The sequence below is a fragment of the Piliocolobus tephrosceles genome, chromosome 5 (genome assembly GCF_002776525.5).
Source record: "Piliocolobus tephrosceles isolate RC106 chromosome 5, ASM277652v3, whole genome shotgun sequence".
NCBI classification, from domain to species: Eukaryota; Metazoa; Chordata; class Mammalia; order Primates; family Cercopithecidae; genus Piliocolobus; species Piliocolobus tephrosceles.
The window spans coordinates 145,569,714-145,641,802 of record NC_045438.1 but is presented as its reverse complement, the minus strand read 5'-3'; the positions used below and the strand labels follow the sequence as shown (position 1 = coordinate 145,641,802).

The window sequence follows — 72,089 nt, the reverse complement described above, 5'->3', positions numbered from 1 at the left end:
CTGTTTATTTTTTATTTATTTTTATTTTTATTTTTTAAGGCTAGTCTCACTTGTTACCCAGGCTGGAGTGCAGTGGTACAATCTCAGTTCACTGCAACCTCCGTCTCCTGGGTTGAAGCGATTCTCCTGTCTCAGCCTCCCAAGTAGCTGGAATTACAGGGGCCCGCCACCATGCCCAGCTAATTGGGGTTTCACCATGTTGGCCAGGCTGGTCTTGAACTCCTGACCTCAAGTGATCCACCCACCTCAGCCCCCAAAGTGCTAGGATTACAGGCGTGAGCCACTACACCTGACCAGGTTATGCTATAGTAAATAAAAATACCAGGATTTATTTGGAAATTGAATTGATAATTTTGACCTGATTGGTTGGATGTGTATAGTGGTAGGCTAAAGATAAAGGACAATTAAGCAGGTCCTTTCTGAGTAATTATGACTTTTCAGTTCACAAAGAACAATTTATTAATGTCACATTTGGATCAGGTTAATTAAAGAGACAGACTAAATACGTGCTGTGCCATAGAGCATCTATATAGGCTCTGCAAGGCCCATGGTTTGCGTTTGAAGAATAAGATTCAGTGTTACAGTTAATTGCAAATAATAATACCACTTTGAGGGCCATATTTGAATGAATGTTTTTTATCATAGCTTTTGTATCACCAGAGGGTCCTAGTTGCAGTAATAAAAGCAAAATCATAGTCTTTGTTATCTCATAAATACAGTTTACATCCTTTCTATATGTCTTACTAGTTGAGTGAGTTTAGCCAACTTACATAACCCCTGTAGATCCGCTAAAAAAGTGGATAAGTAAGACCAACTTCAAAGAGTCTAAGCTGATACAGCAACAACAACAAAGTGTGGATTGGCAACTTTTCCCATAGGAAAAATGTTCTATAAGTGCTGCACATTTTATTCAATAAATGTTTGTAGTAATTAATACAATTGGGAATTCTCTCACTGAAATTCTGTCCACTGTTCCCAAGTGCTTTGTCACTATGCATATATATAAGTCCTTTATTTGAACATGACATCAAGGGTTGATGTCTGCCTATCATGTGAAGGACATAAATATATAACATTGTACTGGTCTTTTATCTGGTCCTCATTTCATGTAAAACTAACCTTCTATTACTAGCGTCTGGTCACATATTTTTATCTTTGTTAATGGAAACCAAAAAAGATGGAATGTGTATGTTAGGATAATATAATTAGAAATAAGGAAGTTACTATCAGATTATTCTTCAAGCAGAATTATTCCAAATTTATTGAAAAGAGAAATGGATACAAGCAAAAAGATGAGAACAAGGACTGTAAGAGTCAAAGGGCATCTAGTATGTTTTATCGGTATTCATGCAGAGTTTTCATGATAATGTGTTAGCTTTTCACACAGTTCAAGGTCCTGATTTATTTTTAATACAAATAGTCAAAAATGTATATATCCTATTGCATTGTTTTGCAGATAATTCTACAGACTTAGTGGACTGAGTCCAAGTAGGCAGGATTTGCAGCAGAAATTCAAGCATAAAAGTCCCTGTTGTTAGCATCCTCAGCAACTTTCAAAACGGGCTGTGAAATCGCAGCCCTTGTCGCAGAAAGACTATGGGTCATGGTGGAAGGAAGAAAAGGTGAGGCAACTTTATGTATCTATGTGTGGGAGGAAGCTCTTTCTATTAATAAGCAGGCCTTTAATCTCCAGAACCCATTTCCCCAGCAGTCAATTCACTTAGAAAAATAAAATGTCATTTAATTGGCAGAAAAATCACTTAAATTCTGTGTGACGAACTCAAAGAAATACATTCTGTAGATGGAAAAGCAAAGAGAAAAGGATACAAATTAAATGTTAATTATAAAGATGATTAAAATGTAATAATATACAAAATTCAGCTAGTTCCTTAGTAATTGACACAAAATTATATAACTTTGGGATATATAATCACAATCAAACTAATATTATAAACTTAAAAAATAAATTGCTTAAAATTGATGCTTAGGCTCCATTGTGTTGACAGCTCTCTACTCAATCTGTAGAGAATGATAATTTGATAGGAATGACTTGCATTGAAAAGTCAGTTCAGATTTTGGGTTAATTGGCATCCACTTAACTTGTGAAGTCTACCTTGTTAAATATAAATGTTTTAAAAAATTAATGCCAATAGATGTGAGAAAAGCATTTGACACAAGGCAGCAATTAACTACAGTATATAAAAAAAAATTCAAAAGTCTGGAAGTTGGTAAAGATGCAAACTTCTTTACTTGCCCTTGAATTTACAAATTAATCATACGTCAAAATGAAGTATAAGAAAATAACCTGCCAAATCGTATATTGGGAGAAATCAGAAAATCCAGAGGAAATGGAAGTGCAGTGAACCAAGATCGCTGCATCGCACTCCAGCCCAGGTGATAAGAGTGAAACTCCGTCTCAAAAAAAAAAAAAAAAAAATTGCTAAGATTCTTAGGAATATTCTGAATAAACTACATGAGAAACACCAAAGAGACTTTAAAAACATGAAGAGGTCGGTGCCAAGATGGCCGAATAGGAACAGCTCCAGCCTCCAGCTCCCAGCATGATCAACACAGAAGGCAGGTGATTTCTGCATTTCCAACTGAGGTACCGGGTTCATCTCACCGGGGCGTGTCAGACAGTGGTTACAGGACAGTGGGTGCAGCCCACCAAGGGAGAGTTGAAGCAGGGCAAGGCATCACTTCCCCTGGAAGCGCAAGGAGGAAGGGAATTCCCTTTCCTAGCCAAGGGAAACCATGACACACAACACCTGGAAAATCAGGTCACTCCCACCCTAATACTGCACTTTGCAAGGGTCTTAGCAAACGGCACACCAGGAGATTATATCCCACACCTGGATTGGAGGGTCCCATGCCCAGGGAGCCTCCCTCATTGCTAGCACAGCAGTCTGAGATCTAACTGCAGGGCAGCAGCGAGGCTGGGGGAGGGGTGTCCTCCATTGCTGAGGCTTAAGTAGGTAAACAAAGCAGCAGGGAAGCTCGAACTGGGTGGAGCCCACCAAACTGGGTGGAGCCCCCGGCAGCTCAAGGAGGCCTGCATGCCTCTGTAGACTCCACCTCTGGGGACAGGGTATAGCCAAACAAAAGGCAGCAGAAACCTCTGGAGATGTAAATGTCCCTGTCTGACAGCTTTGAAGAGAGTAGTGGTTCCCCCAGCATGGAGTTCGAGATCTGAGAATGAACAGACTGCCTCCTCAAGTGGGTCCCTGACCCCTGAGTAGCCTAACTGGGAGATATCCTCCACTATGGGCAGGCTGACACCTCACACCTCACACGACCGGGTACACCTCCGAGATGAAGATTCCAGAGGAACGATCAGACAGCAACATTTGCTGTTCAGCTATACTCACTCTACTGCAGCCTCTGCTGCTGATAGCAGCAAAACAGGGTCTGGAGTGGACCTTGAGCAAACTCCAACAGACCTGCAGCTGAGGGTCCTGACTGTTAGAAGGAAAAATAACAAACAGAAAGGACATCTACACCAAAACCCCATCTATACGTCACCATCATCGAAGACCAAAGATAGATAAAACCACAAAGATGGGGAAAACGCAGTGCAGAAAAGCTGGAAATTCTAAAAATCAGAGCGCCTCTCCCCCTCCAAAGGAATGCAGCTCCTTGCCAGCAATGGAACAAAGCTGGATGGGGAATGACTCTGATGAGTTGAGAGAAGAAGGCTTCAGACAATCAAACTTCTCTGAGCTAAAGGAGGAATTACCAACCCAGAGCAAAGAAGCTAAAAACCTTGAAAAAAGATTTGATGAATGTCTAACTAGAAATGCCAATGTAGAGAAGTCCTTAAATGACCTGATAGAGATGAAAACAATGACACGAGAAATACGTGACAAATGCATAAGCTTCAGTAACCAACTCGATCAGCTGGAAGAAAGGGTATCAGTGATTGAAGATCAAATGAATGAAATGAAGTGAGAAGAGAAGTTTAGAGAAAAAAGAGTAAAAAGAAATGAACAAAGCCTCCAAGAAATATGGGACTATGTGAAAAGACCAAATCTGCATCTGATTGGTGTACCTTAAAGTGACAGGAAGAATGGAACCAAGTTGGAAAACACTCTGCAAGATATTATCCAGGAGAACTTCCCCAACCTAGCAAGGCAGGCCAACATTCAAATTCAGGAAATACAGAGAACACCACAAAGATACTCCTCAAGAAGAGCAACTCCAAGACACATAATTGTCAGACTCACCAAAGTTGAAATGAAGGAAAAAATGTTAAGGGCAGCCAGAGAGAAAGGTCGAGTTACCCACAAAGGGAAGCCCATCAGACTAACAGCAGATCTCTCAGTAGAAACTCTACAAGCCAGAAGAGAGTAGGGGCCAATATTCAAAATTCTTAAAGAAAAGAATTTTCAACCCAGAATTTCATATCCAACCAAACTAAGCTTCATAAGTGAAGGAGAAATAAAATCCTTTATAGAAAAGAAAATGCTGAGAGATTTTGTCATCACCAGGCCTGCCTTACAAGAGCTCCTGAAGGAAGCACCAAACATGCAAAGGAACAACCGGTACCAGCCACTGCACAAACATACCAAATTGTAAAGCCCATAGATGCTAGGAAGAAACTGCATCAACTAATGAGCAAAATAGCCAGCTAACATCATAATGACAGGATCAAGGTCACACATAAAAATATCGGTCTTAAATATAAATGGGCTAAATGTTCCAATTAAAAGACACAGATTGGCAAATTGGATAAAGAGTCAAGACCCATCAGTTTGCATTCAGCATACTCATCTCACAAGCAGAGACACACATAGGCTCAAAACAAAGGCATGGAGGAAGATCTACCAAGCAAATGGAAAACAAAAAATGGCAGAGGTTGCAATCCTAGTCTCTGATAAAACAGACTTTAAACCAACAAAGATCAAAAGAGACAAAGAATGCCATTACATAATGGTAAAGGGATCAATTTAACAAGAAGAGCTAACTATCCTCAATATATATGCACCCAATACAGGAGCACCCAGATTCATAAAGCAAGTCCTTAGAGACTTACAAAGAGACTTAGACTCCCACACAATAATAATGGGAGACTTTAACACCCCATTGTCAACATTAGACAGATCAATGAGACAGGAAGTTAACAGGGATATCCAGGAATTGAACTCAGCTTTGCACGAAGCAGACCTAATAGACATCTACAGAACTTTCCACTCCAAATCAACAGAATATACATTCTTCTGAGGACCACATTGTACTTATTCCAAAATTGACCACATAGTTGGAAGTAAAGCACTCCTCAGCAAATGTAAAAGAACGGAAATTATAACAAATTGTCTCTCAGACCAAGTGCAATCAAACTAGAACTCATGATAAAGAAACTGACTCAAAACTGCTCTACTAAGTGGAAACTGAACAACCTGCTCCTGAATGACTACTGGGTACATAACGAAATGAAGGCAGAAATAAAGATGTTCTTTGAAACCAATGAGAACAAAGATACAACATACCAGAATCTCTGGGACACATTTAAAGCAGTGTGTAGAGGGAAATTTATAGCACTAAATGCCCACAAGAGCAAGCAGGAAAGATATAAAATTGACATCCTAACATCACAATTAAAAGAACTAGAGAAGCAAGAGCAAACACATTCAAAAGCTAGCAGAAGGCAAGAAATAACTAAGATGAGAGCAGAACTGAAGGAGATAGAGACACAAAAAACCCTTCAAAAAAATCAATGAATCCAGGAGCTGTTTTCTTTGAAAAGATCAACAAAATTGATAGACCACTAGCAAGACTAATAAAGAAGAAAAGAGAGAAGAATCAAATACACACAATAAAAAATGATAAAGGTGATATCACCACCAACCCCACAGAAATACAAGCTAGCATCAGAGAATACTATAAACACCTATATACGAATAAACTAGAAAACCTAGAAGAAATGGATTAATTCCTGGACACACACACTCTCCCAAGACTAAACCAGGAAGAAGTTGAATCCCTGAATAGACCAATAGCAGGCTCTCAAATTGAGGCGATAATTACTAGCCTAACAACCAAAAAAAGTCCAGAACCAGACAGATTCACAGCCAAATTCTACCAGAGGTATAAGGAGGAGCTGGTACCATTCCTTCTGAAATTATTCCAATCAGTAGAAAAAGAGGGAATCCTCCCTAACTCATTTTATGCGGCCAACATCATCCTGATACCAAAGCCTGGCAGAAACACAACAAACAAAGAGAATTTTAGAACAATATCCCTGACGAACATCGATGAAAAATCCTCAATAAAATACTGGCAAACCAAATCCAGTAGCGCATCGAAAAGCTTATCCAGCATGGTCAAGAGGGGATCCCTGGGATGCAAGACTGGTTCAATGTATGCAAATCAATAAATATAATCCAGCATATAAACAGAACCAAAGACAAAAACCACATGATTATCTCAATAGATGCAGAAAAGTCCTTTGACAAAATTCAACAGCCCTTCATGCTAATAACTCTCAATAAATTCAGTATTGATGGAACGTATCTCAAAATAATAAGAGCTATTTATGACAAACCTATAGCCAATATCATACTGAATGGACAAAAACTGGATGCATTCCTCTTGAAAACTGGCACAAGACAGGGATGCCCTCTCTCACCACTCCTATTCAACATAGTGTTAGAAGTTCTGGCCAGGGCAATCAGGGAAGAGAAAGAAATAAAGGTATTCAATTAGGAAAAGAGGAAGTCAAATTGTCCCTGTTTTCAGATGACATGATTGTATATTTAGAAAACCCCATCATCTCAGCCCAAAATCTCCTCACGCTGATAAGCAACTTAAGCAAAGTCTCAGGATACAAAATCAATGTGCAAAAATCACTAGCATTTGTATACACCAATAACAGACAGAGAGCCAAATCATGAGTGAACTCCCATTCACAATTGCTTCCAAGAGAATAAAATACCTAGGAATACCACTTAAAAGGGATGTGAAGGACCTCTTCAAGGAGAACTACAAACCACTGCTCAAGGAAATTAAAGAGGACACAAACAAATGGAAGAACATTCCATGCTCATGGATAGGAAGAATCAATATTGTGAAAATGACCATACTGCCCAAGGTAATTTACAGATCAATGCCATCCCCATTAAGCTACCAATGACCTTCTTCACATAATTGGAAAAAAACTACTTTAAAGTTCATATGGAACCAAAACAGAGCCCACATTGCCAAGACAGTCGTAAGCCAAAAGAACAAAGCCGGATGCATCGCCCTACCTGACTTCAAACTATATACTACAAGGCTACAGTAACCAAAACAGCATGGTACTGGTACCAAAACAGAGATATAGACCACTGGAATAGAACAGAGCCCTTGGAAATAATACCACACATCTACAACCATCTGATCTTTGACAAACCTGACAAAAACAAGAAATGGGGAAAGGATTCCCTATTTAATAAATGATGTTGGGAAAACTGGCTAGCCATAAGTAGAAAGCTGAAACGATCCCTTTCTTTCACCTTATACAAAAATTAATTCAAGGTGGATTAGAGACTTAAATGTTAGACCTAAAACCATAAAAACCCTATAAAAAAAACCTAGGCAATGCCATTCAGGACATAGGTATGGGCAAGGACTTCACATCTAAAACACCAAAAGCAATGGTAACAAGAGCCAAAATTGACAAATGGGATCTAATTAAACTAAAGAGCTTCTGCACAGCAAAAGAAACTACCATCAGAGTGAACAGGCAACCTATAGAATGGGAGAAAATTTTTGCAATCTACTCCTCTGACAAAGGGCTAATATCCAGAACCTACAAAGAACTCAAACAAATGTACAAGAAAAAAACAACCCCATCAAAAAGTGGTCAAAGGTTATGAACAGACACTTCTCAAAAGAAGACATTTGCAGCCAACAGACACATGAAAAAATGCTCATCATCACTAGCCATCAGAGAAATGCAAATCAAAACCACAATGAGATACCATCTCACATCAGTTAGAATAGCAATCATTAAAAAGTCAGGAAAAAACAGGTGCTGGAGAGGATGTGGAGAAATAGGAACACTTTTACACTGTTGGTGGGACTGTAAACTAGTTCAACCATTGTGGAAGACAGTGTGGTGATTCCTCAAGGATCTAGAACTAGAAATACCATTTGACCCAGCCATCCCATTACTGGGTATATACCCAAAGGATTATAAATCATGATGATATAAAAACACATGTACACATATGTTTATTGCGGCACTATTCACAATAGCAAAGACTTGGAATCAACCCAAATGTCCATCAGCCCAAATGACAGAATGGATAGAGTACCTGTGGCACATATACACCATGGAATACTATGCAGCCATAAAAAGGATGAGTTCATGTCCTTTGTAGGGACATGGATGCAGCTGGAAACCATCATTCTCAGCAAACTATTGCAAGAACAGAAAACCAAACACCACATGTTATCACTCATAGGTGGGAACTGAACAATGAGAACACTTGGACACACGAAGAGGAACATCACACACCGGGGCCTGTTGTGGGGTCAGGGGAGGGGGGAGGGATTGCAATAGGCAATATACCTAATGTAAATGATAAGTTAATGGGTGCAGCACATCAACATGGCACATGTATACATATGTAACAAACCTGCATGTTGTGCACATGTACCCTAGAACATAAAGTATAAAAAAAGAAAAAAAACAAATAAAGACACACCTTGTCCTTCCCTTGGCAGATGCAACATTGTAGAGATATGTCAGGTCTCCATGAGTTTATTTATAAAATTAATGTGATTCCAGTGAAACAATATTAGGATTTTCTTTTTGGAACTAGAAAATTGATTCAAAGTTTTAGAATTTCAGGGACTTGCAGAAAAAGAAAAGAAATAGTGAAAGGCAGAGACCAACCTTATCAGATATTAAAACATAACACAAAGCATTAATAATTAAAGCAGTGTGGTAGTGATGCCTAGATAGACCTATCAATGAAACAGAAAACCCAGAAACAACACCGATGCATCTGGCTCAGTACTATATAAAATGCAAAGAACATTTCAAATCATCAGGGAAAAGATGGGCTAATAAAATATTAGTGATCAAGATTCATAACTCTTACTTACTAAACTTTGATACATTTCCAAGGAATCAAATATTTAAAAGAAAAAATTAAACAATATAATCACTAGGAAAAATAAGGACTAATCTGTTATGAGCTTAGAATGAAAAAAATCTTTCAAACTATGATTCAAACTAAAATTCAAAATCCACATAAAGGAATCATAAAGGAAAAAATTGATAAATTTGCATATTTGAATATTAAACTAAAAAACTTCTAGATGAAATTAAACAAAAAAAATGCATCAGCGACAAACTAGTACTATACAAATGAATACCAGACAAACTAGTAACAATAATTGCAGTTGACACAGTAGAGAAAATTCAATAATTCTTCTTAATATATGAAAGCCTCCTAGAGATTGGAGGGAAAAAACCCAATAATCAAATAGAAAACTGGATAAATCAAATAGAAAATTGGATAAATGTGCACAGTGAGTTCATGGAAAAGATGCTAGATATTTAACCTTATTTATAATAAAAGAAATGTGAATAAGAGATGCCAATTTTAACATACAAAATTAGCAAAAGTGCAAAAGTTAAATAACATATTCTGTTGACAAGGCTATGAAATCAGAGATTCCCATATGTTTCTTTTAGGAGTACAAAATCTTACAAATCTGCTGGAGGACAATTTGGCAATATCTATCACTGTTAATCATATATATAGATAGATAGATATAGATATAGATATAGATATATATTTTATATGTGTGAAATTACATATACCAAACAATGTTTGTAGCACTGTTTCTCATACCAAATACTGGAAATAACTTCATAATAGGCAAATGAATTAATCCCTAGTGGACAAGTTAAACACTCCATGGTACATTCCATATAATAGAACACAGCTGAAAATAAAAATATGAAAGCTCTTCCTATAGACTGACATGGAAATACCTTCTGGGAATATAAAGTGAAGAGGCGAGGGACAGTGGATATAGTATGGTATATTGTGGTGGGTGGCAGGAAAGGAGAAAAAATAAGAGTATATTTGAATTCGCTTATTTGTTCAGAAAGAAATGTTGGAAGGACACAAAAAACAATTACAATGGCTATTTGAGAACAGGAACTACAAAGTAGGATCTGCTCAGAAGTTAAATAAGGATTAGAAGGAGATGGCCACTTAAACATGTAAACCATATAAAGGTATTACTTATTCAAAAAACTTAAAACCAACTATAGTAATACACATGTGGTAAATGTTACATCTGAGGTATAGTAAGTGCCAGGGAAAAGGTGATGAGTGGACATTCAATTATGTTTAGGTGGTAGGGAAACTTGCAGAGATAAAATCGTAATAGTACTGGTACTGGGTCTAGAATGTTGAGTAGAAACTCACCAGGAAAACAGGGTTGCAGGAGTGTGGGGGTCAGGGGAAAACTTTTCCTTCTCTCTCTGAAGGTTTGGTGAAAATCACTGAAGAAAGGCAGATTAACAGGAGAAAAGGCATGCACACTTATCTGATCTTGTTTTATGTGACACAGGAGACTTCAGAATGAACACCCAAAGCTAGAGAGGGAAATTGTCTATTTTTATACTTAGGTTCAATAAAGTATGGACAGCCCTGTAGAAATATAATTAGAAAAAAAGGGTATGATCTAATGCTAATAGACTATGAGGAAGCCCAGCAAGGCCTGTTTAGATCCTTCCTGGACTCTGTGCAGTATTCCATCGTTCCATCTGGGTATGGGGCAGGGTCTTCTCTGGAATGGGAGGGTTATGACCTACACTCAAATAAGGTAGGTCAGATAATTTCTATACGGTTTACACAGAAAGGCCGGAGAGGAATTGGGGGAAGTAAAAGTAGTATTTGATGCTTTGTGACTGGCTTTGGGGAAAGGGATTCTGGTTTCCATGACCTGCCTTGAGGAAGAGGAAGTCTAGTATCCATGGCCAGCCTGGTGGCGGCGGGGAGGAGGAGAGGGGTGGAAATGAAGGACCAGGGACAGGAGGTTTGGAGAAGGTAAGAGAGAGAGCTGCTTCTGAGGACTTCATTTTGCAGTAACATTTTCTGAGACCCTACAAATGAAAATGCATTTCAGATGTCAAAAGACAAAATTACGACAAATTTAAAGATTTTAATTGGCTTTTATTTGTGATTCTAGAACTTGTCAATAGCTCATTCCATAGAAAAGCACAAATGTTCCAATGAGCTTAACAGGAAGATTTGACTTTATAGTGACAGAAAAGCGCTGAGGAAAGCAGAAACAGAACAAAAGCAGATTGGTCATTTCAAAATTAATTTCCTGGTAAAGGTTAACATGCAGGATACTTCCATAGCATGCCAGCTGAAACAGGCCTGTTTGAGGTTGTCTATTATCTCTTCGGATATTTTGGAAGGTCAGATAAACGACTTAGTTTTGCCTTGGTGGCAGGGAATTTCAGCACAAGTAACTCCATTTTGGTTTGGTCTATTTGGCCTAGTGCAAGAGCTCTGTTCAAACCAATGGCCTCCTATCAATTTTACTTAACACAGTCATTTAGGCTGAAGCAAAACCATATATAAACATGTGGTCATTGGTGGGAGCTGAAGATTTTCCAGCCTGACACTGCCCATGAATCCTGGTGATTAGGTGGCCCTCAGTTTCTCCATAAGGAAGCAAGTAGAAAGTCCACCTCACTTTAGAAATGTCAGTCTGTGAGTTCATTTCTCATTCTTGTGGGATGAATATCAAAAGTTAGATCTTTATTCATATTCAAGTTATAATATTAGTGTATGAGTGTATCAAATTCTGTCTACAAAATTAACAAAATTAGCCCTTCGTTGCTAACAACTGTGCTGAGATCTTTTGCCAAGGGTGTGAGAAATTCAAGGTCGAACAATTTTTATTTTCCCTCTGGTTCGCTTTTGTGATGGTTAGCAAATATTTGACAAATGATGGAATCAGTCCCAAATCATAGAATTATCTTTCATCCTTCTTCAAATTACACACATAATGTCTCACCAAATTCCACTCATCTGCCTTCTAAAATTTTTCTATCGCTCCCCCACCTTTGCCCATTTCCACTGTTACTACCTTCTTTCACCATGGCAAAGATCCCATCCAGACCCTTCTCTCCTTTTTCTCATCCAGATTCATCATTTCCTAAGGTATTTCTGTTTCTCAGGTTTCTTCCCCTTCCAATCTGAGGACACTGTCACAGGAAATTGTAAGGAATATTGGCAAACATACTAGGCTTAAGAATTTTTTGGAGGCATCCAGTTACTCTTTAAGGCACTTTCTCAATTCTCTTCCAGGACATATTTTTTTTTTCATGTATTGACTGCCGAACAGTGCCAGTAATATTAATACGACATAAACTTGGAGTCCATTGCTTCAAAATATGTCACAATTTGAGTAGGGAATTCAGGTAGCGCTAAAGTTCCCTTTTTACTTCATATATAGAATTTTTTTTTTTTTTTCCCAAACAAATCAACAGTATCATCAAGACTGCCTGGGTAATTTGTAGGCTATTTAAGAGAACAAATTGTTTTCAAGCATTGGTAGGCAGTGTAGAAGAATCTATTTACATTCAAATTATTTGCTAATTACAAATCATTATTAGCTATTAACTAAGAAAAACCACTTAAAGACAACTACTAAGCAACATTTTGTCAGACTGGTTCTATTTCTGGGGACTGGAACATGATAAAACTGAGGTTAAAAATAGTTTGGAATCCGTTTTGTATTTCCTCAATTCAAATACACCTCTGCTTATTTCTACCAGACCAAATAATATATACAAGAGAAAGCTGATAAATTGTCTGAATTTGAGAAGTCAGATCCCTCAAGGTTACTCCCCAACTAGACTTTTTCTCTGGATTTTTTTTTAAGCCTATAATCAAGGAGGTAGAACAACACAATCCCAGAAAAGACAGCTGCAGAGGAAACAGGGATAAGCATTTGTTTTCACTTTGAAAACATGAGCTAACTGCCAACAGGTTTTGGGCTCCTGTACAAGTCGTTCCAGAATTACACAATGATTTCAGTACAGAAGAAGAAATGAGGGCCAGAATTACCTTTGATTTAGCACATAGTTTTTTCAAGTCTCAACACACAAAAGTCAAAATAGATGTCCTATCATCTACTGTAGAGATCAACTTAATGGAAGAAGGAAAAGAGCTCTGCTTTAATCCTTGTGATTCTGTTCCGGAGCGGTATGAGCCCAACTGATTTCAGTGCAGTGCAGCAGTATCTCTGGTTCCATGTCATGGAAAACACATAGGAACACCAGCAAAATTCTGGTTTTGACACACTTAATCCCTCCAGTGGCATTCATCATTCTTAGAGAATTGCTGGACAATTATGAGAGTGAATTCTTTATGTAAGTGGTTTGCAAACTGTAGTACTCTCTAGATGTCAAGTGAGATTATTACTGCCTGCAAATGGACACTACTAAACATATAAACCCAGAATGATCTTTTCAGGTGGTTGTACAACGACACGTCAAGATATTTTTTAAAAAGAGAAGGCAATAGGCCAGGCGCTGGGCTCACGTCTGTAATTCCAGCACGTTGGGAGGCTGAGGCGGGCGGATCACGAGGTCAGGAGATCTAGACCATCCTGGCTAACACAGTGAAACCCCGTCTCTACTAAAAATACAAAAAAATTAGCCGGGCGTGGTGGCTGGCACCTGTAGTCCCAGTTACTCGGGGGCGCTGAGGCAGGAGAATGGCATGAACTCGGGAGGCGGAGCTTGCAGTGAGCCGCCGAGATTGCACCACTGCACTCCAGCCTGGGCAACAGAGCGAGACTCCATCTCAAAAAAAAAAAAAAAAAAAAAAAAAAAGAGAGAGAGAAGGCAATATGTACTCCATAAACACATATTACATAAAAACTGTGTATGTCACACCAAAGATAGCATTTGTGCTAATGTATGTGTATAAAGTTGGGTGGAAGAAGAGAGTAAGATGGGTGAAGAAAGACCACCTAGATAAATGTATGTGTATAAAGTTGGGTGGAAGGAGAGAGTAAGATGGGTGAAGAAAGACCACCTAGATAAATATATAAGTAATCTCCAATGTTTCTGTTTCTGTGTAGAGTATTGGATTCACAGGTTTTTAATATACTTTTAAGACAAAGAATCAAGGAACCAAATAATACCATGTATGAGATTAGCAAAACCTGCCATAAATGAAGAATTATGATTCATCTAATTCTGTACACCAAATATGTTAGCAAACAGACCCTCCAAATATGTTAGCAAATTTAAAGAGGGCATTTTTATTCTGATCAGCTGGCTTTCAACTGAGCTCAGTAAAGTCATTAGTGTCTGACAGCTGACAATGTGCATTTGAATTTCTTGAGTCTTTAATTCTTCTACCAGAGATCCCAGGCTTCACTATGTTTCCCAGGTAGATCAGCAGTTGTAATAAAATACAAGGCCTTCACAGGGGCAATGTAAACAGGAACTTACCTAATGAATGTGCGAACTGTTCTGTATCTGAAGGCATTATTAGTTTCTTGTTTGTTCTTTAGCATGATAATAAAAGACCCTGTGAATTCAGTCATGTTGATCAAGAAAAACTGTTTAATGAAGTAATGGAGTAAGCCAATTATTTGGCATAATTTAGCAAAACAAATATTTGAACAAATGACCATTATTTTAAAAAAAGATTTCAATGGTTTCTATTGACAGTAGGCTTTGTGCTATTTAGCCTAGTGGTCATTATTGGCCACATACTAACACCATGCATCTGTGAGCCTCTATGAGGGACATTTTATTTTTTAAAGGATAGTGTAAGAGAGAAGAGTGTTATCTGCTGTGTAACAGAGTTCTTACAACCCCTCCAAATGCATCCTGGTTGGCTGTTTGCTGCCAGGTTTAAACAACAAAACCAATACTTGCAGGTGCTTCCATTCCCTCCACTTTGCCATAGATGGCCTGACATAAAAAAATGACCCTCAAAATAACTGGGAGTTTGCCCAATTTAAGAGGTGATAGTCCATTTTCACACTGCTATGAAGAGATATCGGAGACTAGGTAATTTATAAAGAAAAAAGAGGTTTAATAGACTCACAGTTTCACATGGCTGGGGAGGCCTCATAATCATGGCAGAAGGTGTAGAAGGAGCAAAGGCATGTCTTACATAGCAGCAGAAAGAGAGTTTGTGCAGGGGAACTGCCCTTTATAAAACCATCAGATCTCATGAGACGTATTCACTGTTACAAGGTGGGAAAAACCTGCCCCCATGATCCAATTACCTCCCATGGAGTCCCTCTCACCACATGTGGGGATTATGGGAGCTACAATTCAAGCTAAAATTTGGGTGGAGACACAGCCAAACCCATATTAGGTGACATTGTTTTTATCTGAGTCATTTATGTCAAATTCCCATGCAAATTCTAAGACATTCCTTTATATTAACTTTCATAATATTATACAATATGTAATGTTAACTCACTTCCATAGGTGGCTGGAATGATGATGGACCAGCTTTTGGACATTGCTTTATTGAAATATTGTGAAATATGTGTGGGAAGTAGGAAAAAAACATGAAACAAGAAACAACCAAATGTACCCTTCTGGCTGTTACGAGGTCTCCAAAAGCAATGCCCCAAAATGAGGGTCTCAGAAGAGTCTGACCTTCTCCTGCCCTCATAATTCTGACCCTTTCTGCTCCCCTGAGGCTAGCCATGGAAACTAGAATTCCTTTTCCATAAGGTAGGTCACAGATACCAGAACCTCTTTTTTCCAAAGCCAGCCATAAAATGTAAAAATGTCACTCTAACCTAAAAGTATGACCAAAACCTACAAATAATTACTCTAATCTTTGATTCCCTGCCTTTCTATGTAAAAAATGGCCATAAAGAAATTATGTGACCTACCTAGTTTGATTTTAGGTCATAAGACCCCCATTCCAGAAAGGGTCTTGCCCCACCCCAGAGGTAAGGAATTCTGCACAGATAGGCCAAGAAGGATGTAGACAGACATGCCTCGCTTGGTTCCCCCAGTCTATTAGCATTAGATTCTACACTTTTGCCCAATCATATTTCTATAGGGCTGTCCATATTTTGTTGAACCTAAGCATAATAGTGGACAGTTTCCCCTGTATCTTTAGGTTTTCATTCTGAAAGTTCCCCTGTCATGTAAGTTCCACGGTCAAGTATAATCAAATAAATTTGTATGCCCTTTCTCCTCTTAATCTGCCTTTTTAAGTGATCTTCAGTGAACTTTCAGAGGGTGAAAGGGAAGTTTTCCCTTAGCCCCTACATTGTCTGTACCATCATGAGGCAGCAGCAGAAGACACAACTCTATGACTCTTGGCTCACCCCTGAGCAGAGATTTCAAGTTGGTTCTGGAGTACCCGGCTGAGCTGTCAAGCCCACTGCCTGGCTGGCCCAGGACTTTAAAATGTCCTGCCAAAGGTTTTCTGAAGGAAGAAACAAAGAATGCTTTTGGGATTTCTTTTTTGGAGCTCTGTAATGCATAAGCTCATGAAAGACTAAGAAATCCTACATAAAGAAATGTTAAATTTTGTTTAACCCAGAATGTTTCTAAACACATTTGAAATGGAATTCTAATTTTGAGAATATCCATTGAATTTCCATAAAACTACTCTTTGTTGGGATGTATTTTCGAAAATGTGGGTTTATACAGAGATAATTTATGTTCTTTAGTAATGACAATAAGAAAGTGTGAGAAGAAACACTCAATATGGGCAAACAGAGGGGTAAAAAGGGGTATATCGACAGCATCAGGTCCGTTGGTGAGAAAACCAATTAGCAAATTAGGACTGATGAACAAATAGTGTTTTGATGTATATGTGAAAATTGGCATGTGTGTAAATGTGTACAACAATTTTAAGAAATTACAGGAAATGCAAGATTTTATAAATGGAGCAGGCTTTTTGAAAATATAAAATGCTATTCTCTATTTTCCCGGAAAGTTTATCTAAGAATGGATTTGGAAAGTGATTCAGAGAGAAAGACTCCTCTCTTCCTTAAAACTCATCAATACAGGCCAGCCATGGTGGCCCAAGACTGTAATCCCCGCACTTTGGGAGGCCGAAGCGGCTGGATTGCTTGAGGCCAGGAGTTTGAGACCAGCTTGGCCAACAGGGTGAAACCCTATCTCTACTAAAAACACAAAAATTAGCTGGGCATGGTGACATATGCTACACTGTAGTCCCAGCTACTCTGGAGGCTGAGGCAGGAGACTCACTTAAACTCAGGAGACAGAGGCTGCAATGAGCCGAACTTGCCCCACTGCACTCTAGCTGGGGTGACAGAGTGAGTGAGACTCCGTCTCTAAAAAAAGAAAAAAAAAAAAGGAAAACTCATCAATACACATTTATGCATAAGTAGAAACATTTCTATTTTATGCCGCATCCAAATCATGTTTTGTACCAAGGGTTGCATATGACCCATTTCTCTTATCTTCCTAATATTATCCTCTTCGAGCTGCATTAGTCCATGGTAATGGAGTCTGGAGCAAGTGTGGTTTAGCAGCTTAGGTCTGTTCCCAAAAGGAATGCTGGAAGCACCAAAGAGAATGTCAAGCACTTCATTTTACATTTTCTCTGTAGATCTTGCATATTTATGTGAGCCACTGAATAGAATGCAAACAAGGGGGTAGATGGTTAGCATATTTTTGGAGTAGTTGTTTTTCTCCAAAGCAGAGGCTTAATGTCAAGGCTCCTTTTGGAATTCAGGGAGAAAAAAAAAAAAAAAAAAACTCAAAAAACTAATGAGAAAATGTGTCCTGTTGTGTAAATGCGATAAATATTTAACATTACAAATGTGTCTATGAGTTACAAAACACTATGCTCAATAACAATTGCTTATTTAATCTTTTGTCAAAGATTTATTTTCTTAAAGTATGGCATGAAGGAGACAGAGAAAGACAGCACATTTACTATCTCTTTATTACCTTACAATAATCACTTTCCATGAAAAAAGCACCCAAATTCGGACTCAGAGAGGGAACAACTAAGAAGATTGCCCTTCCTGGAAGCAAAGTTTTGATGTGTTTAATAACAAAGGGTCTGTGTCTGCCATGGAACTGAAAATGATCTGAATGTCTATTGCAAGGAATAACTTCTCCACAAGCTTCAGACATTGAAAGTTCTCTATCATGAATCTCTCTCTACTTCTCTCTTAAAAATCTGTCATATATATACATAGTGCTATATCCTTTCATAAAATAATTTAATAATAAAATAAAATTTAATAAAATAATAGCTATTACTAACATTAAAAATGACTTAGTATAGGCAACATTGACAGATGTTAAATACATACTAGGTGAAAATTAGCTGATGACACATAACGTCATACTTATAAATGAATGCACAGACTTCCCCTCCATTCCTGTGGTCTTGATCATTTTGCTGTAGTTATCTCTTCAAAGCAAGCATTCAACCTATCATGGTCCAGTTTCCCTTTCTTTCCAGCTCTTTTACTTGCATACCTGTTTTGAGTGTGTTATATGAAAATTGCACTGGAAAGCTTTGTTCCCTGAAACAGGTTGATTTCATGAATAATAAAAATGACTTGTCTACATTGCCTTAGGATTTAAACTTCCCATAACGGAACTTATTCTACATTTTTCCCTGTCCACCAGAATTGAGAGATGGCGGCAACAATATTTGGGGTCTTTTAAGACTCTGGATATGTCTTCAAAAATGATGATGCTTTATTGCTATAACTGGAAAGCCAAAAGTTATGCATAGTGTGGGTTTGAGCAAGCAATTCTAGGAGTATCTAGTCACACTGTGTCTTTTCTGAGATATCTGGGCTATTTTAGCTTGAAGATGAACTCATATGCAGTTGCAGGTCCAGGTCGGGGTCCTCTACATATTCTTCATCCACACAATATCTGGGAATGGCCTTCTCAAAACATAGACCTGTCGTTGGTAAAAATGCTCTTCCAGTTTTGCTCATATCTTTCTCTGTCACCTCAACAGGAATTTTCTTGCCCAAATATGAAGCTGTTCGTACTAAGTAGGTATCTGTTGTTAGTGGTTAAGAATATACCCCCTTTCAGAATATTGGAGTTAAAGGCATGATTGCTTTACATAATTCATAGTTGAGCCTGGGAAAGTTATTTTTTCTTCTCTGAATCTGCTTCTCTGTGTGTAAAACATGAATAAAATATTACCCACTCTCTGGGGATTAATGAAAATAAAATGCATTCGACATAGTGAGCACATGCTGGCATGTAGAAAAGTAAAAATTATTAGTTCTAATTGTGACTTGAACTGGATTTCGAGAAAATGTGCTAATAATTGCACTGGCAGAAATGGATTAGTACTACGTCCTCAAATTGGGTTGGGTCCTGTTGTGTACCCACTAACAAGGCCATAAGATTCTATAAAATGAAGAGGCCAACAAGAAATTTGAAATTCCTCTTTATCCGAGGGAGGATCATAACTACTCCACCTTTATTATTTACATATAGTAATAAGGATGTGATTGATTCGCTGGGGACTGTTGACTATTTATTAATTGTATGTATAAATCATGTGTAATATAATTTTCACATTTTTGGCAGTTGAAATGTCATAACTGCTATTTTTTTCATAACTTTTCCACTGTTTCTGACATAAGTGAAATGAAAATTAGGGACTTTAAAGACTAGGATTTACCAAATGGCAAAGCAAGACCATACGCACTAGCCTGGGAAGTAACGTCATTCCTTTCATGGTTCTTTGATGCCATGTGGACACACACAAGAATCAGTATGACATATAAATTATACATACTATTTTTTTATTATAATTTTTTCCATGAAAAGTTTCCATAATATGCTATGCAATGCTTAATTGGACATTTTAAAGAAATAATTATTTCAGGTTTAATTAATCTTAGCCCTTGTTGGCATATGTTGCATAACTTTTAACTGGAAAGAAACTGCTAGTTCTATGACAGTAGAAACAAGCTAACAAAAGAAACGTTAAAACCATCATGAAAGCCTAATAATCACCCCTAATTTTATAAACATATCAAAATAAATGCCTTGGTTTCCTTTATGATTACTCAGTAACTGAGTTATGCATGTACAGTAGGCCTATCCCCCAGAAGATACCACTGGCTCTGAAGGGAAACTTCAGACTCTCCTCTCAGAAAGCCAGAACATTGTTTCATAGAATTTAATCTAGTCCTAGAAATCAAACCTTACATAATAGTTTTGACTACCATGCCATTCTTTGACTTCTTAACTGTGCACTCTCTGTTTTCCCTTTGAAAGTTTGTAGAATATTTTATACTTAAAGGAATGAGCAACCTGAAAATACCTTTTCTTCAGCTTGATATTCCATACATGTATGTATAATCTCTGCCTCTGACTCACTGCCTACTTTCTGTGATACTGAGCAGAGAGAATGCTAGGACTGTAGGGAATGTACCAAAACCACTGAGGTCACTTTATAAACAGAGTGTGTTTAAAGGAGGTTTAAAAAGGTCCTAGGAAATATGAGAACCATTGAGGTTCTGCCCAGGGAATAGATACCCCCACCCCCTCACTTACTAATTCTCTCTTGCCCAATCCATGGAAAAAGATTCAATCAGACAAGTTTCTGAGTTTAAGGTCAATTTGAAATTCTTTTCCTACCTCTTTTCATTTTTTCCAAGCCAAACATTTTACTGGCTCTAATGCAAAAGCATAGAAGTTTATCCTTACTTGCCCTAGAAACCCTGTTATTTTCATTTTAAATAACTAGTTTCTACGCTTGGAGCTTTTAACCCACTGAGCGAGGTTTCCCTGGATTTTCTCTCCTCCGATTTGTATCAATTTGTACTATTTTATAGAAACACAGGGCAATGTGTCCGATTTTGCTTACCTACATGCAACCAGCCATCATACTCCACCTGTAAGGGTTTCTTTCCAGCGATTGCCCTAGTTTTCACCTCTTCTTTATAGTAGAAGTACTGTAAACATTGTCTATAAAGACAGTCTCAATTCTTTTATCTCCTATTTTCTCTAATCTATTTTGACTAGGTCTTTGTTCCCACAAATTAATTGATACTCAAAAAAGTCACCAGTGACTTCTATCTTACAAAATCCCATGGTCATAGGTATAAAATCTAAAACTATAAAATTTCTAGAAGAAACATAGAAAAACAATTTAAACATGTGTTAGTTAAGCAAAGATTTCTTAAATGTGACAGCAAAAGCAATATGAAATAAAAAATGATATTTTCGGCTTAATCAAACTTAGAAACCTCTGCTCTTTGAAGAACATTAGTAAGAAAAAAAAAAAAAAGCCACAGACTCTGAGAAAATATTTGCAAAGTACATATCTGATAAAAGTCTGGTGGACAGAATACATACAGAATATTCATATCTCACTAATAAGGAAACAACCAATTCAATGAAAAAAAAATAGATAAGTGATGTGAATGGATAATCCACCAAAGAAGATAATAGAGTTGGAAGATAAGTACATGAAAAGATGCTCAGTATGATTAGTCATTAGGGAAATGGAAATTAAAGCGACAATGATATGCCATCTTTTAGGATAGCTAAAACTAAAAGAAAAAAAACCTATATAGCAACTATAATTCACATATATTGCTGGTAGGAATAAAAAATGGTTTAACAACTTTGAAAAGCAGTTTTAACATTGAATATTTTTTCATAAAATTAAACGTGCAATTATTATATGACCCAGGAGCTAAGTATTTACTCCAGTGAAATGAAAACCTATGTTCACACAAAAATTTCTATGTGAATATTTATTGTGAATTCATTTGTCACTTTGAAAAACTGAAAAGAATCATCAGTAGGGGAATGAATAAACAAACTGTGGTCCATCTATACAATGGAATGCTACTCATCAGTAAATAGAAAGGAATTACTGATATATGTAATAAGAAGATGAGTTTCAAAGGCTTTATACTAAGTAAAAACAGTCAGATTGAGGCTGGGCACGGTGGCTCAAGCCTGTAATCCCAGCACTTTGGGAGGCCGAGACGGGCGGATCACAAGGTCAGGAGATCGAGACCATCCTGGCTAATACGGTGAAACCCCGTCTCTACTAAGAATACAAAAAACTAGCCGGGCGAGGTGGCGGGCGCCTGTAGTCCCAGCTACTTGGGAGGCGGAGGCAGGAGAATGGCATAAACCTGGGAGGCGGAGCTTGCAGTGAGCTGAGATCCGGCCACTGCACTCCAGCCTGGGTGACAGAGCCAGACTCCGTCTCAAAAAAAAAAAAAAAAAAACAGTCAGATTCAAATAGCCACACACTGAATGATTCCATTTTAGGACATATTGTGAAACTACAGAGGCAGAAAACAGATCTGTAGCTAGCTATGGGGAAAGTGTTGGTTACAAAAAGACACAGGGAATTTTGAGTCCTGATAAAAGTTCTATGTCATGATTATGGTGGAGATAACACAACTGTGTATGTTTCTGAAAACTTGCAAAACTGTAAGCCGAAAAGAGTATTTTACTTTATGTAAATTTTACCTTAGTGAAAAAAAAAAAAAGGCCGTGGACATTTACCCCATAAACACCTACGATAACTGATTATCATTCAAAAATAATCTAGGGGTTAATTCTAAGTCTGCACCTGATCTGACCTTTCAGCAGCATTTGGCAACATTGGCCACTTCCCTCCTTTCATGAATTGTCTTTTTAATTTTTTGTTTCATACATAACACACTTTTCATGTTGGCCTTCCACCTTTACTGACTGTTTCATGTTGGCCTTCCACCTTTACTGACGGCTCCTCACAGTCTCATTTCCTGACCCTTCCTCCTATTCTTTACCTTTACATGCCAGAAGGCCTTGGCTCTTTTAGGCAGGGTGGCCAGACCAGGCTTCTTTCAGGAAGGGAAAGTTGAACAGAAATCTAAACAAAGAGGAAACATAACTTTTCCTCTTAGGAATGGTTAGATAATTTGTGGGGTCTAGTGCCAAATGAAAATATAGGGCCCCCAGTTCAAAAATTCTGAATAATTCCAAGATGGCAACAGCACAGCATCAACCTAGGAGGCCCCTCTGAGTGCAGGACCCTGTGGGACTGTGCAGGTCACACACTGGATGCCAGTGAAGCTGGTCCTGCTGCTGCTTCTCAGCACGTCCACTCCTAAGGCCCACGTCAAAGCTGAGCTGTCTCTCACAGGACAATCTCAGTGACTTTGTAGCTGGACTTCTTGCTTCTGTTCTTTATTCCTTTTAGGAAATTATTCACATAGAAGCCAGAGTAGTCTTTTACAAATATCATTGTGCTCCTCTGCTCAAAACTTTTCAGTGGCTTTCCATCACTTTCCTATAAAATCCCAAGGCTGGCCAAGGCTACCACCCCACCAGATCTGGCCCCACCTGATTTTATCAGCTTGTCTGGTACCACTCTCCCTTTCCATCACTTGCTCCAGCCACTCTGGCTACCGTGTTTCTCTTTAAGTCAGTCCAGTGCCTTTTCACGTCATGGCCTTTACACTTGCTAGCCCATGACTATAGAACATGGCTTTCCCCGTTCTTCGTGAGATATATTCTCTTTGTTTTCAGATTTCTGTTCAACTCTCATTCATATCCTGAAAGAGGTCTTCTGTGTCCACCCTGCCTAAAAGACTTGTCCTTCTCCTACCTGCAATACCTCCTGCCAAGTCTCTTTATGTTCTCTTTCCCTGAGTTTTCACAGAACTCATCTGGAATTCTCTCGTACATTACTTTATTATCCATTTTCCCTGCAGACCTGTAACTCCCATGAGAACAGAGGCTTAATCTGGTTTCTTGCTGTATATCTGGTACATAAGATGTGCCTAGCACACATTAGACTGTAAATAAACACACACCCCCCCCACCCCACGCACACACACTTCTCCTCTTTGCTTTGGTACTTGAGCTTCTCCTCTTTGCTTTGCTACTTGCTATAAAATTATCCCTGCTCCTTCACTCTTCCATAAGTAAATCAATAGTAGGCTGAACCATATGAAATGGTGACATTGTGAATATGCAATCATTTTGGAACTTACAAAATGGCAGTTTCATATGGTTCAAATTAATGATATTGTATAAAAACAAAACAAAAACACATGAATGTGGCAATGACGCACTGATTAAGATAACAAAGGTATTTGATAGGAAAGGGCAAACATCATGATCAGAATATTATTACATATAAATAAAACCTGGGGCAGCCACTGTGATGCCTCTGCCTTCCTGTGAAAGTTACGAAGCCGGTTGAGAGTGACAGGATGTCTGCTTCCTGAATGATAAGAAGAAATGAATGGATTTCACACTGACAGCTCGTTAATCCACTACCTGGCAACCACAACATTGGAGACCAAGCCTCAGTTTCAAAAATCCGTGTTCTCTCTTGAAGTCTCATTTAAGTAATATCTGTGCAATCTATGAATGAAGCCAGACTAGAGACATGTATAAAAATCATAATGGTATTCACTGACAGATATTAGCTCTTCCTCTGCTAATCCAGAGAAAGGGGTTTTTTTTTTTTTTTTTTTCATTTTTCTTTCCAGCACACCAGCTATTATTAAATTTAAGAAATGCCAAAAACTAATTTTTTTTTCTATTTCTAATAACTGAAATATATAATCCCATGGTATTTGCACATTATACTTAATTGCAAATAGTTACCGACAGCATAAATCTCACATTAGTATGCTAGCTTCAGTGAGATCTGTTTGTACTTCCCACTCTCAATACTACGGATTGTTTAATACTGAATAATCTTTATATTTCAATACTTTCAGCTGCTTTTTACCTTTTTAGGTTTTCTTATCCAAATTTTTCCCAGCAGCTTTGTAAGTATAATAAATCTATTGGCCTCCAAAGCCCACCTGACTTGAGACATAATGGAGTTGGTAGGTTCACCAATTGAGTATAAGATTAGATTTCTTTTCTTATTCCTTTTCTGACTTTCTCCCATTGACTAATGTAATTTATATGCATGTGTATTCTTTGAGCATATTCAAACCTGACATTTATGCTTTTAAAAAAATATAGCGATGATCAGGTTTACCTTTCTGATAACTGAATTTATACACATAATCATCAAACATTGCTAGTTCAATCTGCGCTACGCATATTCCTCCCATTAGGAAGATGTGCAAATGCTTTTGGTTATTAATCAGATACTAGATAAACAAAAATTATTAGGAGATAGAAAATCAATTAAATGAAAAGGAGAGTGACACCTATGCCTATGAAAGCAAGTCAGAGTTTCCTTATATGAACATAATAAATACCTAAAATTTTATCTCGACAGCTCTTTTTACCAGTTTTGAAAAAAATCCCAGCAAAATAAGTATATTGCTTAAAACTTTCATTATAAAGACATTGATAAAGGCTTACAAAAGTTAAGTATACAGCATATTTTCAAATTAATCTTATATTAACCTGTTTATGTTTTTATAGAGCATTTTTCTAAGATAGTATGTGTATTAGAGCATGCGTGTGTGTGTGTGTGTGTGTGTGTAGTGTGTGCTTCAGTAAGAAAAGACAAATGCAAATGCTATCAGTGTAGTCCAAAACAACAATGTCCAATAATAAGGAATAATTAAGATGACTATTTCTGTTGGGAAAAAATAATGGAGACACGGTCATCTTACTTGTTATTTATTATTAGATACTGAAGAATGTCTGACCAAACTTGCAAATGTGGGTACTTTGATGGAGTAGACATTTCAACTCACATTTTTAATTTTTTTTTGAGATGGAGTCTTGCTCTGTCGCCCAGGCCAGAGTGCAGTGGCCGGATCTCAGCTCACGGCAAGCTCAGCCTCCCGGGTTTACGCCATTCTCCTGCCTCAGCCTCCCGAGTAGCTGGGACTACAGGCGCCCACCACCTCGCCCAGCTAGTTTTTTGTATTTTTAGTAGAGACGGGGTTTCACCATAATAGCCAGGATGGTCTCGATCTCCTGACCTCGTGATCCGCCCATCTCGGCCTCCCGAAGTGCTGGGATTACAGGCTTGAGCCACTATGCCTGGCCCAACTCACATTTTTAAAAATCTTTTCAAACTACATTGTTTTTGTTGGATAAAGATGTTCAAAAAATGTAGAATGGCTTAGTAAAATAGATGTTAATAGGAATGGTCATGAAAGAAAGGTACAAAAAATACAGTGCTTTTTAAGGAACCAAATAGATCTTTAGTGAATATTTAATTCATATTTTGGGATAATCTTTACATGAAACAATGATACTCTTTCACAATCTCCACGTCTAATTATAGTACGCCTACTCAGACTTTTGAATTTGGCAAATATTTCATATTTTGTTGTAAAGCATGCCTTCCTTGATTCTTTTATTTGCTAAGGTTTGGTTCTACTTTTAACAGTAGTTCCCAAGGCTGACTGCATATTAACATCACTTGAGAAGCGTTTACATAAAGAGAATGTTTGCACTCCTACACAGAGCTATTGATTCAGAATATCTGAGGGGTGAGACATGTGAATTAGTATTTGTATTAATAATACACACTTTAATTGAAGTAGAATATGCATACAGAAGAATGCAGCCATCATAAACGTACAGCTTAAGGAATTGTCACAAAGTGAACACACCTGTGTAACCACCACTCAGATTAATAGTATATCATCAGCATCCTAGGAATCCCATTCATTTCCTTTTGCAAGTAGCCATTAGTACACTGTAAAAGTCCCTTAGGGGGTTCTAATATATAGTCAACAATGAGAACCTCCATATTACATGCTAATTGTCTTGTACACCAATTTCTCTATTTTGATGGAGTTGTGAAGAAGAGGAAATGGATCAAACACATACTCTATGTTGGTGGTTCCACAAGCATTATCCTATTTTATCTTTAAAGCAACCATTTAGAATAGTTAGCATTACATTCTTTCATATAAATGAGGAAGCAGAGGCTGAAATAAATGACATAATTTGTGAAAGTGGTACCATTGAAATGAGAACACTGGAATGCAAATCCAGGCCAGCTTAGTGGTTAAAAGATCAAACTGGATCAGGCTGACTTAGGTTTGAATACCAGCTCCACCACTTCCTAAATGTGGAACTTCGCGTCAATGAATTCAGTTTTATTATTAATGAAATGGAGATCATAATGCATTTTAACTCATCTAATTGCTATAAGGATTACATGTAAAGGACTTCAGTGCCTCATCATTATTATCACTAGCGTTAGTCTTATATCTTATATCTGATTCCAGACTTAACTTTTCACACTGCCTCAAATGGTTTCTTGTAAAAAGTAGAAGTGAAGAAGCCCCATTTGCAACTTCTTGCCATATCTCTTGGTAATTAGTTGACTTAAGTTCTTTGAGAACCATCGGAATATTGAGTCATATGGAATGGGAGCCAGAGAAAAAGATGATCACAATGTATACACTAATAAAACTAGTGTGTCCCCAAATTGCAAAAACACAGGAAAAATGGAATATCTATTATGTCCTTGTCAGCTTAACAATTAGGTCCATTGATTTAAATTTAGAAGAACATCGTTTGAAGAGATGTCCAGATATTAAAGAAAAACATGTTAAAATGTTAATTATAAATGAAACTTAACATGCTGCTTTGTAAGTTTACATTTCTCTCCTTCAATGGAATGTAGATAGAAATATAAAAATATATGTGAGTGTATACGTATATACATATATCTTTATAAATAGGTAAATTTATTAATAGGTAAGGGAACCAGGTTAATTAAAACAAATCAAGGGGATTTCCTCTCCTTGTCCCCTGGGACTGAGCTAACCAGTTTACAGGAGCTTTAAAAAGTCAAGTGATACTTAGGTGAGGAAAATAACATTATGTCACTGTTGTCCTTTCAGGTTAGCAAACAAAAGCTGGATACCGCAAATTATGTAAGTCTCAGCCAGATACCTTTGCCTTACTAAATTACAATGTTAGGGAATTTCCACTACAGTCCTGGGATGTGCCCTGCGAATACCCTACTTCCTAATTAGACCTGTTACCTCGCTTGACCTACTCTTCCTGCTACTCATGTAATTTTATTTAAACCAAAAAAAAGAAGAAGGAAAAGAAAAGCAATAAATGAGAGTGATTAATGATCTCCTTGGACATGTATTTACCCTTCTACTTTGTTACGTGGGGAGGCAAAGATTAACAGCTTCCTTTAAGATTTCACCAGCTAGATCAGTATTGCGCTCTAGGAATTTCGTAATTAAAACAATACATTTGTGGAAAGAGTTGTGACTAAGAATCAGCAGAGCTGTTTCACACCTGACTCTGACATTTAAGTCTGTCAAGTCCTCTGGGTTTCGGCTGTCTCATGTGTAACAATATTTCTGTTACCTCCGTTTCTCTGTGTGATTTGACTTTGGAAGGATGAGGATAATATCTAAGAGATGCCATAGGGTTTTGTTCTGATTATTTGTGGTGGTGTTGTTTGCTTGTTTGTCTTTAAAGCTTTAGGTTTATGTCTATGTTAAAACTGGAATTTCCCAGACAAGCAAGGCAGAGAATGGCCAAATAATCACAAACTCATTGTAATCTTATAGTATCAGTACATCTTAAAGATAGCCACTCATATACAGCTATTAGCAAGTTTGAATTCTGATTAAATTCTTCTTAAAAGTAAAATGTAGTCAACTTTTGGGGTCTCAATTTTTTATTATTTTAATCTAATAGATTAAATCCTAGAAAATTGCGTTTTAACATCAAGTATTTACTCTTACGTAATATTATATGTTTTAAATAATATTTATTAAATACAGGCTAAAGTCTTACATAGAGCAATTGACTTTATTGAATAGACGTTTACAAGACTAGTGGAAACTTTCTATTTGAATTATTCTATGAAGTTGTCAGAATAGAATCAAATTGTACTAAACATTAAAATATTCCTCTTTCAAAGCCTATGTAATTTTATCTAGTCAGTCTATGCCTCAAGGATGTGATGGAGATATAGGAAATCAGAATGGAGGTATGAAAGCTGTGTGGAAAGGATCCAGTGGTTTTCAAAATGTAAGGTATTAGTATGCGGTTGCTGCTATTTGAGAAGGTTAATTTGACTGATTTCATATAAAATATACAATAATAGATGAATGAAGGTTTTAGCATAATAATAAAGGTTTTAATCCTTTTTAATAAATATACTTTATTATAGTAACCCTGTTAAGCATATTTTGGACATATTTTAGGATTTAGCCTTGCTTTGCTTTGGTACACTTCAAATACTAAGGTGTCTATCCTCATGTTGAATAAAGGCCAAGTTAATGGTGAGCCATTGGAAAAGCAGATGATTACACCATTCTTTGGAGCTAGGAAATTTGGCATCAACTGTCTAAATCGGTGCTTCACAGAGTTAATTTCATATCATATTAATTCAAACAGGTTGTCTCAACTGTGGCACTCTTGATATTTTTGGCTGGATAATTCTCATTTGTCTGGGGCCTGTCCTGTGCATTGCAAGATGTTTAGTATCCTGCTACTAGAGGTCAATAACACCTACCCATTTGTGGCAAGAAAAAAAGACATCCAGACATTGCCAAGTGTCTGCTGGGGGAAAACCTGTCTTCAGTTAAGAACCACGTTTCTAATGTTTTATCCCCACGAAATGATTTCATGATGAAATTTATATGACAAATTCAGCAATAATATGACTCTCTCTTAAAGATTCACTTTTAATATTAGCATGTTAAAGATTCGGAGAAGTCTTATTGCAAGGACACTAATTTACTCTGGTCTAATTTGACAGTTCCCAAATATTTTGATGACAGGATCATTTATATCTTAGTAATAGCCATTTTAGATTTCTATACCATGTTACAAAACACACTGGAAAATTCTGGTAAAATTGAAGGTCTACACAAGTATTTGATTTACTTATAAGAAATAAGAGTTCTTATTAAATGTCTGACTTATTTCTGTATGTTTAAGTTTTTTTTTTTTTTTTTTTTTTTTTAGAAGGAGTTTCACTCTTGTTGCACAGGCTAGAGTGCAATGCTGTGGTCTCAGCTCACTACAACCTCTGCCTCCTGGTTTCAAGCGATTCTCCTGAATCACCTGTAGCCTCCCAAGTAGCTGGGATTACAGGTGCCCGTCACCCTGCCCAGCTAATTTTCTATTTTTAGTAAAGACGGGATTTCACCATGTTGGCCAGGCTGGTCTTGAACTCCCGACCTCAGATGATCCACCCACCTCGGCCTCCCAAAGTGCAGGGATTACAGGCGTAAGCCACCATGCCCGGCCTATCTTTAAGTTTTAAAAAATAATTTAACTAATAATAGACACAACATCAACCACAGTAAATTAATAAAATTATTTTTTAGCCTCATAGCATAGTAATTTACCAAATTACACGGCAGACATTCATCATTTCCTTTTTGAGAGAAAAGTATTAGTAATATTCTCACTTTATGAGTCAAAGAAATAGGGTAGGAAGCAGAAATCCAAATCATATTCTCAGGAGTCCACACTTTTGGTTGCCTGCTCACCTGTCATAGTATACTTTATGGAAGTAGCCATCTCAGCATACTGTCACCCCTTTCCCACAGATTCCAGCCATGCAATTAGGATGGGATCACCTTCCCCTGCTGCATCTCCAGGGGCAATTGGCCTCATCCACTCAGCTCAAACCAACTCCATATTCACAATGACTGGCTCAGTGACAAACGCTTAACCCAGGCCTAAACTGTTCAGTGCTTGGCATTTTGATAACCTTTCGGGACTGCCCACTTGAACTAAGTTGGTCTGGTCAGATAGAGGCGTAGGACTTCAGTGCAATAGTTGGGGAAAGAAAAGCCCCTTGGTCAGGTCAAGCAAGTGGTCGGATGAACAGATAGTTTGGTTAGCAGATATGAGACCTGTGACTGCTGCAACCTTTTGCTGCCACATGGAAAAGTCACCTTCATGAGAAACCAAAACATGGAAGAGGATGGAACCAGAGAATTCCAGAGTGCGAGATGTAGCATCCCAATCGAACTGTCTAAAGCCAGATCATTTTCAGTTGTCCAATAGCTCGTTTATTGTTTTGCCCATTTTGTGTTTAGGTTTCTGTCAATTACAACGGAAACCATTCTTAGCAATATACCTGAAAAGGAAATAGTAATAAATACCATGTCATTTCAGAAGTTTTAAATGCTTGATTTAAAATTATTTTACAAATTTCAAATGACATTATATTATTATTATAATGCCTAACTTACATCTTCCTAAGCTAGGTCACTGTTAATCACAAACTTTAAAATAGAAGAAAAGAATCACGTAATATGGTTAGACACAATTAGTAAGGTAACTCCAAAGGAATGCCACAGACAACTAGCTATCTACTTGTCTAGCCAGAGGTACTAGCTAGAAGCAAAAAAAAAAAAACAAACATGTATCTGGAGAGAATGGCCTGGGGTATAGCTTCCTAAGGAGAGAATAGTCAGAGTGAACAAAAAACTTAGTATGTAACATGATAAAATGCTAACAAAAATAAGCTCTCAGTTGCCTTATTTTTGATAAATAAATGAATGATTCTGTTTATTTATTTAATTTATTGTGGAGAAGTTGGAATCAAGGAAATGATTAAAATCAGTCCAAATATTTGTCTAGTTTTTCCATAAATAGATTCTTGCAAGCTTGTTTCTCCTTTTGATTCCATATCTAAGTTCTAGTTCTTGCAAGAGACACCTTTCTATACTATTCCTTCAGCTAATCACTATTCCAATGCAACTCACTTTCATCTTCTGAAGTCCAGACACATTGAAAGTATTGGACAACAAAAGATAACTTCTTGAAAGACTGTCACATGATGGTGCCATTCTAAGAAGTGCTCAAGTTGTCATTGACTAAATCCAAAGGTGAGTTACTAACTCTTGCCTTGGAGGAGCTATGAAATAATAGTTACTAGAAGCTACAAAAGACAATAAAAGTGGGCTCTGAATGATTCTGAACACATCTTTAATGTCTTAGGAAGAAGCTTTTGTTTACAAGGGTAAAGAAACCCCAAGTAAACAGGATCTATTGACACAGCCACCTTCGATTAGAGTCTCCAAGAAAAAGGCATTCCTAGACTCATAATAATCCTAGAGGCCTCAACAGCAATACTTTGGGGGTCTTTATTGTACAGTCGGCTATGTATGATGTGATTAAAATATTCCCCACAGGCCTGCTTTTAATGTCCAATGAAAAAAATAGTTTCCTTACTTTGTACTTTATTTTTTTTTTCTACCTAATTGCTCTGCTTACTCATAGTTTCTGTCACCTCATAACTTTGGCAAACCCCATCATCATCTTTCCAGGCTGATTTCTACAAAATTTAACTTTGGTTCCTGCTGCTAAATGACTCAGGTTCTTAGAATTTCCTAGTTCTGATTTTCAGGAGAATCTCACTTGCTGAGCTCATCTTTTGCAAGCCAGGTCATATCACAGTTTTCTCATCAGCTTTTGGATTGACTGTCTTTGAGTTCAGTGTCTCACTCTTGGTCTAGGTGGGAATCACTAAGGAGGTGAAAACCTGTGCACTAAAATTATTATGAAGCAGTTTTTCCTGGTAAGGAACATATCCATGGTGAACAAGGTATGAAACATATCTAATAGAGCTTAGCTCTTTCTAATTAGTAAAGCAAACTCCCTACATCCCATTCATCCAATTCAAAAGTTGTCCCCATCTGACACATTCCATCTATCACATGCATTGTAAATACATTGATACCTTAAAAATAGGATGCTTTTGTGTCAACTCCATCTAGTGCCTCCAGAAGAAATGACAAAAGGCCACATCAAAGACTGTTTAATCATATTGGAGTCCACAGGGCAATGGTCAAGACTATTGGTCTGAAGCTAAGCTGTCTGGCTATGAAAGTTGGCTCCAATATACAATATCAGGGAAATTACCTTAATTTCTTTATTCCTCAGTCTCCTAGTCTGTAAAATGGGTATGTTCCTCACCTACCTTTTTAGATTTTTGAGAGGATTAAGTGAATCTATGTATCTAAAGTACTTGGAAGAACATTTGTCACATAGAAAACTAGCTGTTATTTTAAATAGTACCATTAAAGTATATTCAGTTTTTGTTTATCTTCTCTTTTCAATCTGTAAATTAAACAACTAAACATTGCTAAACAATTGATATACAATAGTGGGAAATAACTAGAACTCTTATAATAACTAACTTTTGCAAAAGGGAAAAATGGGACAAAACCTTTATTTCTCAGTACCTGATGCCATGTACCATTCACTTGCTCTGGTCCTAAACATATATTTCATTTCATGGAATAGTTCATTACCCTGTAATATATGGTTCTCATGGCTGGTACTATAATGTCATTGATTTTGAGATGGTAGGATATTTAAGGGGATGAGTAACCTTAAGAGTATTAACTTGCTGCCTAACTTTTTTTACAGTGAAGAAAGTCGTGATGCTCCCTTTCTCCAGAAAGCACAGATTATAACTTTATTAGCTGCAACATATAGCATGAAATATCAGAATGTCATTCCAGAAGCAAAGCCATTGTAATGGCCTAAATAATTCCACCAGTTCCACTAGCTTAAGCCCTATTCCTGGTACAAATTTGTTTTATTTGAAGTATTTTTGTTTACTTAAATGTTTACCTAAAGTCTTTTTATAATTAAAAAGATTCTAACTCAAGTGGCCTTAATGAAAAGAGAGCTGCTCTTAAGAATATATGTGATCCAAATCTGGAATAAGTATGTTAATGGGAATCGAAGAAGGTCTAGGAGCCAGTTCTTATCTATATCTCTTAGAGTAAAAGAGACTCTGTATCCCTGAGTAAAAGAGACCTTTTTCCCTGAGTTTCTATATATTTTAGCTTTAGATTGCCATATTCTCCACTTTAAAGCCCCTACACGACTTCATAGCTTCTCTCTCTGTGCCTCTTTTTACCTTCAGAAATGACTACTGATTGCTTGATTTTTCTCTGTACTTCTCAACTAAAATCCCAGAGAAAGTGAGTGGTACTGGCCTAGCTTATGTCATTATAGTTTCTGTACAGCTAGTACATTGACTACTCTTGGTCAATACCCATTTCTGCCTAATTATTTGTATTTATTATTTTATGCAGGGGTGGTGAGTAGGGATATTTCACTTAGAAGCTTATGCATGGGCAGAAAGTGTTTTGTTGTTGTTGTTGTTGTTGTTTTCTGAGATGGACCCTTGCTCTTGTTGCCCAGGCAGGAGTGCGATGGTGCAATCTGGGCTCACTGCAACCTTTACCTCTCGGGTTCAAATGATTCTCCTGCCTCGGCCTCCCGAGCAGCTGGGACTACAGGCACCTGCCCCCACGCCTGGCTAATTTTTTGCATTTTTAGTAGAGATAGGGTTTCACCATGTTGGCCAGGCTGCTCTCAAACTCCTGACCTCAGGTGATCCACCTGCCTCAGCCTCCCAAAGTGCAAGGATTACAGGCTTGAGCCACCACGCCCTGCCGAAAGTGTTTTGAATAATAGGTTAATATAATAGCCTAAGAGAAAAGCACATTTTATTCCTCAGGGCATGATACTGACCAACAGATTTGGAGGACCATAAAGAAAACTTCATTTTCAGTGATGTCAATTTGGTAGCTTGAAATTACCTTAGTGGAAATATTTTCTCCTTGGGAAACCAGCAAACTCAACAAATCAGGGCTTCCCAACTCTGTGCCCCACCCTCACTCTTTCACTCTATGGCTGGTTCATCCACACACTACTGCCTCTTATGTTTCAATGACATTGGCCATGTACCAACACCTGAGTCTATTGCTGTGGTAGGAGAGTGGATTAAACAGGTTGCCCAGGCCTGAGTAGCTCATTCATTACAGCTTTCCGATACAGCTTTTTCCATACATTTATTACATGTGAGACAAGTAAGAATGTACAAACTTTTTAAATTCTTCTCTAGGCTGTTAATTCTTACAAAATAAGAATGGCACTCTGAGTTTTATTACCATTATTGAATATAATTCAGTATTAATAATAAATAGAGCACTCAATCTTATAATTATTTAGAAATTTCCCCGGCTGGGCGCAGTGGCTCATGTGTGTAGTCCCAACACTTTGGGAGGCCAAGGAGGGCAGATCACGAGGTCAGGAGATCGAGACCATCCTGGCTAACACAGTGAAACCCCGTCTCGACTAAAAATACAAAAAAAAAAAAAAAAAAAAAAAATTAAGCGGGGAATTGGGGCGGGGGCCGCCAGTCCCAGCTACCCGGGAGGCTGAGGCAAGAGAATGGCATGAACCCAGGAGGCAGAGCTTGCAGTGAGTCGAGATTGCACCACTGCACTCCAGCATGGGTGACAGAGTGAGACTCTAAAAAAAAAAAAAAAAAAGAAGAAATTTCCTCAAATGCTCCAAAATTAGGTTGTGTGTGTGTCTGTGTGCATATTTAACTAAAAATCAAATATGATAGCATTCAGCAGTTTAGCTTATTCATGTCTGTAATAAGGCCCTGTTGGTTTGCCCCAAATCATCTGAGCTCCTTTAAACTTACTTCGTGTTAAAGTGAGCATAATATGGAGAGACTCAGTGACACTCGCTTATAGATCCCCTACAGACACCTGTGTAATCATCAGAAGGTCAGCCTGACCACAGAAATCATTCCTCCTTAGTAGAATAAAACCTAAATTTAAATAATACAAAACCTTGACAGTTTTTAGTTGTCCTAGCTGATGCTGAATGTTGACAAGATTCACAGAAGTTCCAAGGCTTCATATGTGTTACAATCATTTGATTTCTCCTATTTTATGTTTTAATGAAGCATTTAAAGTACATAAAGAAAACAGTTGGCTTTGTCTTAGATTTGCCCCTCATCCAGGTGATTTTTATTTCTAATATATTCCATGTCTTTGGACTCTCCTTCACCAGAAATAAGAATTTGTCCTTTTGAGGTATGGTAGCATGAGACACAGATGGAAATAAAGATGCAGACAAAAACTTGGTTTTCTTCTACACACAGACCCTCAACTGTACCCAAACAAGACTTGGATTTCCCCACTCCATTTTTGTATCATATGTCTCAACAAAAGTGGTAACTATGAAAACAAAGATAGCCCTGGTGAATTAAAGACATTACCTAGTCGTCCAATGCCAATCCTTCCTCTTTGACTATGTATCAAGATTACTTTATAGGAAAAGTGATGAAGATATCCACCATAATTATTAATAAAAATGCATCCACACTAAGTAGATTGAAGATCAGAAAATTAAGGGTGCACCCACTCAGGCTGTATTGAGAACAGCTGGCATGGGAATACAGTCACAGTGACCTTGTCACTCTCTCTGCTGAATGGACTTCGGTAGCATTTTTGTCATCCCCATATAGGAAGGAGAAAGCCACCTCCTGCGGATGTAGAGACTTACATGAGGTCTCCCTCCCTTGCTCAAAAGAAAGGTCACGAAAGCTGCATACTGATCACATTCTAAACCTTTTTGCCCAGGCCCCAGTGGAAGCCTGGATTAATGAGACTGATAAACTCTGATTTACCCTTTAGGATAGCTTGAGAAAAAGACCCCATGGTGATCATTCAAGGTCAATAGGACAGGCCATCACCAAGCAGCAGCTCTCTTAACTTGCTATTGTTCCAAATGCCTTTGAATCACAATAGGCAATGGCAAATGTGCAAACCTTTCTTTCTTTCCCCTTTCTTGGGTGAGAAGGAGACACTGTCAAAGGTCAAAATTTCCAGGATGAAGTGATATGTCAAAGGTTACTAGAATGTTATATTTATCAAAATTGTTATTGATAAAATATTTTTCATTCATACTCTCATTGTGATGATTTTACATTCAGATGACTCATTTATGTCACACTGGCGTCTCTAATGTTTCCTTTTAGTTTTTCAACTTAGGGTGAAATGGCAATTGGCTATAAAATATTTAAAGCATTTGGGAAAAAAGATCCCATTTTGACAGAAATGCAAGCGGTAGATAGATGTACATTGTTTGTTCATAATGAAAAAAATAATATATGACATCTAAATACTCATTGGATTAAGGAATACAAAAATGAATATGACATCTAAATACTCATTGGATTAAGGAATACAAAAATGAGTTACACATAGTTTAATTATATTTCTGAATCATCCAGATGGCATAAAAGGATGTTGCTTGAGCTTTGATGAACCTGCAAGCATTTGATCCCCATATAGGAAGGAGAAAATCACCTGTGGAGGTGGAGATTTATATGAGGTCTTCCTCCCTTGCTAAAATCCTTGCTGAAAAGAAAGATTACAAAAACTGCATACTGATCACACTCTAAACCTTTTTGGCGAGGCCCCAGTGGAAGCATTTCTACCCACAAGCACTTTGTTTCAATTCCAGAGTAATTTTCTACATATGTTTCTACCTTGTAGGACCTTAGTCACCTGTAATACAGTCAGTCAGGGGTAGGCTAGATAATGACCCCTAAAGATGTCCATGTGCTAGTCCCCAGAATCTGTGACTCTGTTTTCTTACATGGCAAAGGGGATTCTTTCCGTGTAAGGCAAAGCATCACATGCTGTGGTTAAGTTATGGATCTTAAAATGGAATTGGGGGGGGATGATCCTGGATTATCAAAATGGGGCTGGAGTGGGGTGGCCTGGATTGGGCCCCTGTTGGGCCCAATATAATCAAAAAGGTATTATAAATCTAAAAAGGAAGCAGAAGAGTCAGAGGAGGAAGGACAGATGTGACAATAGAAGAAAAGTTAGGTGTGATGCCAATGCTGGTTTTCAAGATGGCGCCAAAGAATATGGGCAGTCTCTAGAAGCTGGGAAAGTCAAGGCAAGGAATTTCCCCCTGGAGCCTCCAGAAGGAATGCAGCCTTGCCCACACCTTGATTGGCAGCCTGTGTGACTTTGGACTTATAACCTCCAGAACTGCAAGTTAAAGTATTTGCATTCTTTGAATTCACTGAATTTGTAATAATCTGGTATAATGACAATAGGAAACAAATACATGATCTAATAACTTTATTATATAATTATAAAGAATCTTTGGGGTTTTATATAAATATATATATCAGCTGATTCAACTTTCCTTTACTTTTCAAAGACTTAGACCACTATTGGATTCAGTAAAGACCCATGACTAAAATATCAAATTACTTATCTTTTAGTCAACTCAACATAATCCATCTTACCTGTCTTAAAAATACTCACAACCGAATTAACCTTTTACAATTACTGACCTAAAATTAAGCTTACTTTATTTAATATGTTACTTAGTTTATTGTTGACAATCCAGAAAAGAGTATTCTAAATAAGAGATGATGCTGAAATTTTGTTTTATTTTGAGATTAGCTATAAATGTCTTCTAGCTCTTGGAGATTCTGGGAATTAAAACTAAATAACTCATTCAACTTTGAGAAACTCATATAGTCACCCAATTCTTTGAATTCAATTTACTAAATTATGCAATGGGCTAATGAAAATGATCTAACAAATACACCTGTGTTTTTATTTTAGGAGACTCTAATAGGAATGAAATGTTTTGTTCTGGAATCAAGTTTAGGAAATTTCAAATCTTTCTTTTATTTATTTAATTAATTAATTAATTAATACATAAACAAATGTTTATTGTTTATTTATTTATATGTATATATTTATTTATTTATACATAAATTAAACAGAGTCTCATTCTGTTGCCCAGGCTGGAGTGCAGTGGTGTGATCTCGGCTCACTGCAACCTCCACCTCCCAGGTTCAAGCGATTCTCCTTGCCTCAGCCTCTCGATAGCTGGGATTACAGGTGAGGGCCACCACGCCCGGCCACTTTTTGTATTTTTAGTAGAGATGGGGTTTCACGATTTTGGCCAGACTGGTCTTGAACTGCTGACCTCAAATGATCCACCCGCTTCTGCCTCCCAAAAGTGCTGGGATTACAGGCATGAACCACAGCACTCAGCCAAATACTACTTTTAAACATATGATATAGGCACTTGGAAATGTTATCATTCTTAATTATCACTTGCTCACATAAAAAAGAAGCTTTGATATTTTTATCAGAAGAAATAATATTTTTAATTCTCTTGCATTTGTTTAAGAAAATTTTTAACCTCAGACTATATCTGTGCATTGAGAGGTTAACAATAACCTTGCCTGTATCATCAAGGCCGGAAGCAAAGATGGAAAGCTCAAGATCGATAAGTGTAAACATTTTTATAGAGATGGGGTGGAAATAAAGCGTGCTTTTTTCTTGTAGTTTAAGATTTTTCACTGTGAAGTAAGCAAATAATTGCTAAAACTTGGAATCATGACTTGGAAAAATTTAGTATGAGAAACTTCAAGAAGGAAAACAATTGGGTCGCAACCACAGAGTATTTGGCTTCACTCCATTTGTTCCCTGAAGGTGACCTGATGGATGCCAAACTTTCACAATTGTGCAATCTTTACCTTTAGGACTGAAAGTGAAGTCTTAACTGCCTATGTAATCTAGGCACAATCTGGGCCTAAGTACTAAATACATTTTTATTGTCAAGTTCTCTGAAGTAGCCATTGTAGATCTTGCTCAAAAAAATTTGTAATATCTCTTTGTGAGTTTTATTATTGGCAAAGTCTGCCATATCACATTGTTCACGTGGACATAGTTGAGGAGCTCTGATACTGACCAGGGATTTAGTTTAATATAAGGTGACTGGTTTTCAGTCCTATTGTGCAGCCAATAATAAGTTCCTTCTATCTCATCAAATTTTGTTTTATAAAGTAAATAAGTGTGAAGTTAATATACTATAAAACAGTTACATCTACTACTAAGGGTACACATAATATTTGAAATTCAAACCCTTAGAATAAACAGATATGGAATAAAAAATAGACGCAATAAATGTATAAGTTAGAGGATTTTTTGGCTCAACATTTTGATATACTTTAAAATTAATTTAGCATATATTAAGGAACAGAATAGTTTTAAGTGTTCAAGGAGTAAGGCTTTCCCCCCACCCCCAATAGGAATAAGTTAAATACTGGCTGGGTGTGGGGACTCATGCCTATAATCCCAACACTTTGGGAAGATGAGACAGGAGGATTCCTTGAAGCCAGGAATTCAAGACCAGTATGGGCAACAAAGTGAGGCCAGTTTCTTAAAAAAAATAAAATAAAATAAAAAAATAAAAAGAAAATAGCCAGGTGTGATGACACAAATCTGTAATACTAGCTAGTCAGGAGGCTGAGGTGGGAGGATCACTTGAGCTCAGGAGTTGGAGGCTGCAGTGAGCTGTGATCATGCCACTACACTTCATCCTGGATGATACAGCAAGACCCTGTGTACTCTAGCCTGTCTCAAGAAAAAAAAAAAAAAAAAAAAGAATATATTAAATATTGTATTAAGATTTTCTATACTCAAAGTACATAACTATCTCAAAGGATCTTTTTACTTCAGGCTACCTGAAGGCAAAATTATAAAGTAAGAAAAGTTTGCATTTAGCATTTCTTTTCCTATTATCTTTCACTTTTAAGAATGAATTTGTGACCCTAGGCCCCAAGCTAACCTGGATGCTCATAGCGAGCCTTTTCTTCTTCCTCTCAAAATCTTTTTTCTGTGTACACTGTAGGATTCAGTACTCTACTCTCTTGGTAGTCCTGATTTAAAGGTAACTGATTGTTCTTCCCTCCTGAGTTCTAGCCAGAGTCCTGTTTGTAATGGGGCTACTGGCATATTGAGCGATTTTCCCTCACCACCAGCCATGCAAAATGCATGACTCAAAAGTCTCTACCACTTCCATACTTCACAGAGGATCAAAAATGGCCTGAAATAAATTATGCAGTCTCAGCTATGTATTCCAGGTTTGAATATAAAAATGAGAAATGTTCTTTTGGTGGTTATCTCTAAATAGCCCTAATGGGTTTCCATACAAGTGAAGTGGGGACTATAACCAAAATTTCATGGGAAATGACATGACTATAAGTAATTCAACTGATGTTACTTTATCCTATAAAACTGAGCTCCAACTGCCCAAGACATCGCAGATACAAAATTAATTTTCCTCCAGTCCCCTACCATTCTTGCCTTTACAACTTTTTCTACTGCAGTTAAGGCAGAGCTATCTCAGGGGATCAATGCATCATTCTGTCCTTGTTGAATTACATCTTTGAATGCTTTTGAGTTTTCCATTTTTGTGTGTATGGTTTTGTAAGTTTATTTTTAGCATTAGTGAGGTTTAGAGAGAAGAAAAATATAAGGGTATCTGAGGTTATATTTAAAGAACTAACACAATTGTATAAAATTATTTTTACCTGCAGCCAATTAAGCCGACTGAGTTCCTTTCCTCATGGGGGTCCAGTGTGCAATGGCTGCAAACAGCAGCTTCCCTGGTAGTGATGCAGCCTGTTTGTTTTATGGGTTGCTCTAAGGGACCTTGGAGACAGACCTTTCAGATGGATGTTCATGTTTCTGACCTTGCACTACCCCAGTGTAGGCTCCAAACAGGCATGCGAGGTGCCATTGGAAAGCCCCAGGGCACTGTGGCCAGGGTTCACATTGGCCAAGTTATGTCCATCCGCACCAAGCTGCAGAACAAGGAGCATGTGATTGAGGCCCTGTGCAGGGCCAAGTTCAAGCTCCCCAGCCGCCAGAAGATCTACATCTCAAAGAAGTGGGGCTTCACCAAGTTCAATGCCAATGAATTTGAAGACATGGTGGCTGAGAAGCGGCTCATCCCAGATGGGTCAAGTACGTTCCCAATCGTGGCGCTCTGGACAAGTGGCAGGCCCTGCACTCATGAGGGCTTCCACTGTGCTGTCCCCTCTTAATACTCACCAATAAATTCTACTTCCTGTCCACCTAAAAAAAAAAAAATGCCTTCACTTCAATTACCCCTCTTTCTTACGTACTTTGTCTGTTATTTTAGTTTTATCCTGATTCCCTCAATAAACATTATTAGCATATTAAAAAAAATAAATAAAATTATTTTTAAAAGAGGAAATAGGAATGAGAGGAAGAATCATACAGGTTCTATATATGTTATGTTTTATACAGTGAGCTTTGTAGCTAGCTGAAATGCTGAGAATTTATGTGGTATATGTTTTGTAGCCTTATTAGGCTACATTCCTCTCTTAATTTTCTGTTTGGTTCGTCTTCTAAATTCGATTTTACTAATGGAAAATTGATATAGGTTGCTAGAAAAAGACCTACATAGAAAAAAAAATGACATAGTTCCCAAATTTATGATTGAGGTTTAAGGTGTCCCTGTGGAAATCTTGAAGTCATGTTATAAGGGAACAAAAGAGCATTGAACATGAGGAAAGAGACTGAATCTAGAACAATTCCCCTCAGTCATGTAAATTTTGGCAGTGTTAACTCATAAGATGAAGACAAATAAATAACCCCAAAATAACCACCTGAAGTAAATGCACCCCAACTGCCTAAAAATTACTCAATGATATATTGTTGTTAATAATACAAAAAGTACAATTCCTCCTCGGTTGAAGATTATTATACTCTTTGTCACTATCCAAAGGTATAGATTACCACATCCTTGGCTCCCAATATGCATTAGCGAAGGTGAAGATGTTGACATAAAGGAACGGTGATGGATTTGCCCAACGTCACTTAGTAAATTAATCGATGGAGAAAGAAGGAGAGCAAAATACTACTCCATTTTCAAACTCCATGGCAGAACTCAAACAAACTATACATCCCAACAGATGGAATATGCTTATGTATACTTAAAACCTAAACTACATATTTAAAAATAAAGCCAAGTCTCTTACTTGTGTGCATTTTTTTTTTTTAACATTTTACTTTAAAGTGATTATAGACAGGCATTTTTTTGTTGTTGTTGTTGTTTAAGGAAATCTACAGAATCCAAGTATTTCAAACCTGCCAGGATTCCTTCCTCATTCATGTTGTTCGACTGAATGATATTTTCCAAAATCCTGTCTGGTGATAACATCTTATTAGAATAATAATAAATATATGTTACAAATAAAATGTCCTCCCAACCCACACATATAAATACTTCCTCATTAATTTCCTCATAATTAAAGAGTTAAGTTTCTGTATTCTATAAGTCATTGTGCTTGGAACTGAAGGTTTATTATTTATTTATTTTTTTGAGATGAAGTTTCACTCTTGTTCCCTGGGCTGGACTTTAATGGCTCGATCTCGGCTCACTGCAATCTCCGCCTCCCAGGTTCAAGAGATTCTCCTGCCTCAGCCTCCCGAGTAGTCGGGAATACAGACAACCACCACCACCTCTGGTTACTTTTTTATATTTTAAGTAGAGACAGGGTTTCACCATGTTGGCCATGCTGGGCTCGAACTCCTGACCTTCAGGTAATCTACCCGCCTGGGCCTCCCAAAGTGCTGGGATTACAGGTGTGAGCCACTGTGCCCAGCCAGAACTAAAGTTATAACAAAATAATAGACATGGATTTGCCCCCAAAGTTCTTACAGTTTACTTGGTGAAATGATATTTATTTATATCCTTAAATTTTTCCTTGCCAAAACACACGGTAACTTCTGGCACTCTCAGTTTCTTATACTGTCCAAATTCTTACTTGTAGAACAAGACACAACTGGCCAGCACAAGTTAAATGCTGAATAAACAATACAGAAAATAAAGCCAAAACTGCACATTAAAAATAAATTCACTTCTATAAAATTTCTTCTAAAATGCCTCACTGTGCAAACATACAGGATTTTAAAGCCTAAGTAGTGACCAGTCTGCACAAGATAATGGAGGCAGAGTTTGAGTTCTGGCTCCCAGACACACTGTGTGATTTTAAAGAAATCATTTAACTGCTACTACTGTTTTACAATAAGGCTGATATTGGCATTTGGGGCAGGATAATTCTTCTTGGTCAGGTCTGACTGAAAATTTGTATGATGTTTATTGTCCTTTGCTTCTAATATCAAAGATCAGCACCAGCTTCCATTTACCTTGACACCAGTCCTCTTTCCTAAACCCTCATATTTTGCAATAAATTGAGCAGGAGTTAGGGATGGGTGGGTGATACGGCCTTGGTGGAGTGCCTGTATTTTTTAATGATTATATACCTCTGATTTGCTCATTTATAAATTAGACTTTTAGTTCACAAATTAATGTACTTCCCTCTGTTTTGAATTTCTTGAATTCCCTACAGTTTACAACATAAAGTAAAATCACAAAGACAACCCTGTTAAGGCTTTTTGTGTTGCTGTTGACATTTTGTGTTGTTTTTCTTGCCCCACAAGTATGACCATTACATGTAAGATATATATTGGTGGGCATTGGAGAGGAAGGTGGGGAGCGGCTAGAAGCAGAGCATAGAGTAGGATAAGACAAAAACAGAATCTTCTCTACCGTGTTCACTTATTAAAATCCTTCTAACTTTCAAAGCCCAATACAAATATCAAGTCTAAAATATTTTATTTTATCCTCTTCTTTTCTCCTCCTCTTAGCATTAAACTATGTGTATGCCCTGAAACTGAAAGAAACAAAAAATTCATTGCATTATGCAGCAACTGGTCTCAGTAAAACAAGGTTAATTTTAATAAGGATAAACACTATATCTCATGGGTCTCAAAAAGTAACTTTTTGAGCACAGAATCACATATTTCTCAGTAGCATTTATTAAAGAGATTATAGAAGATTATCAAAACTTCTATGAGCTAAAACAGCCAACAGAAAATGAATGGTGACTATGTACACATGTTATTATTAAAAGGGGCCAAAGAGGTATTCCTGAGATTTCAGGAGGATGAGGCTCTTTTCCCTAAAATCAGAAGGAGTTTCTATGCTACAGTTGTATCTTTCAGAGGACTCTGCTGTACCCCTCACCTGTTGCCTGGTGGGTTCCTTTATCTGCCTCCAGTTCTTCATCTATCACTAAAAACAGAAAGGCAGGGACTGCTAGGAACAAAATTCTGAGTAAGCTGATCTTGAGTAGCTGCCTTTGATCTCTCTCTCTCTTTTCTGAGATGGAGTCTTGCTCTTGTCGCCCAGGCTGAAGCGCAGTGGTGTGATCTTGGCTCACTGCAACCTCCGCCTCCTGGGTTCAAGCGATTCTCCTGCCTCAGCCTCCCAAGTAGCGGGGACTACAGGTGTGTGCCACCATGCCCAGCTAATTTTTGTATTTTTAGTAGAGACAGGGTTTCACCATGTTGGCCAGAATGGTCTCAATCTCCTGACCTCGTGATCTGCCTGGCTCAGCCTCCCAAAGTGCTGAGATTATAGCTGTGAGCCACCACATCTGGCCTGATCTCTCTCTCTTTCTTAGTGGGTTTTATGATTTTGCATTTACTTTCTTTTGTGAAATTTAGTTTAGTCATATTTCAAGACATTTTCATTCATTTTGAGATTGAGCTCCATCCTTTTAAATGGAAAGAGGGCTGGATGGAATATGTAAAAGTGGGTGACCTTTATCCAGTGACGAAATTGAAAGAGATTTATGGTCTTGAAAGGATATGTGTCTACGCAGATGGCAAATCTCAGCATTCCCAGCCTCTGCCACTGCCTAATTTCCTTCTGCCACATTGCTTTGCAGCATTGTTTGGTCATTGTCTTTCTCAGTATGTTTCAACGGACAGGAACATTTACAAATGAAATCCTTACTAAAGGTGACGTAAAACGATTTTCTCCTTCAAGATCTGAATTTAGGAACCTGTCTTTCCCCATAACAGCTGATGACATCTCTGGTGTCTAGGAACAGAAGGGAGAATCCATCTGTTGGCAGGAAGAGAAAAAAAAGAATGTACACAAGGTAATGCACATTTGCAATTTATTCTAAACACCAGAGGCAGGAAGTGTTGAGTTGAAGTCTCAATGCTAAATGTCTAGGTGCATTCTTTTTTATTACATGCAACAGTCACATTTAGAGTGAACTTAAGATATGATGCTTTGAATAGTCATGTTTCTTCCCCTGAAATCATTTTTCAAAGTATAAATTATAATCTGAAAGATAGTGCCATGTTAGAAAAATTAAACTAGATATACAAGGCACTTTAAAATGATCACTGCCATTTAGTTTGTTTCCACTATCATTTTAGATTATCTGATGCAGAGAGAAATCCATATTGAGATATGCCCTTTAACTTGGAGTCTCAGGATATTTTTCTTTATATTTTTGGTGCTTTAAAAATTATTGATTTTGTCTTAGGAAAAAACTATGTGCATACCAGGCCCATGAAATTGGCTGAATCAGCAGAATAACCTGTCAGGCTCCTGTGTATTGCAAGTTCATCATTACCTAAAAAAATGGGCTCTTGTGAGCTGCCTGGGTTGGATCATTTTAATGATGTGTTAGAAAATATATCTGAGTGGCTATAAACAGTCTCCCTTTTGTTTAAGAGAAAGAAAAAGAACACAAGAGCAAGTAAAACACTTCCTGTTGCAAAGTGGTGATCACTCTTAAAAACAATTCACATACTTTTTACAATGCTCCTCTTTGACTAACCACCCACAGCCACACGAACTCACAGCAGGGTGTGTATATGTGCATGCACATGTGTCTGTTTCCTGAAAATTTTTTGAATTTGTTGTATTTCACGATAGGTCTAAAAAGTTGGGATTTTTTTTTTTTTTTTTTTTTTGAGACGGAGTCTCGCTCTGTCGCCCAGGCTGGAGTGCAGTGGCCCGATCTCAGCTCACTGCAAGCTCCACCTCCTGGGTTCCCGCCATTCTCCTGCCTCAGCCTCCCAAGTAGCTGGGACTACAGGCGCCCGCCACCTCGCCCGGCTAGTTTTTTGTATTTTTTATTAGAGACGGGGTTTCACCATGTTAGCCAGGATGGTCTTGATCTCCTGACCTCGTGATCCGCCCGTCTCAGCCTCCCAAAGTGCTGGGATTACAGGCTTGAGCCACCGCGCCCGGCAAAAATTAGGATTCTTTAAAACGGGTTTAACTACATTTTAATGCTGAAAATACACCAAAGAGCTGAAAAGACTTTAAGGAATGGAAATCTTTGCCTTGTCAGGTTTGATGTAGTGAAAAAGACCCTGAATTCCCAGTTCCTTACTTTATGAGCTACCGTTGGGAAAATTGTTTAATAGGTAACTATAGAACATCCCATATATGTGGTGGGGTTCATGTAAAGTGTGTCCGGCATATCACAGGTGTTCTACAAGAGTGGTTGGTTGAATCTGACCGACATCTATTTTTCACTAAGAGAATCGACATAACAGTTCAGAGTTTCTCATCATTTGGGCCTCAAACCAAACAAATCATTAAAATATACAGACACACACACACAGGCACACAGATGATCTTAAGAAAAAAACTAAAGCAAAGGGCTCAATTTTAATTTGAGGAAAAAAGACATTCAAGACATGATTCCAGTGAATCATTAGGACCTTTGAATATAGGTCTTATTTTATAAGATGTTCTAGCAGCATGGCACGATGGTCTGTACTCAGACTTAGATTCTCTTGCTCAAAGCTCTCCCTGGAGTAAAGTAAACCAAGAGACTGAGGCTTTAAGCTTTATCTTTGTCATCCTACACTTGACAGTGAGATGGGTGGCAGGAGGGGGTTTAGTTAGCAGAAAAAAGCACACTTTTCTTTGCCTTTATTTGAACTTCAACTCTGTTGGGAGTAAGCACAGCATCCACATTCATAGAGAAGAGCCAGAGTGGAGTTGTATTGCTAATAGTTTTGCATTCCACCTGCTTTAGTATAAATGGGAGAAGAAGGCACATGATAACTTTCTTTTTCATGTTTGTTGAAGTTTCTGTTGGATCCCACACTTTCTAAATAAGGATTATTTTGACATGAGGTCCAACCTGAAATTTTACAAAAGGTTATTAACTGTTTCTCCCTTCTATGAATGAGGCAGTCAAAATATCAGGATATGAAGGAGATTCTGTTTCTTTGATGGGCAGTCTATTTTTTGATCCTTTAGAGGATCCCTTTTCTGGAACCAACCTTGGCTAATTCTGGTGTCAACACTTTGCCAGGATAAGACTTACTCAAGTACTTTCAATAAAGAAACTACAGTTGAATACAGTGCAACTTTATGAAACTACAGTATCTTTATTTCCAATGTGTGAATGACTGAAGAGATTGTTGAAGATCATTCTTGAAATCCTTTTTCTCTAACACTCAGTGAGTCTGTGGAAGTAGATGCCCCGAGGCCAAAATTGAAAAGAAAGGGCCCAATCTACACAGAAGAAACTGTGGAAACAGACCCTACTGTCCTACAACTGTGCTGTACTTGATACACACCAGGAGTCTTACTGAGGTCGCACCCTTCCCCAGGAATCTGAAAAGCAGTTCCAATTCTGAAGAAAATTCATTCTAGAGCTCCCTCCAGAGGTCATGATAATCTCCACTGCTGCAGGAATTCTGGGGAAGAGAGGAGGAAAGCAACACACATACACACACACAGCACACATATACACCACACACACCCACACCCACCACACACACACACACACACACACCACGGACACACACTACACACACCTCTGTGCTCTACCATCTCTTTCTTCATTCCATTGCCTCCCTCTACTACTTACACAACTGGACAGAGGGTCCCCAGCTGGTCCCCCATAGGGCAGCTTATTTCCCTTGGCTCTCAGAAGTCTGTTGCTGTCAAAGGCGGCTGAATACCTAATGTGTATTATTCGAATAAACAAACAAACAAACAAAAATAAAGCTCCTAGCAATTGTGACTTTTAGCAATTGCTTTCAGAACAGAACTCATCAAACTCTAATGTGCTCAGGAATTACCTGGGGATCTTGTTAAAAAGCAGATTCTGATGCAGTAAGTTTGGGATGAAGTCTGAGATTCTACATTTCAATCAGCTCCGAGGTGAGACAGACACTACTGATACTCAGACCACAGTTTATGATGGTTCTGAGTATGAAGATCTCAGCATCACCTCTGATAGATCTTTTAGAGCCGGGTTCTTGGGGGAGCTATCTAACATCAATACTGTAATCAACAGCTCTTCCTAAGATGTTTTCACCAGGAGTTACTAGTTTTACTATGGGAAGCAAGTCTATGAAACAGCAAATAGAGTTCTACTTTTAGATTTTTTTTTTTTAACCCAAGATTTGCTGTGTTTTGAGGAATAGAGAGCACTGGTCCCCTGAGTCTTCGCTGGCAAAGTCCTCATGTTATCCAAGGGTACTTTGCTGATGTTGAAGCATTAAGTCCTTTGAGCAGTCCTGGCAGTGTTTAAAGTTAGACAATTTGTTGATGCAGCCATTACCCGACCCACCTGTCTCTTGTTCAGAGGGTAAGTTCACAGAGGATACCAGGGCAGGTGATTCCCAGGAAAACACTAATTCCCTTCCCACTCCCTGCACACACTTTTTACCCAGCAGGCTTTTTATATGGTGACTGTTTTCCTCAAGAACCACAGAATACAGTATCTAGAACCAAAGTCAGTGGACTTGAAGCTCTAGTAACTTCTAGACCAAATGTTGACACAATCTCAGTGGAAGACAAGTAGCATTTTCCACGATGTTACCTCCTCTATCCTTAGTCATTGTCATCTGCTGACTCCCAGGTTTCTCTTCCACATTCATTGCAGATTTTACTCTTGCTTTGTGGCTTTTATCTTCCATCTGTATTGATACCATCCTTCACACACTTCTCCACTCATACCACTTCTTTGGTTCTTGCTGCTGTTTTCCACAACTGTTTTTCAAATAGCCATCACTCTCTTGGAGTCCTGGAGGACTAGGATTTTGTTAAAATTAATTTCAGCAAAAATTCTAGTCTCTTATTTCACTAAGAATATCATGCTTCCCAATCATTCTTCCAAATTAATATATCTGCATCATTTTGCACCATTTTGTTTCTCTTGTCCTTACATCTTAGGATGAGTTCCTCCTCCCTGCAAGGCTAATAGCTTCACTTGAACTCTGATGCCATCAATGCCTTCCACTGAGGCTCACCAGTTATCTGTTCTTTCAGCTAAAGCAACAATTCTCTCTCTTGCTCTCTCAATCTGGCTTATTTCCTTTGGCATATAAATATACTTAAAAACACTCTTGAAATTTTGCCATGATTTTTCCTTTCAATGATCATGCATTCACCTCCTTCCTCGAATAACAAAGTTACTAGAAAGAGTAGTCGGAACTTGAGGCTTCCATGTCTTTAATTCTCATTCTGTTTCTCATCAAATGCAAGGTGGTTTCTGTATCCATTATCTCACAGAGCCTGATCAAGATCCTCAAAGGTACTAGCTGCTGAGTACAATGAGTGCTTTTAAGGTAATACCTTGATCTTTCTGAAACATTAACAGCATAAGTTCTTTCTATATGTTTGAATCTCTTCACTGTCTTCTAGTTTATCACTTTTTCCTGAATTTTCTGTTCTGTCCCTGACCACTTCATTATTGTTTAGTTTTATCTAATTAAGAGCTTTTCATAGGTATCCCAGGCACTGTGGTGTGGTGCAAATGGGTCATAGTTGTGGTGGAGACAGTGTTGCTACAGAATTGACTATGGGTGGAGGGCAGCAGGAGTCCTCAGAGAGTTGACTGTGATCTCACATGTCATGCAAACTAATGTAATTTATCTGTGTGTGTCATAATTTTGTAAGGATTAGGAATCAATTTTGATTACATTGAGAGTTTGCTGGTGTTAAGGTCTGGGGTTAAGGTCTCCTTAATGTCCTCTTTTTCCCTCCTTCTCAGGGTATCTCCCATCCCAATTTCTTTTTTATTTTGCATTGTTACCCAGACTGGAGTGCAGCAGTGTGATCTCAGCTTACTGCAACCTCGGCCTCCCAGGTTCAAACGATCCCCCCACCTCAGCCTCCCAAGTAGCCTGGACCACAGGTGTGTACCACCACACCCAGCTAATTTTTGTATTTTTTGTTGAGACAAGGTTTCGCCATATTGCCAGGGCTGTTCTCAAACTCCTGGGCTTAAGGATCCACCTGCCTCAGCCTCCGAAAGTGCTAGGATTACAGGCATGAGCCACCACATCTGGTCTCCCCACTCCAACATGTGAATGATTTCCAGACTGGCAGATCCAACTGCTTCTTCCCCAAACTAACCTGTTGATTTCTGAGGCATCTCAGATTCTTCAAAATGTTTGGAATGGAATTCATTATCTTTTCTACCCTAAGTGGATCTTTTGGCTAAGTTTTGCATATTGAGGAATGACCTAGTCTTCTAATCAGTTATCCAAACTGGAGACTGATGGTCATCTTTTCTACTGTTTTATTTTTCCTCCCCATATCATCTATTGGTCATTATGTCCTGTTCTTTCCACCTCCTAATTACCTGTTGTATCTAACCCTATGCAAATCTTGATAGGTCAGTGTCTGGCTTAAAAATTGATTAACAATTCTCTACTGTCATTAGGAGCAAACTGAAAATCCTTTTGATGACACACAAGATCTTTTTCAGTTTTGACCCCCATCAAGTCAGCTTTATTTCTTGTCATGTTCTTTCCCCCTATATCCACGTCCATTCCTTAAGCTCCAGCCATGTTCAACTTCTTACAAGTTTCCTGATGTATTATGCTCTGTAATTCTCACTTTTGTTCTTTACACATTCTTTTACACTTGACAAATTCATCTTTTTTTTCATGACTGATCTAAGGTGTTCTTCAACTTGGCTTTCTTGGCAAATCTTCTACAGCCTCTTGAGAATTTCACTTTGCCAAAGTAATTGACAATCTATATTGAAATTGTCCATTTATTTCATGACTAAATGTAACTATGAGAACCTTGGTGGCAGGTACCGTGTCCAGTTCATCTATGTATCTCCTGCCTTTGCCACAAAACCAGGGGTTGCAGGCTGAACTGCATCCCCCGTTAAAAGGCATACTGAGTCCTAACCCCCTGTGACTCAAAATGTGATCTTATTTGGAAATAGTCTTTGCATACTTAAATGAGTTAAGATGTGGTCATTAGGGGGGACTCTAATCCAATATGACTGGATTATATTCCCCTTATACAAAGGGGAAATTTGGACACAGACGTGCAGAGGGAAACCTTTTGAAGACACACAGAGAAACTTTCACATGATATGAAGACAAAGATTGGAATTACGTGTCTGCAAACCAAAGAATGCCAAAGGCCCCAGACAAACCACAGAAACTAGAAGAGGCAAGGAAGGATTCCCCTACAGGTGTTAGAGAGAGCATGGCCCCACTAACACTTGGATTTCAGACTTTCAGCCTGCAGAACTACGAGACAATACATTTCTGTTTTTCTAACCACTCAGTTTGTGGTACCTTGTCATAGCAACCCTAGCAAACTAGTACATGAAACGATACCATGTGATGCATGAAACAATCTTAAATAAATGAATGAGCAGTTCTCCCACACACAAAATAAGTACCAAAGTACGGAATGTCTCACTTCTATAATTTGGTCATAAGAAGAAATGACAGTCTTTGTCTGTAAAATGCAAGTGATGATAATAATAATTATACTTTCCTGAGGAAACTGTTGCAATTAAATGAGTAAATATACATGAAACACTTATAAACAGAACATTAAATGGCCAAAAATGTTTATTACCATTATTATTATCACTCTGTATGGAACATGGGAGGGTACATTTATACCAGAATATCGAGGTCTAGGACATGGGTCCTACAAGATCCCAGCCATTGCACCCAACATGTGCCTTCTCCATAACGGACCCACCGTGAGACTTTCATTGCCTGTCAGAGGCCAGATACGTGCTGGCAACCATGAATGTGCTTGGCATTAGGCCACAGTATTTTCCCTTCAAAATGAGTGTCTGAAATTGTCATGTAAGTCATGAAAACAGAATAAAACAAAACATATGATTCATTTTAGATCAATATTTGTTTTATAAATAACTACTAAGGGGTTTTTTATTAAGTAAACTTGTCAAGAAAAATCCAAGTTTCAGAAAATAAATAAGATGATTATTCACATCACATAAGAATATTTATTTTCCAGAACTTTGTTAAGCAAGACACAGAATTTATTCAAAGCTAAATAAAAATATAAATTGCATTTAAACATTTTTGCTCAAAATTCTAATTCACAGGGACAGTGTAAACATTTTGACCATGAATAAAATTTGGACGATCTTACAGATTACTCTTTTTGCTTTCTCTACTCAGAAGTGCTGCCTCCTTTAAGGACCTTCCTTAAGAACCCTGTAACTTAATAATCTAAGAGTTCCCTAAGCCCTCATTAAATCCTGCTAAGAAAATTGAATCTAATGATGTAAAAATCTTATGTTACAAATGACAAACATATTTAAAATGTTTGCCATCCCCAGGAATGTTTAAGATCATCAAATGGCCTTTGATTCCACATACTTTAGATGTTTTATGAGGATTTGGAGAGGGATTTGCTTTAGTACCCAATTTCTTCATCTTGTCATTCATTCAATAAAGCCAAGGAACATGCAGGAATAAAATAATCCATACATTTGTTACTTGCTTTATAAACATACTTTGGGGAGCAATCATAAAGTAGAACAAGTAAACAGCAAAGTTGAAAGGAAAGCAAGAAAGACAATTCTCACTGAAAAATAGATTAGAAGACTGGTTGTCAGTTGTTGAAGATGTTCTGTGGCCTGGAATAGCCAGGCCCCTGAACTCTTCATGGAGTGATGCAAAATATTTTAAACAGAGCAAATATAGTTTGGTTGAGAAAAAAGTAAGGATAAAAAGAAGAAAGAAAAATAACAGACAAAACACCTTCTACTTGACCGGTTGGTCTTATTGGCAGCATGCAAAGGATGAATTGGTGGTTTATGCAACCAAGAAAGAATGTGAAAGAAAAGAGAGACTAAGAAAGCAACCAACAATTTTAGGTTGATCTCACATGTCTCACATTCCTTATATTCACATTAGCACTATTCAGTTTCCTTCTCAAGGCCTGTATGAACTTAAGAGTGACTCTGAAGCATGGGGAAGGGGAACTAGCTCACAAGTGCACAGTGAAATGCTGTTTGCTTTGAGGTTGGTGGATGCCTCATTTTAAAGATAATTGAACTGAAATGAACTATTTGTAAATATTATTATATATCATCACTATTTTTGGCACAAAAATAAGAAATGAAGACAGTGACTTGGCAGCTATGCTGCGTATAAGCAAGACACTTATCTTGTGGAAGGGACAACCTTTCAGGAAAAAGAGGATCTTTTCAAAAAGGGAGCATTTCGTTTCCAGAAGACTATTCCAGCAAAGAGAATATACTAGTACTAGTAATACTTGTGATAATGTTAATAGATTCTTGACTTTATTTGATTTGTAAAGGAAGAAATACACATTTTTCTATTTTTCTTTACACACTTAGGTTAAACTACACTAACATAAGATCATAGATATGTGATATTTGTTATCTCAATATTAATGAGAATAAAATTAAAGATGCACTTTTCTTCATGTTTATGTAAAATAAACATTCAGAAAATGGTGGTGACCAGTGATTCTCTCTGTAGCGGTGGTGGAAGTACTGTTGACAGGTTGAGCTAGGATGTCTGGTACATTGCAATGAAATCAGCATCCTTTCTCCTACCCATTAAATACCAGGAGCACTCTTACCCTCAATTATTGGGAAAACCAAGAACATATAGCTTCTTTCCCCCACCTACTCCCCGACACATACATTTGCAAACATTGCCTGGGTGATTGGTGCTATCCCTGACTGAGAGACACAGATCTAGAATTAAAAAGTATATTTTTCTTAAAATGGGAAATACAATTTCAAGGAACATATTTATTTTTTCTCTTTTAATTTCCTCTCCCTTCTCCCACCTCAAACAGGCTATGAAGCCGAGAACAAATTTCTAGTTTTTAGACATAATCCACTACTTCAGAGTGAGAAAATATGTGCTGTATCTGGCACAGAGTAGGTGTTGATGAACTCTGAGTTTCTCTCTGGACTCATCCTTGTTTTGCCAAGAGTAGAAAATAAAGTAAGAAAACATTTCATGTTGAAATATTTTGGTTATGGCTTTATTGTTCATTTGGAAATGATAAGTCATTTTCTTACCCATTGGCTTATCAAAATCAGGCCATTCACTCTTGTTCTGTCACCTGAATGGAGAAGGCATAATTTGCTTTCTATTGGAACACAGAACCCAGTCTTTTCTAGCCAAGTTGCAGGTCAATTTCAGCCGTAGGAATTATCAACCATTAAAGGAGGCCATGTACAACAAGGCATGAGCACTTTGCTGACTGATAGAGACTGCTATTTTATTTTTGGAAAACAGCCTAAAGCTATTATTGCTCTGGGTTTTTGACAGGCGTCATATATTGCTATTTCAGAAGAAAATTTAGCTTTAAAAATCAAGTAGCCTGAGGGTTTGGAAGCAGACTTAAATTTTTAATAATTTGTCAGAAAATACTCTGCAGTATTCATTTGTAACTGAACTAAATTCTGCAAATTAATATATAAACTGCCCAACATTAACAGTTTGTTGTTCACAAACAGTTAAAGGGCCAGTTATCAAGCTTATGCAAAGAGAAATAGGAGGTGCTACCGGATTCCTGTCATTTCTCTTTGTGCTAAACAGAGACGTACTATCCTGAATTTATTTTTGTCTAGAACTAAACTGAAACCTTATTTTAGTTGGTTTTAATTTGAAACCTTAATTTAGTTGGTTTTAATTTGTGCATGCAAGTAAACTTCTCAGAATAGACTCTGCAATAAAACTTATAATTATCCATAGGTCACTGAGAAATCCATTTAGCATCCAGAAAGGGAAAGAGAAAGAGAGCAAGGAGAGAGGAGAGTAAGAAGGAAAGAGGGAGGGAGAGAGAGAGTAAAAGAGTATCTTTTGGTTGAGGCTGAGGTGATGATATCAATAGATGACTTAGTCATCTGCAAAGCAGCCTTCAGAACTGATTATATGGTGACTGTCAATTGATCAAACTTGTGTACAAATGTCAAATGTTGATTATTTGGTTGACTCAAACATTGTTTTTGGTCCGGCAAGCAGGTGGGTCTGGGATAGAATGATAGGACCTTGAGTGGTTTGGATTAGGTCTAAGAGAATGTAGAGTGTCCTTATGGAATCTTTGCAGTCTCATAATGAAACAAGCAGGACATTCTAATCAGACAGAGCCTGTTTTAAAGTCTACACCTTTCTCTTATAAGTTTTGGAACTTTATCCAAGATTTTTATTCTGTCTGAGTGTCAGTCCCTCTAAGTAAAAAATTTCAACAACAATAACAATGAAAATAATAATAACAAAAATAATACTTGCTTTATTGTGTTGTTATAGGTTTCACTAAGAAAATAAATCAGAAAAAAACTTCTGCAATTGTTTCTGCATTGAATAACCAGTATTTCCTTTTCTGTTTACTAATGGTTGGGACCCAGGGCCAAAAGAGTGGCTCTAGTAAACTGCTAGAACTTATTTAGGCTATTCAGGATGACAAACATGTGGGTCAAATACCCAGGGAGTGGTATGTGACTACTGTATACTAGAGTTAGCCTGTGTATAGTCTTACAGGGCACAGAAATAGGACACAGAATCAGCTGCTTTCTGACTGGTGGGAATAAATCTTTAGAACACAGTTTCCAAGATGTTTAAAACTGTATCTAAAATGTAGAAATAATCTGGTACACTCTGTAGGATTTCCTTTAAATAATGCAATACAAAATCAAAATGTAGTGAGAAACAATAAGATAAAATTGGCAAAATGATGATACTTTTTGAAATTGAGTTCTAGCTATATGGGAGTTTCTTCTACTATTTTCTCTACTTTCATGTGTGTTTGAAATTTTCCATAATAAAAAGATAATATTGGCATTCCTGAAATGTTTTTTTTTTTTGCATCTTGGGCCACTTTGAATAGCTAATGAGGGAAATTGATACTCTGTCCAGAAATACATACACATGCAAAAGTATGTGGCTATGTTTGCATTGGTTCACAGTGCAGTGGCGTCATTCATCTGGGGTAATATCCGAGGTTCATTGTCCCACGCCAAGGAAATCAAGGATGTGGACACACAAGGAATAAGTTTAAGAGCAGAATTTTAAAAGACAAAAGAGAAAAGCTCTCTCATGCAGAGGGACGGGGTTCCGAGCAGATCTCCCTGGTTTGCGACGAGATGTGGTTGGTTTTATAGATGAGCTTGAGGAGGCGGTGTCTGATTTACATAGGGCACAAAGGATTGGTTGAACCAGTTGTGTCATTGACATAGCACGTGATGAAGCTGGCCACCCCACCCTAATATTTTATTATGCAGATGGGTTCTCTACCTGGCCAGCGCCATGTTGCCTGCTTCTTTACTGCACATGTAGCAACAATGAAGAAAGAAGATGGAGCCTCTATGTTGAACATACCTGGTTTCTAGGTATCCCTTTTCTGTTGGCATAACTGCTGGCATTTAAAAAAGCAAGCTTCCAGCTCGCTTATCCATGTTTGCAGCTTGATTTTTCAGGCTGCTTTTTGTTAGAAAAGAAATGATTTGGAGCCTGCTTTTTATTAAAAGGAAATTCCTCCGAGGGCTTCTTACCCTATCTGTCTAAATAATTTATTTTTAGCTTTTGTATGATTAGCTCTCTCTTTTCCCCTTTCCTCACCCCAAAGTCCATCCATGTGTCTCCTGAGTTCAACAGACTCCTTGTTTGTACACAGGAAATATCTCCAAATCAAGATTCTTGGAGACTTTAGACTGGGTCTTTGGGCCATCAAGTGCAATTCATGGTTCTCATTTCTCAGAGCTTGGCTTTAATTCAGACCACTTTTACTTTTTACTTTTCCCAAGCACCTTCTGCTCTATGTCACATAGAACTTTCTCAAGGGTGACAGTGCTTCTCTCATCTGTGCTCTGTTTAAACAAAGGCAGGGAGCCAAGGTCAAGTCAAAGAAAATAAGTGGCTTATAATACTGTGCCACATAGCCACCGAATTGTTTATGGCAGCAGAGACATTTTCTAAACTCTAATCAAAGGAATTTAGGAGATTACTCAGCAGATGATTAGTATTACACACGTCCAAACCGATTATTGTTTCATGAAATGGAAGCTAAGTTAGTATAAACCAGGAGAGTCAGCCAAACACTTTCTTGGTTAAAAACCTGGATTTTGGTTACAAAGACCAAAATTCAAAACTCAGTTTCATAAGTCTATTATTTTTGAGACCTCAAGCAAATCCCTTACTTCTATGAGCTTCAGTATTTTTTTTTCTTTTGTAAACTGTGTGACATCTAATTCTGACTTGTTAAAAAGATTAAAATGAGATACGAGTAAGATCCCTCCAACCAATGGTAGCTATGACCAGGTTTTTGAGTAGTACTCAAAACCTCATTATTTTACCGAATAAAGCCCTCAAGTATATCAACAATATGTCATCAGGCATCTTGGGTGTGCTTTTATAACGTCATCTTTTTCTCAGAACTTACATTTCATTAGGCTCACACTTTTCTTTACTGATTTTCCTGACTTTTTAGCCTCTCTGAACAGATACCCTGATTATCCTCCACTTCGTCTCCCATCTTCTTATTCTATAAATGAATCCTTAGGATTTTATCTAATCTCAGGGTTTTAATTATTATTCATTCCCTAATGACTTCCCATCATTTTAAAAGATTTTCAATCCTTCCTTATCCCCTGAGCTCCAGACTTTGAAGTAAGAATGACAGAAAGTCAACATTTCCGGAACTGAGTTTCTAGTCCCTATCTGTCCCCGTCTCTACCATTGTTACCACTCTTGAGTTTTCCATCTCAGTTTCATTAATCAACTTACGTAGATCCTCTTTCCCTAAGTACACAAATTCAAGTAACTCTTGTTGAATCATCTCCCTAATAATTATTATTAACATGTTCTTTCCTTTCCTCTCTCTCTCCTGCTTCCACTTCCTCAATTCATCATCACCTCTCCCTTGAATTGCTAAAATAAACTGATGACTGGTTTCCCCAACTTTGTTTTTCTCCTTTTTCAATACCAACAGCTCTCAGAATGTGACTTGTGTGAAATGTGAAGTTGGTCTCGAACTCTTCTACTTCAGTCAGTTGACCTACTGACTTGTGGCCACCACAATTGTCTTGGCTTCCATTACCTGCTCCTTCTTGACTCATATTTTATGTTTTGGCAAAAACAAAACCCATGTGAGCTTCTCTCATTCAGGGATGTTTTATATCTCCTTGCCTTTGATCTTAATATTCTGAGTGTGTGAAATATTCCCTTCCATTTTTTATTGTCATGTAATAACTCATCCTCATTCCATGAGATTCTTTCTTCCCTAACTCTTTGCAAAAATTTCCTTCATTGTCTGGAATAGCTGCAAAACCCTGTGCTTCCATTCTACACCATGGCTCTATGGCAGCTTCTGAGTTATTTCCAACTTTCCAGTTAGACATATGCTCCTCAAGAGCAGGGATTTTATCTTACTAGCATTAGGAATTCTTGTAATATGGCACACATTAAGAACCTAGCAAATGTTTATCGTACAAAATTAAAAATGTTACCCATAATCATTGAATATTTTTCAAATGCAACAGCAGGTCAAAACTTTAGGGAAATATAAAGTAGAAAGATTTTTCTAAATCTAGTATATATGATTGTCAGAACTACTCAACACATTTCTTGTAAAGTCAATTATTTCTCCTGGAGTGATTTTATTCCTTCATTGGCGTGAGAAAGCTGAAGCCAGAGCACTAAGAATGTCAGGAGATAGCCTTCAAAGACCTTCTGATCGCAAATATGTTCCTCTTGTTACCTCAGATTCAACACTATGCATGCTTTTAAAGTTCTACCAACTAAAGGTTACTTTTAGCTAACAGAAGGCTGTTAATCATTAATTCATCTGTGTCTACTGGAAACCAGAATATTTCCCTCTGAGATAATATTGGTTAAGGAGTGAATTTTTTGTATGGATAACAGAGAAAATGAGGTAGAGGATTTTTCTTCAAATATGGGGAGTTAGAGGAGATGGATCTGAGCAGCCTGATTGTACTTTGGGGGTTTTCCTTGCAGTGTTGTTGCAATGGTTGGGCACAACATCACTCCAGCATTACATTGTAGAGAATTCACATTACAGTCTATGCAATTGTATAATCTGTGTAGATATAGTTGGCAGCTCTCTGGCTGCCCTTGATGAAAGACAGTCAGAGAGGAGAGTTACATGGTACGAATGCAATGTAGAACTAGAATGAATGGGCATAAAAAACAGTTATTGTGCTCAAATCCACTGTAGCAACCAAGGCATGAGAATATAAGAGCAAAATCCATTTTTAAAGTAATAAAATATGTTCAATTCAACGTCTAGGCAAAAGGACTATCAAAAAAATATGTCAGAAAATCTCTATTGAGGTCAGGCGCATGGCTCACGCTTGTAATCCTAGCACTTTGGGAGGCTGAGGCAGGCGGATCACCTGAGGTCAGGGGTTTGAGACCAGCCTGGCCAACATGGTGAAACCCCGTCTCTACTAAAAATACAAAAATTAGCCGGACTTGGTTGCACATGCCTGTTATCCCAGCTACCTGGGAGGCTGAGGCAGGAGAATCAGTTGAAACTGGGAGGCGGAGGTTGCAGTGAACCAAGATCATGCCATTATACTCCAGTCTGGGTGACAGAGAGAGATTCTGTCTCAAAAAAAAAAAGGAAAAAAAATAAAATCTCCATTAAATTAGCACTGGGAATGTAAGCATTTTTTTTTTTTTTCCCGCGGGCAGACAGAAACATCTGAGAATACAGATTTCTCCATCTTGTGAGATTTCTAATTGTTTAACATGTAATATGAAGAAAATTTTGCTGGCCATTTGCTGAGAGGGTTGAGTATCAAAAGGAAAATAAACATTTATCTTGAATATATTCTGACTACAGTGGTAAATTTCCCAGAATTTAGAAAAATACACTTTGGATATGGCAAAGGACTTTATTTTTTTGATTTGTAGAATTATTTATAAGTATAGAAAACAAGACCAGGTCCTTGAAACTGGAATCATCATATAAAACCTGAAATACATTGTTTTCTGTATTTTTATGCAGAAAAATTCTCTTAACTTAGGCTATGAAAATGTTTGATATCTTATTGGTCCTCTTAATAAAATATAGTCCATCTTTAGAGAGTTAAATGATTCCTTAACCTGAAGGATGGGTGATAAAGTACAGAAACTGGTGTTAGTGTACAGAAACTGGTGTTAGTGATTAAATAAGAAGTACATGATGGTATTGTGTTCCAGTGATGTTCAGCTCTTGGATACAGATGAATTTATGAACTTATGATCAGAAAGATACCTCCCAGAACAATGAATGGCTTCAATCTAGACTTTCAGTGTAAAGTTACTCTTATTACTTTTTTCTATATTCTGAGAGCCAAACATATGTTTGACTGGGAATTGGGAAGAGATGAAATCCCTGCCCATGGCAGAGAGAGTCTATAGATGTTTCCAAAAAATTTATCACAGCAATGGCATCCACAAAAGCAAAAAGAAATCTATCTTCACTGTTGAAATAATGTTGAAATGAAGTGTTCTGGAATCTTACGCTTCCTCTGGAGCTGCCCTCAGTAGTTCAGTCAGGGAATATGATAATAGGAAATAACTGAGACTCAGCAAAATTTAGGAGTAAGAGAAATAGACCTTTTATTTGTTATTTGGCTTAAAATTAAAATGCTCTAAAATTAGGAAAAATGTTTCAATAATAAGAAACAAGAGAGGACATAATCAGAAGAAAAGAAATCAGAAGACTACTCATATTCCCACTGTATTTGTGAGATGAGGTGAACGTTTTAAGAAGAAAAAAAAACCACACACACATTCTGGCTTTCTTTAAGGCTAACTAGGGTTCTTAAGAAACTATTTCATCAACACATTAGTTTCTAACCAACCCTGTCCTTCTGAAGGAAGTTACTCGTCAAAACATTTCATCAGCAGCTAATCAAGACAGCTAATGGCCTATATATGTATATACTTCATTACCTGCAGTAACTTAAATGACTCTTACATGACTGGCAGCTGTCACCTCTTACTCAGCTCATGGGCAAAGAACAAAAATGAGAAACTGAAGGTTAAACACAGCAGCTCCGTATAGCAGTTTGTTTCACAGGATATTTTAAATATTGCCTTTTCAAGAATTTGGAAGGAAATATTTAACTATAATATCTACTATAACTATCGTTGTTCAGTTCCACATTTTCAACAATTTTAGTAGACTGTTGCTGTAGAATTAATTCCAGTGGACAGTGTTCTGAGTATATCTTTTAACTGGATACAAAAGTTGACAGATCTATATATTAGACACAAGGTCAAATTTGAAAGACAATTGTTGCTAAGGAAACAAAGTCTTCCAGGATACAAAGCTACAAGGCCTGAGTTTTAGCCCCTGGTCTGTCTGTGAGTACTGTGAGCTTAGAAAAGCCATTTAAACTCTCAGTCTGTTCTCTTATGCAATTTAGTTCAATTTAATAAAAATGTATTAAGTTCAATAATCTTTACAATGTATAAGTTGGACTAAATAAGTTTTAAGGCCCATTCAAGCTTGGTGATTATTCCACCAGCTACTAAATAAAGCCCATTAAATCTGAGCAAATGATTTACATTTAAAGAGATCTGCATCCTTTACCCAAGGTTCAGGACCCAATTTGCATTTGTCAGAGGTATACTTCCTGTCTGAGGCAGACAATCCAATATACATGGGAATTTCTCCTATTTTCCATTGGGAAGATACCAGGATATGTTTAGCATAACACATTAAAACTTAGCTTTAAAATACAGTTTTTCACATACGATACTATAAATGTTAATATATGCTATTGGATTAATGAATAAGAATAGGGAAATATACATGCAGTAACAACTCATTTGGATCTTTAATGTTATTAATGTATTCACCGAACAGGTATTAGTTTTTAAAGTATTCCCAAACGATATTAGCTATTAGGTTTAAGATAGAAAAATCAGTCCCCATGTTTAAATTTGGAAATCCATGTTTTAAATGTTTTGTTGGTATGGACAAAGAGAAAGACACCTTTAACTTCCTATAATTTTTCCAAAAATGCATTGGGTCAAAAAACCATTTAAGTGTTGTCATGGTAAATACTTCATCTTAGGATTTGTTGTAACTTCTAGATGTCAATTTTTAATAGGCATGATGAAAATATTTTAGGCTAATCAAACTGACAATCTATTACTCATAGAAGTAAGGGAAGCCAATGCTGTTTTATTTACATAGTCTCAATTGCCTTTCTTCTTTGTGCTTCTCAGCCATAATATAGTCAAAATGACACTGAACTGACATAATGTTTGGAGTATAACCCTAAAGCTATTTTGGTTTTGTTACTTGTTACCTTTTAATTTTATTCAAGAGCCTAGATCTTAGATTTTTCTTACATGAATATTTGCAGAGGTCCTAAAACCCTACTGGATGCTTTCAGTCACAAAATAACACTGCAGGAATAAAAAATCGCATCCGTTATAACAATGAGAACTACAAACTCCATCTGGTATGATGGTATTTCTGCTGTCCCCAGCTCAGGCCTCCGCAGATGGGGAAGACTGCCACCAGAGAAAAACTTGTGGGTGACTTCCTTCTTGCCCCAGCCCCAGAGTTTTCTCTCCTCCAATTGGTGTCTGCAATTTTGACCCCCTTGGGTTGGGACACAGGGAAGTAGATGGCAGGAAAGCCATTACCTTAACAAAGCTTCCCCTGAGCTGGTGTCACTGCTCACCATTGGGGTTGGCAGGTGTTTAAACTTACTTGGTCCGTGAGATTTGTGAAATCTTTGGAGACTTCTGTGTGTTCCCTCTTTACCTCGCTTCCACCCATCTGAGAGGTTTTCAAGTCTAGTATCCTTGAAGAGGTAAATGTCCTAGGAATCCAGTGACACTCCTAGCACTCTTAGCATCCCTCTGCCTGGTGGTCCTCTTGGACCCTTGGATTCGTATGGAGAGAAACATATGACCTTCACTTCAGCAGTCTCTGAGAGTATAGTTACTTCACAAGCCTCTGCTTTCTCTCTACCAACCCTTTGTATATCTCTAGTAGGACTCAGTTACCAGTCCTCCATACATTCCTTTGGCTGGGAGACACTGCAGAGGATCAGAGAATACAGGGGACACGCTGGTGGTTTCCTTAAAGCCCTTTACTCCTAAATAAGAGATAAAGGGCAGATATTTTCTTTTGTCCACTTTGGGTTGGAAGAAATTTAAAATACCTCTCTCCTAAGAAAATGTCCTCAAAAGTACTCAGTCATCAGCTCCAAATTCGTTTATCCCCTCCGTGTGCATGAGGAGTTTCAGAACATCCAAGTCATTCATGTCAGTATTCAAAAACAAATTTTTTCAGTCTTGAGCTAGCACTGCCTTTAAAATGTGCTTCACCTGAAACTTTCTATCAAGCATCTTCTTATGTAAATAACACTAAGGGATTTTACTCCCTACAGAAACTTGTTGACATAGAAATAGGTGTGTTTATTGACTGGTGTTTGAGAACTCATAAATATAACTCTTTGAAACATTATCATGTTTGCCAATATCTTATTATAACACTGCACATGGTTTATACTTTTGAAAACTAAAATAATTGGAGTATAATATCTCTGCAGAAAGCCTTTGAAACTTTGGGTCAAAATGCCCCAAATTAGATTTTTCATGTCATTATCAAAAACTATTAAATACTCTTGTCATCACACTTTTTTTTTTTTTTTTTTTTGAGAGGGAGTCTCGCTCTGTAGCCCAGGCTGGAGTGCAGTGGTGCGATCTCGGCTCACTGCAAGCTCCGCCTCCTGAGTTCAAGCCATTCTCCAGCCTCAGCCTCCCAAGTAGCTGAGTAGCTGGGACTACAGGCACCCGTCACCATGCCTGGGTAATTTTTTTGTGTTTTTTAGTAAATACAGGGTTTCACCGTGTTAGCCAGGATGGTCTCGATCTCCTGACCTCATGATCTGCCCACCTCGGCCTCCCAAAGAGCTGGGACTACAGGCTTGAGCCACCGCGCCTGGCCACCATCACAATTTGAAGAGAGATTTTCACATTTCGCATTTAACAACATAAAGGATCAGAAATGTTGCTGGTTATTTTAATATACATGAAGAAATCCAAAACCAGAAAGTTCATCTTCAGGTATTCTGAACCTCTACTATCCACTATGACAGTCACTACCCACTTGAAGCTGTACAAATTCAAATTTAAATTAATTAACTTACGTAGAATTAAATATTCCATTTCTTAAGTGCATTAGCCATGGTTCAAGTGCCCAATAGTCATAACAGGTTAGAGACTATCACATTGAACAGTGTGAACATTTTAAAATTGCATCATTGTAAAAATTTTTATTGGACAACACTGCTCTAGAGAAAGATACCACACTTAAACCCATATGCATGGAATCAGAGGAAGTAGGGAAATGTTTGAGAATTGCTTAGGATGAGACTCCTAAAGTAGGATTAACAGTTTGTCCAGGAAATGACTAAATGCCTCTTCTGATACAGCACCTTGTCCCATTTTGGTGATGTGGCTTAGGAAGGCTTCAAATCGGGCAGTTATTACACAGCTACTAAAATACAAATTTTCTGCTAAAATACAAATAAATTATCTAGATATAACTAGATCTAGACCCAACTGCCTAGAGAAGCTGAAAGAGAGTCTAAAAAGGGGCAAAGTAAAGACTTGACATGGTGCAAATTGAACTTACAGTTAAATACGAATGTTTATCTTTGAAAGACAGTCACTTGATTTACAAGCATGAGGTTTTCCCATTTTCTTTTCCTATGTCCTTAAAATAGTTATGATTTGCATCCACAATCACTTATTAGGATGATGAGATCTGTGGTTACAGTGTGTAAGATGTCATTGGAACATTTCTAGAGAAAAGTGTAATGCAGTTCTCTTTTTAAACTTTATTTGTGATTTGCTTTTTAAACTTGACTTCTTTTGTTTCAAAAGAGCAGGAAAGGTGAGAGAAAACCTGGAGATGATAAAATATATATATATATATATATATATCCTGTTTGTCTGTTTTCTGTACAAAACAAAAGGTTAGAGCTATTATTTTTTCTTCAAAATAAAGCAAATAACTCTTTGGTCATCTATAAGAGAGCAGCACTATTTTGAACAGTTTGATGTCATTTCTACATCCCTCAAGGAAACAAAGGGGAAAGTCAGAGGAAAGGGAAAAGGCAGCTTTGATAAGTTATGCCAGTCACTGGTCCCTGAGAGTGAAGCATCCTGTTTTTATCATGTGGCTGAAAAACAGAGAGAAAAAAAATTTTTACTGTGATCAATGGTATCCATTCTTTTGTTATTTCACAGCTACCTACCACAACTCTCTAAATAATCAAACTAAATGAGGATCTTTTTGGTGACAACTGTGAAACAATGGGTCAGAATGGGTAAAGGTCAGTGGAAAATAACAGTTTGAGTGGAGAAAGAATAGTGACAAGCCAGAGAAATCTCGTGGTATGAATAACATCCATAGTCAAGAATGACTGTTGTCACTAGATTTTATGACTGTCCTATCAATGCCATCAATTAATACTTGCAATTATTGTAAAAGCCAGCGGGCTACACTACACATAAAAAGTAATAGAAAATGTAATGCTCATAAAAGTGAAGAAGTCTTTCTAAACAAAAAATGTCTTCTAAATTAACTTTTTGTGGTTCCTAGGATCGCCATATCTATTAATCATTCAATCATTTAAAAGGACTTCTAGCACAATGACCTCAGGGATTGCTACCATTTGGAATTCATATCCATTCAGTTGTCTTATCTCTGGGTGTCCAGGTGCCTTCCTATAGCATTTATCAACGTAGCATCTATAGGATGTCACCTCAGCACAAGTACATGTGCAGCAATTATAGAAGAAACACCTCTTCACCTTTCTTTATGTCAGACTGTCTTTCTAGTACAGCCTCCATGCTGGGGCAGAAACAGACCTGTAGCAAAAATATTTGGGGAAATAGCTTAACTTCTTTTTGTAACAAATATAATGCTGTAGTTAATATAAGATTACTCAATATGAAACTACCTCGTAACTAACATGCTTGCATTCCTAGTATCTTTGTTAGGACTTGGAAAAAATATTAAAACAAAAATTCAGCCAATCACCTGGATGTTTGTTTTACTTGCTGCCAAACATCTGGATATTTACACATATCATGATGATAATATCCTTCAGTGATTTTTACATGAATTGTGTAGATACAGCGATTGGGAGCAAGATCAGTTGAAATGATTTGACAGAGCTATTTATACAATTAAGCCTTTACCAAAAGGAATGTGATATAAGCTTCTGCCATTTAGAACGTTATTATGATTTATGCAGAATGGGCTTAATATTTTATAATTTCTGCATATTTTTTTCCTCCATAATAGCTTGAAGCCTCCCAGTGAATTAAAAATATTCAAGCACTTAGAGTCCCAATGGATTGCCACTGGGAGTGAACAGAAGGTTTCTCTCCCTCCCCCTCCTTTTCCTGTTTTCAAGTTGCAGGGCCAGATATATGGTTGTGAGACAACACAGAAGCAGTGTCAAGAAAACCATTTTGCTCAAGGGACCTGGCAGCTGAACTCTCCCCAAATGCTTTTAGAAAGAAAAAAATATATATATTAAATGCCAATTTAAAACAAATCCAAAGATTTGTGGAGCCCTTGTTCACCTTATGATGTTGCTGTAGATATGAATGTACACCAAATGAGGTAACAGATTAAGAAAAGTCAATGCTTAAAGTCTCTGGAGTTTTCTAACAAGAGATCTGGGCAGTGTAAAAGCATATCAGGTTTCTCAGAGATTATTAACTCTGGACTGCATTTCAAAGTATATCAAGTGCTGTCTGCTTTATACCAAACGGAAGGGAATGCACTACCAGACTTAGCAGACCGAATTAATAAGAGCTGTAATAAATCAAATTAAGAAATATTTATTGAACATCTCTGTGTTTCCAGCATTAAACTGTTAGGTATGGGATGTATATGAAATATAAATGAAAAGATCTGTGGTCTCAGAAAAGCTTAAATGAGTTTGAGGAGATAAGATAACTGCATAGAAAAAAAAATAATAATGCAGAATTCAAACAGCAATTCAGAAGGAATATCTCAAGAAATACCATAAATGATAAAAAATAGCTCTACAAGAAACATAAAAGACCATATCACTTAAAATTTTAAGTTAAAAAGATAGCTTCATGAAAATCTTACTGTAGAGAATAATGTTGGACCTCAAAATATAGATATATTTATACTTCTCCAGAGACAGCAGGCTTTGACTGAGTTCTGTATTTGTTCCCAATTAAATGCCATGTTTATAAAGAGTAAACCAAAATGCTCACAGCCAATGATGTGCATGAAATGAAGTTATAAGGAAATGATTAAATAAAAATATATAATAGTGAAGTCATTGAATCATGATGTAGGATAAAATGGCCCCTTGCCCTTAAAAACATCATAGGACACAGTAACTAAAGGTTGTTTATTATTGTTATATTTTTTGTAGAGACAGGGTCTTACTATGTTGCCCAGGCTGGTCTTGAACTCCTGGGCTCAAATGATCCTCCCTTCTCGGCCTCTCACAGTGCTGGCATTACAGGTTTGAGCCACTGAGCCTGGTCTAAAGGTTCTATTTAAGTTGCTGGACTTACCCCAATTATCTACCAAATCTGGTCACCCCATAATAAGTCTCATATCCAAAAGGTTTCCTTGCATAGCACTTTCCTCTCATTTCCTTCTTTTTGCACTGCTAACTGTGCTTATTAAGAAAATCAAAACCCAAGTTTGTTTTTTGATCTAAGATAAATTATGTATGTTCCCATTCTCTTTGACCTGAAGGCGCCTAAACAAGCCCTGATGTAAATGACCTAGCTATGGGATGCATTCAGATGCTGCTGCTACATCATCATGATGTAACAGAGTTGCAACATGATGCAACAAAGAGTTTAAAGAAGGAACAATAATAAATAACCATGACACTCAATATAAATGGGCAAATGAAATATTTTGATATCATAGTATTTTAAATATTAACCACCTATTTTAAATGAAGAATCTCAGATTAAATTAACTAAAACAGAGAAAGAGAGAGAGATAAGAAAAAGGCCAAATCCCTTATCTGAAAGAAAAGGGGATATATAATTATTTTGTTACAGGTTTTGGTACTTTGATCTAATTCTTTAAGAATGGTGGGAAATCTCTAAGTGCTAATCTCAAGTAGAACTAAAAAGAGCATGTCTCTGCTGAAAACAAAACTGAAAGAGATCCAAAAGCAAAATAGAAAAAATGTAAAAAGTGAAGAAATCAAAATGAAAGCATATAACAAGATGACAAAATTAAAATCAAACAGTATATTTATAAGGGACTAGCAAGAGACAGGTGAAATTGGGTAATTCAACAAAAGCGCTACTTAAAATGTATGTGCAGTTTTATTGTCATCACTAAGTTACATTCAGTTTCCTGAAGCTAGGATTAGAAAACTTTCTTAGCCATAAACCTGAAGGGCAAAAGGAGGAAACAGTTATCAGGACTGGGAAAGTGTGCCTGGAGATACAGCCTTTGGCCTGGCTGTGGCATTTGGGAAAGAGACAGGGCAATCACAGAGACCTAGCAGGAAGGAATGAGGATAATAACCCCTTGGCCTCATTCTCTTCCTTTTCTGCCATCTCCTGCCAGAGCCTACCATTGATGAACTAAACAGAAGGCAAGGGAGTCACTGAGGCAGTCCCTATAATTCAGCCTCCTGGAGCACGGAATGGTAGAAATGGAGAGGGGATTTCTAGAAGAGCAAGAAAGAAGACATTCAATACACACAACGATGACATAAACAGTCATAATTGAGTATAATGTTCTTTTTAAAAAAGTGATCTCCAACTGAGTTTTTTAAAATAGCTCGATTGAGATATAATTCACATACCCATAAAATTCACACTGTTAAAGCATACAATTCCATGCTTCACAGTACATTCAGTTTTACAACCGCCACTGTCTAACATTAAACATTTTCATCATCCCAACACGGAATTCTGTGCCTGTTAACAGTCACTGCCCGCTTCCTCCTTCCCCCAGTCTGGCAAACGCTAATCTACTTTCTTCCTCTATGTATTTGCCTGCCTGTTCTGGGCATATTGTACACATGACATCATACAATATGTGGTACTTTTGTGTCTGGCTTTTCCACTTGGCATAATATTTTCAAGGTCCATCCCTGTTTTACTTCCTTCATTCCTTTTTATGGCTGAATAACATCGTTTCATTGAAGAGTATAACACATTTTGTTTTCCTATTCTTCAGTTGATGGAAATTTAGCTGTTTCTCCTTTTTTGGCTATTATGAATAATGCTGCTATGGACATTCATGTACAGGTTCTCTGTGTGGATGTATGTATTCAATGCTCTTTTATAAATAACCTGGAGTGGAGCTGCTGGCTCACATAGCATCACAATATTTAATATTTTGAGGAACAACCAGTTTTCCAAGGAGCTACACGGTTTTACAATCCCACTAGCGATGCACAAGCGTTCCAATTTCTCCATATCCTTGCCAACACTTATTTAATATTTTTATCTGTTTTTTTTAACTTTAGTCTTCTTAGTGAGTTTGAAGAGATTATCTCATGTGGTCTTGATGTGTATTTTTCTAATGAATGTTTAACTGTTGTGTATCTTTTCATGTGTTTATTGACTATATGTGTGTATTTGTACATACATACTTGGATCATGTCTATTCAAATTCTTTGCTCTTTTATTAATTAGGTTATTGTTATTGAGTTGTAAGAGCTTCTATACACACACACACACACACACACACACAGGATATAAGTTTCTTATAAGATACATGATTTTTAAATATTTCCTCCCATTCTTGCTTTCTTAATGGTGTCCTTTGTTGTGTAAAAGTTTTTAATCTGGATAAACTTTAATTTATCTAACTCCTTCTTTTGTAGCATGTGCTTTAGATGGCCTATTTAAGTCTAGCAATGCCTATTCAATAATGTATTCCTATATTTTCTTCTAAGAATTGTATATTTTTATGTCTTTAATTTTGGTTTATGATCCAATTTGAGTTAATTTATATATACAATGTGGAGCATGAGTCTAACTTTTTTTTTTTTTTTTTGAGACAGGGTCTCATTTTGTCACCCAGGCTGGTGTGCAGTGGCACAACCATAGCTCACTGCAGCCTCTACTTCCTGAACTTAGGTGATTTTCCTACCTCAGCCTCCCGAGTAGCTGGGACTACAGATGTGTGCCACCATGCCTGGCTAATTTTTGTATTTTTCTGTAGAGACAGAGTTTCCCCATGTTATCCAGGCTGGTCTCAGACTCCTGGACTCAAGCAATCCACTAGGCTCAGCCTCCCAAAGTGCTGCGGGTACAGGTGTGAGCCACCACATCCAGCCCCAATTTCTGTGTTTTTACATGTGGATATCCAGGTATTTCAGTATCATTTGTTCAGAAGACTATTCTTTCTCCCTTGGATTCTTCTGGATTCTGCTGTCATTCTTGTAACAAATGAATTATTTCTGACCTTTCAATTTTATTTCATTGTTCTTTATATCTAACCATATGTCAGTACTACATTGTATTGATTACTGTAGCTATGTAGTAAGTTTTGAAATCAAGAAGTGTGAATCTTCCAACTTTTTTTTAAAAAAGGATAGTTTAGCTATTTTGGGATTTCTCGTCTTTCCATGTACATTTTAGCATCAGTTTGTCAGTTTATTTTATTTTTTTGAAAAGCCCAGCTGGGATTTTGGTAGAGATTGCATTGAACCTGTAGATAAGTTTGAGGAGTCCGTCATTTTAGAAATAACTCTGCCAGTCTATGAGCATGCGATGTGTTTCCATTTCTTTCTTTTTTTTAAATTATATTATTTACTGGCTGTCATTGTATAAAGCCTTACACTTCTTTAGTAAATTTTATTTCTTAACTATTTCACTGTTTGTTGTGCTCTTGTAAACACAATTATTTTTAAAATTTTATTTTTGGATTGTTCATTGTTATCTGTAGAAATGCAATTAATTTTTGTATGTACTCATATCCTGAACATTTGCTGAATTCATTTATTAGTTCAACAGTTTTTTTTAGTAAATCCCTTAGGATTTCTACATACAATATCATGCCATCTGCAAATTAAGATAGTTTTACTTATTTTTTTTTCAATCTGAATGGTTTTTATTCTTTTTCTTTCTTGTCAAATTTTTCTGGCAATTTGCTATAGCAGCAATACAAACTTATAGAGTTGTTTGATACATCACGTTTTCACTTTCATTTGTTTCAAATATTTTCTTTCCCTTTCTTTTTTTTTTTTTTTTTTTTTCAGATGGAGTCTCGCTCTGTCGCCCAGGCTGGAGTGCAGTGGCATGATCTCGGCTCACTGCAACCTCCACCACCTGGGTTCAAGCAATTCTCCCACCTCAGCCTCCTGAATACCTGGGATTAC

The 72,089-nt window shown here is 37.4% G+C and overlaps 1 non-coding gene and 1 pseudogene across 1 annotated transcript; both read left to right on the top strand.

Moving 5' to 3' along the window:
- Positions 1 to 41,120: 41,120 nt before the first annotated feature.
- Positions 41,121 to 41,254, top strand: LOC111541169. The gene has a single exon (XR_002731211.1). It is a non-coding gene; the product is annotated as a small nucleolar RNA SNORA70 (small nucleolar RNA).
- LOC111541149 lies at positions 41,205 to 41,608 on the top strand (annotated as a pseudogene).
- Positions 41,609 to 72,089: the final 30,481 nt, after the last annotated feature.